This window comes from Mustela nivalis (assembly GCF_964662115.1).
Source record: "Mustela nivalis genome assembly, contig: HAP1_SCAFFOLD_496, whole genome shotgun sequence".
In the NCBI taxonomy this organism is placed as follows: Eukaryota; Metazoa; Chordata; class Mammalia; order Carnivora; family Mustelidae; genus Mustela; species Mustela nivalis.
In genome coordinates, this window is record NW_028136160.1 from 307752 (window position 1) to 379840 (window position 72089).

The window sequence follows — 72089 nt, forward strand, 5'->3', positions numbered from 1 at the left end:
AGGGTGAACCCAGGACGTGAACATGGAGCGCGGGAAAGGAAGACAGAAGAGGCACCAGCTCTCCAGCAGCTCTTCTTCCCTGATGCGACTGAAGCCTTGCTGAGGAAGCAGCGGCGAAGTGCTGTTCGCTCCAAGGCAAAGCCTCTGTGAAAGCACAGAATTCCATGAGAAATGTTTGGCAGGCTGCTGCTGCTTGCCTGAGCTCAGTCTCCCAGTGGGAGAAATGGCGGTGGGAGAAACCCGCATACAGTGAAAACCTCTTTGCCTGGACATCTCCCCTGGGAAAGCACAGCATTCGTAGGGAAATCAGAGTTGGGTTTGGGGATGCTGCTGCTGCTTGCCTGAGCTAGTCTCTGCAGCACTGTGGAAGATACCCGCATGGAGCGAAATACCCTTTGCCCTAGCATCCCCTCTGCCTAAGAGAGAAGCATGGTCGCATAAGTCTGTCACCGCGCTCCCCAGGAGGAAGTGTGGGGAAGGCCCAGCACGCCGCCCCCTGGGATGAGAAAGAGCCCTTGGCCTTCGGGTCGGGAAACGCTCGGGAAGCAGGATAGCCTGCCATGGCACGAACAGCAGGCCAGTGGCAAGACAAGTGTCACCCGCTCCCTGTGCGGAGAGATCGAAGCCTGGCTGCTAAGGAGACATGAGGGGACGACTAGGGCAGGGGCGCATGCTCCACTATGAGGAAGGTGTCTGGGCAGATGGCAGGCCTGTCCTGTGCCTCTGGTCCCAAGGGGAGAGCATCTCCTAGGCCACCTGTCCCAAGGGCAGTCGGGCTTGCCCCCAGTTGCCATACCCGGAACTCGCAGAAACAACACCATGGAGAAACGGGCAGTCAGATGCTGTCTTCCACCAAGATGTGGCAGTGTTGTGGGTGGCAGGTGTGTGCCTGGTAAGGAGTGGATACAGACCCCACAGTTCCCCATCCCAGTGCACGGGTCGTGTGCAGGGATCCTGTTGCCTCCTTTCTCCTGTGGTGAAGGCACTGGCCTAGACCCCGAGTCTGCCTGAGCGTCGGAGCAAAAGGCAAAGCCTTACCTTAGCCAGGAGATGGTAATGGGCATAGAGTGCCATGCTAGGCCACGCACGCTGCTGCAGGGTTGTGACTGTATCTGCTTAGTTCGGCTTAGCAAGGTGAACCCCGGGCGCGAACTGGGAGCACGGGAATGCAAGGCCCAAGAGGCACCACCTCTCCCGCGACTCTTCATCCCTGCCGCGACAGAGCAAATGACCAAAGCCTTGCTGAGGAAGCAGCAGCGAAGTGCGGTTCGCGCCAAGCTGACAACCTCTGCGAAAGCATAGCACTCGCTGGGAAATCAGAGTTGGTTCTGTGGGCTGCTTTTGCTGCTTGCCTTAGCCTAGTATTCACAGCACGATGGGAGAAACCCGCATAGAGCGAAAGCCTCTTTGCCGGGGCATCCGCTTGGGAAGGCAGAGCATTCCTTGGGAAATCAGAGTGGGGTCTGAGGGCTGCTTTTGCTGCTTGCCTTAGCCTAGTATTCACAGCACGATGGGAGAAACCCGTATAGAGCGAAATCCTCTTTGCCTGGGCATCCCCTCTCCCTGAGAAAGAAGCGCAGTGACGCCTGTGGAAAGAGCCTTAAGGAAAGGGACACGTTTGTCACGGCAGAGCGACGGAAGCCTGGCTGCTAAAGAGACACGAGGGGAAGATTAGGGCAGGGGAAAGGGCTCCACTCTGTGGAAGGAGTCTGGGCAGAAGGCAGGCCTGTCCTGTACCTCTGGTCCCAAGGGGACCTCATCACCTTGGCCACCTGTCCCAATGGCAGTCGGGCTTGCTCTCAGGTGCCATAGCCGGAACTCGCAGAAACAACCCCATGGATAAACGGGCAGTCAGATGCCTTCTTCCACCAAGATGTGGCAGTGTTGTGGGTGGCAGGGTTTGTGCCTGGTAAGGAGTGGAGACAGTCTCCCACAGTTCCCAATCCTAGTGCACGGGTCGTGTGCAGGGATCCTGTCGCATCCTCTCTCCTGTGGTGAAGGCACTGGTCTAGACCCCGAGTCTGCCTGAGCGCCGGAGCAAAAGGCCAAGCCTTACCTACGTCAGGAGATGGTAATAGGCCTAGAGTGCCATGCTAGGCCACGCACGCTGCTGCAGGGTTGTGACTATGTCTGCTTTGTTCGGCATAGCAAGGTGAACCCCGGGCGCGAAATAGCAGCACAGGAATGCAAGGCCCAAGAGGCACCAGCTCTCCCGCGGCCCTTTATTCCTGCCGCGACAGAGCGAACGACCAAAGACTTGCTGAGGAAGCAGCAGCGAAGTGCGGTTCGCATCAAGCTGAAAACTTCTGCAAAAGCATAGCAATCGCTGGGAAATCAGAGTTTGTTCTGTGGGCTGCTTTTGTTGCTTGCCTTAGGCTAGTGTTCGCAGCACAATGGGAGGAACATGCATAGAGCGAAAGCCTCATTGCCTGGGCATCCCCTCTGGGAAAGCACAGCATTCTATTGGAAATCAGAGTCGGGTCTGTGGGATGCCGCCTGCTGTTTGCCGGAGCTCGTCTCCACAGCATGGTGTAATAAACCCGAATGGAGCGAAATCCTCTTTGCCTGGGCATCCCCTCTGCCTGAGAGAGAACCGCGATGGCGCCTGTGGAAAGAGCCTTAAGGAAAGGGACTCGTCCGTCAAGGTAGAGCGACGGAAGCCTGGCTGCTAAGGAGACACGAGGGGAATATTAGGGCAGGGGAAAAGGCTCCACTCTGAGGGAGGTGTCTGGGCGGAAAGCATGCCTCTTCTGAGCCTTTGGGCTCAAGGAGACAGCAGCTCCTTGGCCACCTGTCCGTGGTGGAGACATGGGCTTGCCACCAGGCGCCTACCCTGAACTCGAGAAACAACTCCCAGAAAGAACTGGCCATCAGATGCCTTCTTCCTCAAGGATGTGGAAGCTTGGAGGAGGCACGGGGTTTAAGGGGAAGGAGTGTGGACAGTCCCCTAAAGCTCCCTATTCAGTGCATGGGCGGTGTGCAGGGATCCTGTCACCTCTCCTTTCCTGTAGGGAAAGCACTGGCTTAGTCCTCGGGTCCTCCTGAGCGCCAGAGTAAAAGGCCAAGCGATGCCTACCTGGGATATGTAAGTGTGCATAGAATGCCATCCTAGGCTACAGACGCTCCTGCACTTTTGTAGCTCTGTCTGCTTAGTTCGGCCTGGCAGGGTGAACCCAGGATGCAAACATGGAGCCCGGGAAAGCAAGGCCCAAGAGGCACCAGCTCTCCCACAGCTCTTCTTCCCTGACGTGACTGAAGCCTTGCTGAGGAAGCAGCGGCGAAGTGCTGTTCGCTCCAAGGCAAAGCCTCTGCGAAAGCACAGCATTCGCTGAGAAATGTTTGGCGGGCTGCTGCTTCTTGCCTGAGTCCAGTCTAACAGTGGGAGAAATCGCGGTGGGTGAAACCAGCATACAGTGAAAGCCTCTTTGCCTGGGCATCTCCCCTGGGAAAGCACAGCATTCGTAGGGAAATCAGAGTTGGGTTTGGGGATGCTGCTGCTGCTTGCCTGAGCTAGTCTCCGCAGCATGGTGGAAGATACCCGCATGGAGCGAAATACTCTTTGCCCTAGCATCCCCTCTGCCTATGAGAGAGGCATGGTCGCACAGGTCTGTCACCGCGCTCCCCAGGAGCAAGTGTTTGGAAGGCGCAGCACGCCGCCCCCGGGGAAGAGAAGGAGCCCTTGGCCTTCGAGTGGGGAAACGCTCGGGAAACAGGATAGCCTGCCTTGGCACGTAGAGCAGGCCAGTGGCAAGACAAGTGTCACCCGCTCCCTGTGCGGAGAATCGAAGCCTGGCTGCTAAGGAGACATGAGGGGACGACTAGGCAGGGGCGCGTGCTCCACTCTGAGGAAGGAGTCTGGGCAGATGGCAGGCCTGTCCTGTGCCTCTGGTCCCAAGGGGAGAGCATCTCCTAGGCCACCTGTCCCAAGGGCAGACGGGCTTGCCCTCAGGTCCCATACTGGGAACTCGCAGAAACAACCCCATGGAGAAACGGGCAGTCAGATGCCATCTTCCACCAAGATGTGGCAGCGTTGTGGGTGCAGGGGGTGCGCCTGGTAAGGAGTGGAGACCGTCCCCCACAGTTCCCCATCCCAGTGCACGGGCCATGTGCAGGGATCCTGTCGCCTCCTCTCTCCTGTGGTGAAGGCAGTGGCCTAGACCCTGAGTCTGACTGAGCGCAGGAGCAAAAAACAAATACTTACCTACACCAGGAAATGGTAATAGGCATAGAGTGCCATGCTAGGCCACGCACGCTGCTGCAGGGTTGTGACTGTGTCTGCTTAGTTCAGCTTAGCAAGGTGAACCCCGTGCGAGAACTTGGAGCCCGGGAAAGCAAGGCCCAAGAGGCACCAGCTGTCCGCAGCTCTTCTTCCCTGCCCCGACAGAGCAAACGACCAAAGCCTTGCTGAGGAAGCAGCAGCGAAGTTTCCTTCACGCCAAGCTGAAAACCTCTGCGAAAGCATAGCAGTCGCTGGGAAATCAGAGTCGGTTCTGTGGGCTGCTTTTGTTGCTTGCCTTAGTCTAGTGTTCGCAGCACGATGGGAGAAATATGCATAGAGCAAAAGACCCTTTTCCGTGGCATCCCCTCTTGGAAAGCACAGCATTTTTGGGAAATCAGAGTCGGGTCTGTGGGATGCTGCCTGCTGCTTGCAGGTGCTAGTATCCACAGCACGGTGTAATACACCCGCATGGAGCGAAATCCTCTTTGCCTGGGTATCCCCTCTGCCTGAGAGAGAAGCGCGGTGGCGCCTGTGGAAAGAGCCTTAAGGAAAGGGACACGTCCGTCACGGCAGAGCGACGGAAGCCTGGCTGCTAAAGAGACACGAGGGGAAGATTAGGGCAGGGGAAAAGGCTCCACTCTGAGGAAGGTGTCTGGGCGGAAAGCATGCCTCTTCTGAGCCTTTGGGCTCAAGGAGACAGCAGCTCCTTGGCCACCTGTCCGTGGTGGAGACATGGGCTTGCCACCAGGCGCCTACCCTGAACTCGAGAAACAACTCCCAGAAAGAACTGGCCATCAGATGCCGTCTTCCTCAAGGATGTGGAAGCTTGGAAGAGGCACGGGTTTAAGGGGAAGGAGTGTGGACAGTCCCCTAAAGCTCCCTATTCAGTGCACGGGCGGTGTGCAGGGATCCTGTCACCTCTCCTTTCCTGTAGGGAAAGCACTGGCTTAGTCGTCGAGTCCTCCTGAGCGCCAGAGTAAAAGGCCAAGCGATGCCTACCTGGGATATGTTAGTGTGCATAGAATGCCATCCTAGGCTACGCACGCTCCTGCACTTTTGTAGCTCTGTCTGCTTAGTTCGGCCTGGCAGGGTGAACCCAGGATGCGAACCTGGAGCCCGGGAAAGCAAGGCTCAAGAGACACCATCTCTCCCTCAGCTCTTCTTCCCTGACGTGACTGGAGCCTTGCTGAGGAAGCAGCGACGAAGTGCTGTTCGCTCCTCTGCTAAAGCACAGCATTTGCTGAAAAATGTTCTGCGGGCTGCTGTGGCTTGCCTGAGCCCAGTCTCCGGGTGGGAGAAACCCGCATACAGCGAAAGCCTCTTTGCCTGTGCACCTCCCCTGGGAAAGCACTGCATTGGAAGGGAAATCAGAGTTGGGTTTGGGGATGCTGCTGTTGCTTGTCTGAGCTAGTCTCCACTGCACGGTGGAAGATACCCGCATAGAGTGAAATACTCTTTGCCCTAGCATTCCCTCTGCCTGAGGGAGAAGCGTGGTCGCACAAGTCTGTCACCACGCTATCCAGGAGCAAGTGTGCAGAAGGCCCAGCACGCCGCCCCTGGAGAAGAGAAGGAGCCGCTGGGCACAGGGTCGGGAAAATTGAACAACCACATGCAGAAAAATAAAATTGGACCATTTCCTTTCACCATACATGAAAATAGACTGGAAATGGATGAAGAAGCATAATGTGAGAAAGGAATCCATCAAAATCATTGAGGAGAGAACAGGTAGCAACCTCTTTGACCTCAGCAGCATCAACTTCTTCCTAGGAACATCGCCAAAGGCAATGGAAGCAAGGGCAAGAATGAACTATTGGGATTTCATCAGATCAAAAAGCTTTTGCCCAGCAAAGGAAACAGTTAACAAAGCCAAAAGATGACTGTAAGAAGTTATCTGGGTGAAGATATTTGCAAATGACATACCAGATATAGGGCCAGTATCCAAAATCTATAAAGAGCTTATCAAACTCAACACCCTAAGAACAAATAATCCAATGAATAAATGGGCAGAGGACATGAACAGACATTTCTGCAAAGAATACATCCAAATGGCCAACAGACACATGAAAAAATGCTCCACATTACTCGGCATCAGGGAAATACAAATCAAAACCAGAATGAGATACCACCTCACACCTTTCAGAATGGCTAAAATGAACAAGTCAGTCAATGACAGATGCTGGCGAGGGTGTGGAGAAAGGGCAACCCTCCTACACTCTACGTGGGAATGCAAGCTGGTGCAACCACTCTGGAAAACAGCGTGGAGGTGCCTCTCAAACCTGAAAATAGAACTACCCTATGACCCAGTGATTGTAGTACTGGGTATATACCCTACAGATACAATCGTGGCATTCTGAAGAGGCACATGCACCCAAATGTTTATAGCAGCAATGTCCACGATCGTTAAACTATGGAAAGAACCTAAATGTCCTTCAACAGATGAATCAATAAATAAGATGTGGTATATATGTACAATGGAATACTATACAGCCATCAAAAGAAATGAAATCCTGCTATTTGTGATGACGTGGATGGAACTAGAGGGTATTATGCTTGGCGAAATAAATCAATCTGAGAAAGACAACTATCCTATGATCTCCCTGATATGATGAAGTAGAGATGCAACATAGGCGGTTTCGGGTGTACGAAAAGGAAAATAAAAGAAGATGGGATTGGGAGGGAGACAAACCATAAAAGACTGAATCTCACAAAACAGACTGAGGGTTGCTGGGGGGAGGTGTGTTGGGAGAGGATGGTGGGGGTATGGACATTGGGGAGGGCATGTGCTATGGTGAGTGATGGTGAGTGCTGTGAAATGTGTAAACCTGGTGATTCACAGACCTGTACCCCTAGGGATAAAAACACATTATATGTTTATAAAAAATTTAAAAAAATAATTTAAAAAATCCATTAAAGAAAAAACACATATTGCAAGCCCAGAGTTAATCTCATATTCAATCAAAAAAGTTTGAAAGTTTTCCCCTTAAAGATCAGAAAAAAGACAAATGTGTCCACTTTCACTACTCTCATTTGACATAGTACTGGATGTCCTAGCCAGAGAAATATAGAACACAAAAAAATAAGAGACTCAAAAAAAAAAAAAAAAAGAGGTAAAATTTTCTTTTTTTGGATAACATGAACTTACATGTTAAAAAATCCTAAACACTTCACAAAAATATTTGAATAAACAAATTTAGTAAAGCTGCCAATAACAAGATCAATATAAAAAAGACAAGAATTTTGTTTTGTTTCATTTTTTTTTAATATGGACTGCTTCCCAGTTTTTCATGTCATCCATGTTCAGTGACCACGCTAATTTTCTCTGCATCATTCCAATTTTAGTATATGTGCTGCCAAAGTAAGCACAAGACAGGAGCATTTTAACACTCTAATGATGAACTATCTGAAAAACTAAAGAAAACAATCTAATTCACAATAGCATCAAAAATTATAAAATACTTAGGAATAGATTTAACTAAGAAGATGAAAGATCTGTACTCCATAAATTATGACATTGATAAAGAAATGGAAGGAGACACAAATGGAAAGATAGCTCATATTTATGAATGGTAAGAATTAACATTGTTAAAATGTCCATACTCCCGAAAACCATCTGTAAATCCAATTCCTATCAAAAATCCAATGTTAGGGGCGCCTGGGTGGCTCAGTGGGTTAAGCCACTGCCTTCAGCTCAGGTCATGATCCCAAGGTCCTGGGATCGAGCCCCGCATCAGGCTCTCTGCTCAGCAGGAAGCCTGCTTCCTCTTCTCTCTCCGCCTGCCTCTCTGCCTGATTGTCATCTCTCTCTGTCAAATAAATAAATTAAAAATCTTAAAAAAAATCCAATATTATTTTTTTACAGAAGTAAGTAAAGAATCCTAAAATTTATATGAGACCATAAAAGACAACAAATAATCAAAGCAGTTCTGAGAAAGAATGAAGAAGAGAAATTACACTTCTTGATTTGAAACTATACTACAAAGCCCTCATGCTCAAAACAATAAAGTATACTGGCATAAAAACAGACCAATAAACAAGTAGAACAGAATTGAGAGTCAAGAAATAAATCCTTTCATACAGTCACCTAATATTTGACAGGGGCCAACATATGTAAAGGGTAAAGATAGTCTGTTCAATAAATGATATTTAAACTGAATAGTCACATAAACAGTATGAAACTGGAAACTTATATCACTCATAAGTCTTAACTTGAAATAGATTAAAGACTTAAAGGTGATACATGAAACTACATTTCCTAAAGGAAAACATAGGAAAAATTCTCCTTGACATTGGTCTTGCCAATAGTTTTCTGGATACCAGACCAAAAACACAAGCAAAAAGAGCAAAAATAAATAAATGGTATTACATCAAACTAAAGTTTCTGCATTGCCAAAAAAAGAGAGAGAGAAAGAATGAAAACACAATCCACAGAATGTAAGAAAATACATACAAATCTTATATCTGAAAAGAGGTTAATAACCAACAGATAGAAATAGAAAAATATATATATAATTAAAAAAATAGCAAAAGGATCTCAATAGAATTTTTTTTTCAAAAAAGTTATATAAATGACCAACAGGAGCATTAAAAAGTGCTCAACGTAAAAAACTCAGGGCAAAGTCATTATGTTGTTGTTGTTGTTGTTTACCTCTGAAAAACACAGCAAGATATTACTACCTATTAGAATATATACTACCAAAAAATTGAAACTAACAAATTTTGGTAAATATTGGGGAAAATGGGGAACTTATGCACTGTGATAGGGATATAAATTTGTATGGAAAACAGTATGGAGATTATTCATATTATTAAAAGTAAAATTACCATATGATTCAGTAATCCCACTTCTAGGTATATATCTAAAGGAAACAAAGTCACTGTTCAAAGACATATCTGCACTCTTATGTTTATTATAAAATTATTAACTCTAAGCAAGAGATGGAAATAACTTCAGTATCCATTAATGAATGAATGAATAAAATAAGTATGGTAAATATATACTATGGAATACTACTTAACCATGAAAAATTAAGAAATACTGCCATTTACAACAGCATGGATGGCTCTTGAAGGTGTTATACTAAGTGAAATATTTCAGAGATTTTATATATTTTTTTAATTTATGTATTATGATATCCCTTACATACAGAATCTGAGGAAAAGGCAAACTAATGGAAACTTAGAGTTGAGTTGACAAGGGGTGAACCTGGCGTGGAGTAAGGTGGTCAAAGGGTGCAAACTTGCAACTATAATATGAAAAAGTTCTGGGGATCTAATGTACAGCATGATGATCATAGTTAATAAAATATACATACTTTTTTTATTGTGCTTCCCTTTATTAAACTTTGCATATATCACATTCTTACAAGTTGAAAGTTTATAGCAATCTTGTATAAAAGAGGTCTGCTGCCACCATTTTTCTAACAACATTTGTTCATTTTGTGTCTCTCTGTCACATGTTGGTAATTCTTGCAATATTTCAAGTTTTTTCATTATTATTGTATTTGTTATGGTGATCTGTATTCAGTAATTATGACCCACTGAAAACTCAGAACTAGTTTACTTAAGGTATATACATTGTTTTTGTTTAAAAACATAATGCTTTTGAACAGTACAGTATAGTGTTTAATTTTTATATGCACTGGGAAACATAATTTTTTATATGCACTGGGAAACCAAAAAAAAATAATTTGACTTAGTTTATTGAGAAAATCACTTTATTGAGGCAGTCTGGAACAAAACCCACAAGACCTCTGAAGTTTATCTCTACTATACTATATACATAAAAGTTGCTAAGAGAGTAGATCTTAAAATTCCTTACGATACATGCATAAAAAACAGTGGTAACTATACGAGGTAGTAGATGTATTAACATTTTTATGTAGATTATATTGCAATAAAGATGTATACCAATTTATCAAATTGAACAAAATTGACACAATGTTAAAAGTGCAATGTTATAAGAAATCATTTCTTAAATTTACAAATTATAATATGTTGATTTTTTTTCAATAAAGCTTGAAAAAACTTTTTGTAGAATTAATCTATTTTTCAAAAAAAGAAGTAAGGAAGTAGAAACTGCAACTAACTCTGAAATAATAGAATATAAAATCCATTTTCGTTATATACACTGTGACAAAAACTATTACTTAGTTTACAATGAAGGAGTACTTATGAAGCATGAAGGATGGTCTATAAATAAGGCTGAAAGAGCTCAGCTTTAAGGTTTAAATTTAAAATCTTCTTTTGAAATACTAAACTGACCACCCAGTTTTCCAAACATAAATGTCTTAACTGCATGAATTTATTTCATACAACTCTATCATCTAGGTTCATAAGAAAGCAGCATGCAAATTTTGAATAAGACAGACTTGCTTAAGTTTCTTTATGTTCAACAGTAAAGGATACTTCCCTCAAAATAAATAGAAGAAAAATCAGCATATTTATTCTGATAATTATTATTCATAATGAGATTCATATTGAATTAGGGAATATATATCCTCAGAAGGGGTAAAGTAAAATGAAATTTATTTTGGTAAATGTGTTTATGAATAGTCAATACAATGCCTCAATATAAATGAATATTACCATTTTGAACAATTTAATTACTATTATTAGAATTATTATAAGTATAAAAATAGCTATCATTTTAGCATGGAATATGAGACTCTCATGCTCCATGCTTCATCACACCCACAAAACAACTCTGCATAATAAGTATTATCATCACCATTTCATGGGTGAAAAAACTGAGGCTAACACATTTAGATACCTGGTTTATGATTACATGGCTAGTAAAGATGCATCACACTAATTTAGGCTTTATGATTTCAGAATTGTCCTCTTTCCACTGCACATTCTATTACTCTGTAAATACTTGGCCTGTTTTCATTTAGTTCTTTAATTTTGTTCATGTGGTGATGGCTTAAAGCTTCATTTAAAGAAAGCTTAAAAAATTCATTTAACCAAAAGCTCCCAAGAATTAAAAATGTCATGGATCTAATGTAGACATGGATATCATTAGTTAATGGATAACTATCTATTTTCCACTCTAGTGAGATAACAATCAGAGTATTTTTCTAAGTTTTAGTCTCTCAGTGTTAAAAAGGACTTTGTTAAAATAGAAATATTTAGACAAAGGTGATCAAAAGTCTGGAACAGGTCACTTTAAGATAAATATTAGGAAACTGAGGAAACAAATGGAGATTTGAACACTGAGCTATGATATAATGAATGGTTTCAAGTATTTAGTAGAGTCTAGAAAAGCCCTTTAAAGCCTGGTCTTAGCCTAGCATTGCAGCTTCTGGGATATCTGTCTATCTATCATCTATCTATCTAGATATAAATTTGAAAACTTTTTTAACTTAAAGATTTTGAGAAATAGAACATAATCAGCACCATAGAAGATCTGTTTATGATAACAACCTAGCCCCTCGTCCCAGTTTGTTAATATTCTCTCTTATTTAATGTAACATTGTGCAAATAGACCACTACTGATCTGCCGTTATGAATGAAATAGCTATAATCATCTGTTTGCATATCCTGGTGAAAATATTCATTTAGTTCCATGTTGTATTTCTAGGAATGGACCAAATCTTTATTTTTATTTTTAAGTATTCTAAATATTGTCCAACTTACCTCAAATGTTTTCATTATGGGCACTTTCATTCTTTCACATTCTTGCAAGACAATTTTACTGTTGCCCAATATGGTAAGTGTGTAATAGTATGTCATTTTAGGTTTTAATTTATTTTTAATTTAATTTAATTTAATTCCAGATTTTAATAAAGATAAACAGTTTTTATATATGAGTGGCCATTTGGATTACCCTTTCTGTAAAGTACATGCTCAAATCTTTTGATATCTTACATTGTGTCATACTGACTTCTTTAATAGTAGATTTTCTGAATGAACTTTTAGCTGTGTAGGTCTTCTCTATTTTATTTTGAACTTGTTTTCATTTCAAAATCTTTATATTTTTTTTCATAATCTGCTTTTACTTTGCTTTGTCTATTATCTATCTATCTATCTATCTATTTATTTGCAAGCAAGAGAGAGCGAGCAAGTGAGAGCGCAGGGAGGGATAGAAAATAAGGGAAAAGAATCTTAAGCAGGCTCCAGGCTCAGCACAGAGCCCAACTCTGGTCTCTATTTCACAACCCTGACATCATGACCCGAGCCAAAATGAAAGAAATAAAATAAAATTAAGGTGTTAAAAAAAAAAAGGAAAAAGAATTGGAAGTTTAATTAAGTGAGCCACCCAGGCACCCCTGTGGTATCTTAAATTAGCTGTCATATCTATAAAGTTCTAGAGTATCCATTTGGTTCATTTATAAAACCTTTCTCAATATCATTTTTAGTTTCAGTTTTTTGTTCAATTTGCTTCGCCTCTCATTTCTTTGAGCAGAGTAATTAAGCCATTTTACAATCTTTATTGATCATTTTAACATCATACTTAATCCCATTTTGTCTATCAAATCTTGTTAATGGTTTTTCTTTGTGTGCTTTGTTCCAATTTGCTATATTCAAGTCATTATATTTGAAACTCTTATTGAGTAGGGATAATTAAGAGCTATAATAATGGTATGGTCCTCCTTGGCAGGATTTTCTCTTATATCTGAGACTCTACAAGACAATCATACTCCAAATTCAGCGATTGACTTTCTCAGTTTACACAGAAGGCAAGGTAGGCTTTAGTCTTATTTCTGCTTCTCCTTGTGCTTTGGGGATCTCAACTTACATTTGGGTTGTACCAAAGTCCTCAAATTTGATTGCTGCTGGATTTTGAATTTTGTTTCTCTAGTATCAAGAGTCTATTAACAACACAGCTCAGTGTGTTTTAGCAGTTTCAAATGCTCTCATAGCTAAAATGGCTTCAGGGCATATATCTCTAGGCTCTCATTGTATTTCGTATTTTGGCCCAGTAATCCCACACTTAATTTTTATAATCTTTCTGATATTTTTAATTTTAAAAGCTATTTTGTCTGGATTTTTAGTTGTCCTAAGTAGGAGTTTTTAGATCACCATTACTAGAATCAACACCAAATATACATGAAAATGTCCGCAGTAGTTTATCACATCTTTATGGCTTTGAACTTCCATAAGCTGAGGCATCCTTCTCTAATCACTTAGGCAAACTCCAATTTACCCTTTAAAACAACACAAGAATTGCTTCATTTAAGAACATGTTCAGGGATGACTCTTCCCCACTGTTCTTACCAACATTCCCACACACTCTTTGCTTCCCACACCTTGTTTATGAACTTTCATTAGGTATATCACCGTGACCAGAATTTTGCTCTATTGTATTTTGGTCCTTTAAAGCTTTAATTAAATATGAATTCCATAGAAAGTCTGTCCCATTTCTTTCAAACCTGGGTTAGTTATTTCTTCTCATTCTTTGTCCGAAGTTACTTTATTAGAGAAACTTATAGCTCTATTGTGACTTTGGATCCTTTACAGTTTTTTGACTGGAAAAATCACCCATCCCTGAGATTTTTACGCAGCTTCCTAGCTGATATTATTCAGAAATCTGTTCAAAACAGACTTTTTCAGGGAGGCCCTTTCGGACCACTCAGTTAAAAAGCCTCTTCTCAATCACTGCTCTTTTTAAAATGTGCTTATTTAGTTCAAATATGCATCACTATTAAAGAAAAACCAGTACTTTTTTTTTTAAGTTGGCTTACTTATCATCTATCTCTCCCATTAAAATGATTCCTCTGGGCTGGGGTTTTGTTGTGCTCATCTTAGGCCAAGCACTCAATAAATTGTCTCTGAATGAGTGAATTGTTTGACTCCCTTGCTAGATTCTCAACTTCATGAGGCCAAGGATTGTTCTATTCAGTCCTTCTTTATCCTCAATGTCTGTTATATTGCAGTCACTTACGTGACTAATGGGAAAAATCACAGAAAGAAAGAGTTAAAACTACAGAAAAACCCTGTAGGTTCAATAACACAAAGCTTTCTAAAATTATTTAGCCCAGGAATTGAATACTGGCTGCACTTTTGATTTTTTTTTAAATGGTATTGAATTTAATTTAAATGGAAATACTTGAATGGTAGAATAATAAAACAATTATAAAAGCAACTTGCTCCTTAAAGTAAGAATTATATAGGGCATGTCTTCTAGAAGCAATATTTTCAAATGTCAAATATCTGAAAGCATAGAAGGAGAAGTAAGAGTGTGAATTGTATTTCAATGCTACTTTCTTTATATTCAGCAAACAGCTTCATTCACACCTTTCCAATTTTTTCAACTCTTTTGACAAAGCCTTCAGAGGAGTTACTGCTGATGACAACCATCACAGCCTAACAGGAGAAATTTTATAAAGAAAAATAATAGCATGTTTTTCCCACGTTGTTAAGGATATGGTGAAGCTCTGTCGGATTCAACGGAGGAATGTGCAGTTCCATGCTATATATAATAATAACTTATTTTAATAGTGGCTTTGCAATTTTTCAGATATATCCATTTACTGAAACCACTATCAAATAAACAAAAACAAACAAATTAACAGGGGTTCGAGACAGAAGTTATCTAATCTAAAAATAGCACATGTTCACAGAATACACAACACATATCCCAAGTACTACTCTAGGTTTCAAGTAATAGTCAAAACAATAGTAAAAATGATTCAGACCCTACCAGTCAAATCATAAATGGGACCTTAACTGTAAATCCTTATCTTTAGATCAAAGCGGGTATTTAATTGGGTGCTGAAGATTCATTATAGAACTAATATGTTATAGAACTCCTCTGAAATGAGTCATTTCTTCCATCACTTTTCCTGCACAGCTGCTGACCCATGTTTTGGTTCCTGGAAATAGCTGCTACCCTGTCATACTTCTTAAAAGCACAATATATTGATAACTCTACTCATTCCTCCATTCCTCTGTGACTGTCACTGTGTTAAAATGTGGAGTCAGCTGACTCACTTGTGGTGGTAATAAAGTAGATGAGTTTTCAAAGTATTTTGTTATTTCTAAAAATGCAAAAACCAAAATCCATTGAAATCATAAGGGGTGTTTCAGGGAGAGCTGTAGGATGTGGTTTCTTGTGTAATCCACAGAGATTAGCTCCAACACATATTTAAACTCTCCTCTAGGAGCAACCTTAGTGGTAAAGCAAGAAGATAAACAGATGTATACACACCCTGGCACAAAATTATCACTTATGTTTGGCTTCCTAGTCTCCTCGTGTTACTTATATATCCTAACTTCTCTCTGAAATCAGGGAACACAGAATCTCAATCAGTTGACATTTTTCTACTGAATTACCCAATAGTCTGATCATACCCCTAAGACTTTTTTAAATTATTTCACTCATAATCCCAAATCTGCTTTGCTTCCTCATCTTAGTACACTGTAATTTGATTTCAAAATGAGGACAGTTGTCAGTAATGCCACATTCATTAATCTATTTTACAATTCCATGTACTTATAACTATGAAGATATGTTAATAACATCCATTCCAATAAGCCACCCTAAACTTATTATCATGAAACAAGACCTCAAGAAAGAGAATTCAAAATCATCCATGTATTTGCAACTTATTGCAATAAAGCCTTTATCAATAGACTTCCCTGTGCACATGGTGGTCAAATTGCTGGTGAAAAACAGCCAGATCTAGTATAAGCTTTCTTATGCCTTCTAGGTAACCCAAGTGAGCCTTTATTGATACTGGGAAGGGATAAAGCAGGAAAGGGATAAACAGTGATGTAAGAATTGGCTAGACAAAGTAATGACTCTCATTACAAAGTGAGTATTTTAAAGCAAAGAGTCTGTTGGGAATATTGTTTTATAAAATAGTGGTTTTATAAATTAACTTTTTAAAATTCAATTAGTTAACATATAGTGTACCATTAGTTTCAAATGTAGATTTCAGTTATTCATCCATAGCATATAATAGCTAATGCTCAGTACTTACTGTTATAGCTTCTTGAAAGCAGAATTTTAACCCACTGAGCCACCCAGGCGCCCTTGAAAGCAGACTTTTAGATCCCATTTTCTGATTACTTCCACATAGTACAACACTTTCCTGCTAGCAACCTTCAAAACATACTGTTTGTTAGAGGAATTTCTTGAATAATAAATAAATAGGAATTTATTTAAATTTATAAATATATAAAATAAATAGGAATTTGTTTAAATTTATTTAAATATTGCACACTGTTTCATTGTTCATAAATAAGGTGATGATATTATAGCCATTAGTTGGTAGCACTGATATATCACTTTCTTTTTACTTCTCAGTGCATTCTCTTTACACAAAATAGATATATATTTTAAAAGAATCTGAATCTGTGGCAAACTTTTAGAAAGCCCTATACAGTAAAGTTTATCATTTTAAGTAATCTCAATTATCTTCCCCAATTGTGATAGTATATCCTTCTATCTAGGCCAGATATTGTATGAGGGATTTGAAGAGACATACTTTTCTAAATTTCACATTTCTCATCTGCAAAATGCTTATCATGATCCTACAATAAAATACACTTACAATTTTTTGATGAAAATTTATTTATTTATTTTAAGATTTTATTTCTTTATCAGAGAGAGTGGGCGAGAGAGCAAGCACAGGCAGACAGAATGGCAGGCAGAGGCAGAGGGAGAAGCAGGCTCCCGGCCGAGCAAGGAGCCCGATGCGGGACTCGATCCCAGGACGCTGGGATCATGACCTGAGCCAAAGACAGCTGCTTAATCAACTGAGCCACCCAGGCGTCCCTTTTGATGAAAATTTAATCTGTATAAACAATATATTTGCTGTAATGCGTGGTTCATGGAAAATATTTAATTATAAGCAACAACAGTATTAGAAATTAATTAAATGTGTCTCTAATATTTAAAGTTTTAACACATAATTCCAGTGCTTTGCCTTATTTTCTCAAATCCCTTTACCACTTTCACTGACAGAGTCAAATGTACTTTTTCTACTAGTAGCCAGCTCTTTGTCTTTTGCCAGAAAGATGCCCTTGTGAATTATTTATAATAGAGATATTAGCAATAATAATAATAATAATAATAAGTAGCAATAAAAATGTTTTTAAAAAGTTTTCTTAACTAATTAGGGTTCTTAGACATCAATTAGAGGAACCACCTCCGGCAAGCAAATTAATCTGCAAAACATTCCCAGAATTAACAAGTCAGTCAGATACAGGGTTGTCCGTAGACTGAAAGGTGAAGCAAAAGGACTAGGTTTGGAAAATAGGTAAGGACAGTGAAGAAAATGATCAAATTTTTGGGCAAAATAAATTCTTAGGTGTCCTTTCAATGGAGTCCTGGGCATTATGTGGCAGAAACTCTGGAGATTATGTCAATCCATTGGAGTCACCCCGTTTATTAGCTTGCTATTGACAAAGGTATTTACAAACTGTAGAGCAAGAGGTTGTAATGTAGAAAACTGATGATAATGCACAAGATTCTTGTTAACAATAATGCTAGTTAGTGATTTTTCATTAGAGAACATAAATTAAATAACCCAAATTATGGGCCCAGAGCACTTCTGCTGCACAACTCTGCTTATATCCCAAATACCCATGTGAACTAATTTTAATATCTGCTTCTCTTATTAATTTTTGAATAAAAATTCTTGACACAAATATTTTATAATTGTGTGATAATCATGCATTTAATTTCTTGGAGAACAAAACACACTTTAGCATAACTGGGTTCGTTCACAGAACCAGCCTTGATAAAACACTTCTGTATGTTAGAAATGATGTAATAAATGTAGAATATTGGGCACTTGTTTGGTATTCTTTGCCATGTTTTGCACTATCTAAAAAGAGATCAGTGAACTTGGACTGGAGTTAGTAGACATGGAAGAAAATAAAATATTACAGAGAAGAATACTCTGTGGTCCACAACCTAAACGGACTGGGATTCCCATCATTTGGATCCCTGTAGCTTTACAAAAGTCCATTAAATTTTTGTATCTCTGATTAAGTTGGGACGCCTGGGTGGCTCAGTTGGTTAAGCAGCTCCCTTCGGCTCAGGTCATGATCCCAGCGTCCTGGGATCGAGTCCCACATCGGGCTCCTTGCTCAGCAGGGAGCCTGCTTCTCCCTCTGCCTCTGCTGCCATTCCGTCTGCCTGTGCTAGCTCTCTCCCTCTCTCTCTCTGACAAATAAATAAAATCTTAAAATAAATAAATAAATAAATAAATAAAAATTTTTGTATCTCCGATTAAAGTTGATTCCCCAGTACTTTTTCAAACATCTCTTGTCAAGTATTGTTTCCCAGAAAAAAGGGATGTTACACATGTATCTGCCTTTGTCTCTGGTCATGATCTCAGTCAGGATCCTTGGATCGAGCCCCATATCGGGCTTCCTGCTCATTAGGGAATATACTTCTCAGTCTCTCTCTGCCGCTACATCCCCCTGCCCCACTCATGCTCTCTCTCTCTCTCTCTCAAATAAATAAATACAATCTTTAATTTTTTAATTAAAAATAAGATAAATAAAATAAAATAAAAAGTCTGGTCTTACTGCCCCATTTAGCTCCTTTTTTTTTTTTGAGTTGTATTTAAAGCAGCATGAGAGAACATGAGACTCTCAAACTTAAAAAAAAAAAAGGAAAAAATTGAGTTTTGTTAGGATTTAAGATCTTGTCTGCTAGACAAAAACATTGGCTTTGTTAACATGTGAAAATTAACAAAAGAGAATAAGATAGAATTCTAATAATTTTTGTAGAAATTAGAAATTTCTTCCAACCCAATTACATACAGACCCATTAAGTAAATTCATTCCAATGTCCCAAACCAACCTTTTCTAATAGTAATGCATCTGTGTAAACAGGGTCAACCCAAGGAATAAATAAATATTATTATTTTTTTCCTGTCTCTTCCACAGTCACATATGGGTATATTAGTAGCAAGCCAATTATCTATCTTCTAAGACATGATATCATAAGGAAGGGTATTCTGTCCATTTGGAACAACTGAAAATCATTGTAATTTTATATTGGTGCAGTAACTTGAGATGGCACAGTGTGGGTTATGAATATATTTTATTTTTTTTACTGGGAAGAAGAGATTATAGAGATATTGGTTATCCAAGAGAGACTGACAGGTGTTGATAGTTGCCAGGTCAATATCCATCTGCTTTTTCCTTTAATATCAGAAAGCACTGAGGGATTGACAACAAAGAAACTTAAAACAACATCAAATATTTTATTGTCTCTTTTCTAGTTACATTGCAACCATATGACAAGGTATCAGTCATACAAGATATCATTCTCTTTTACCTCTATCTTTCTGCCAGAAATGTGGGCTTAATAGTGAGAACCACAACAGCAATTTTTGCAACTGTGAATAAAAAGCCAGGAAAACCTCTAAGATACTTCACTTGACTTTCTTAAGACTCTGAACCAACACCAGAAAACACTCTCTGTAGTCTTCTTGTTAAATGAAAAAATATGGTTAAACCACTTTTGACAGTCTACTACCTACAGCAAAATGTAAATCTTAATTGAAATAGGTCCTCTCAGCTGTGCTTAAGCAACTGAGTCCTGAGCTTTTCAGGTTTTCAGTCTGAAAGAGTACACCTCTGGTGCTCTGAAAGGGAAGAGAAAGGACACCATGTTCTCCATATATATTAAAGAAGAGAAATCTGTGCATTTAAGTGGGCCATATAAAATTTATCAAGCAATTATCTCCTAACTCTTTCCTATCCAAATTACCTGATATGCTCTCCCTACTCCTTTATTCCACGTTACTGCCTTTTCCAGGATTCTGTATCACATCACAACATGTCTTCTGTTATTTCCTTCTTGCAAGCTAGTTTTGTTTTCTCCATCTAAAAAAATCAACAATCATTGTGTATTTCAATTCCCATTTTCCTCAAATGCACTGACTCTTCTTATCTATTACTCTTTTCTCATACTCAGTGTCTTTGTCTTTATGGGGTTTGTACTTTGCTTTTCCCCATCCTTTACTGCCATTATATAATCAAATCTAATAACTTCTTAGAGAAAGTTAAAAATTCCTGCATAGCCACACGTGAACACAAAGTCACTGATTTTTAGCAAACCTATAAGATAGTCAGACATCCATTCAATTTCTTTTTATTAAGATTTTATTTATTTATTTATTTATTTATTTGACAGAGAGAGATGACAAGCAGGCAGAGAGGCAGGCAGAGAGAGAGGAGGAAGCAGGCTCCCTGCTGAGCAGAGAGCCTGATTTGGGGCTCCGTCCCAGGACGCTGGGATCATGACCTGAGCCGAAGACAGTGGCTTAACCCACTGAGCCACCCATGTGTCCCTCCATTCAATTTCTTTTTTTTTTTTAAGATTTTATTTATTTATTTGAGAGAGAGAGACAGTGAGAGAGAACATGAGCGAGGAGAAGGTCAGAGGGAGAAGCAGACTCCCCATGGAGCTGGGAGCCCGATGTGGGACTTGATCCTGCGACTCCAGGATCATGACCTGAGCTGAAGGCAGTCGTCCAACCAACTGAGCCACCCAGGCGCCCCTCTCCATTCAATTTCTTAACTGAGTCTCAAATGCATCCTGAGTTCAAACCTAAACCTAAGTTCTACTTCTTACACGTTGTTCTATGACCAAATTCTTTCAGTTCAGTATTTTGTAACATTTAAATATTAATCAATTGATGCTTTGTTTGTGTATTTCTATGAAAATAATTTGAATACTGTAGATTTATTGTTATATTTATAGATGTATAATCAAAGTTTCATCAGTTGAAGTTTTTGGAAATTTAAGATATAATGATTAACCTAAAATGATACTGTCTCAAATCCCTGTGATATCAAGGCCCAACACCTGATTATAGCCAAACCTGTGGTGGATAGTTCCATGGGAAATTGCAGTTACTTAACACTGATAGCATCTCCTGTTCTCTCTCTCATTTTAGAATGTCTCCAACACAACCCAAAAGTGTAGGAGAATTAATGTCCTCTGAGGACAGCTCTCAGTGAAGTGGAAATAAGAACCATAGGTAAAATTGTCAGTTTTCAGGTCTTCATGAGGACAACTTAAAGAAGTTTCTCAGGACCTTTCAGTAAAAGCAAGCCTTCATTTTCTATCCACAACAATTATATCAACAATGTACCTCTTTGACAAAGTTGCTTCTTCACTGTATCACTTTCCCATTCTTTTCTACCTTGGATAATCTCCCAGATAAACCAACAGTACTCAAATCCTTTGTCCTACTCTTTGCTCTCAGGATAAATGGAGCCAAAAGACTTAGATTAATATCAAGTTCTGAATGGGATCTTAGAGCTATTTCTGTCCAGATTTTCATAAACATAGGGACCTTTGAATTATCAGGCTATAAATAAGTTCTAAATGGAGGGGGCAAAAGCAAAAAGTAGAAATGTTTATGTTTGATTTTTCATCATGATTGACTTTATTGATTATTAAAAATACTAACCTTATAAAAGTGTGGATCTTTGTAAAACAATGTCATAATGTAAGAAATAAGTTGCATAGTCCTTTTGAGAATATTAAACCAAGTGTTCAGGTGCCATCTAATTTCTTGTTTAATCCAGAACTTTGGTGTGCATTATCTTGAGGAATAGGATTTTGAAGTCCAGACAGACTAACAGAAAACTGATCCAAATGTGTGTGTTTATATTTGTGCCTTTGTTGTAAAAATCAAAGTGTGGTTGCTGGTTTAAAATGGTAAAACTAATAATGTTCACGGACTCTATTATAAATTTTCTAATTGTATGGTAAGAATCCAATAAACATAGAATTAATTGATTTGCAAATCCTCAAAGAGCTACAGGATCAGGTAGTGGTGTGTTCTGATTCAACAGCATCATAATGCAGCGTTTTATATGTGTGGCTAATGGATATTTTCATGAATGTTTGCAAGCTAGTCAGCCAATACAGAGAAATATTAGGTAGGGTAATTACTCACAGTTGTGTTTAATAAAATGAGAGAAAATTATCAAATGACACTACTAATATTAATCCTATAGCAGGCTAAATAATTCAATGATAATTACAAGTATTAATCCAGCTTTCTTCCCTGATTATGACTCTTCTCTCCTTTATCCTAATGGGAGTAGCAGATTGTCTGCAATGAATTGTGAAAACCCAGCAGTGACTTTGGCAGTGAAGGCCTCCCATCAATTTTGATATGTTAAAATGATTCTGGTTGGTCTTGAGCAAATGTGTCAATTTTTTTTTTCTGTGTGTGTCATAAAAGAAAGAAGCAATAGTAAATTCTTGCTGTTATTCCATGGAGCCAATAAAATCATACTGCCAACAAGAGGCTGTTGACACCGTAAGTGTAGTTAACTGTCTTGAAATACTAGGCCTGGAAATAAAATTCCAATATTTCACATAACCTCTTTTTTTTAAAGAAAAAACAAAACAAAACAAAACAACTATACTGCTTACATTTAGGGCCCTGCTGTTGTGTAACTATTTTTGAACATGTCTACTGTAAGTGTATATATATATATTTTTTTCTGTGCAATACATTCATTTAGAGATAAATTTGGATTGCAAATTATTTTGGGGGAGGCATGGTATTTGTGGCTAGTCTTACAAGTAAAAAGGACTAAAAGAAAGAAGAAAAACATTTTTTATTACAGCATATTTACATCTGTCCAAAGTACTTATTTACTATAATACTGACTAATGTATAATACTGTACACAAAGAAAGAAGTTAAATGAGTTATAATTCAGTCGAAGTATAGCTGGCCATTTTACAACTTACCACTGAATCTGTCTGGTATGAAATGTGATATCTGGCAATCTGGTCCAGTTCATTACATCAGGTCATTTGTATGTTCTTATTACCATTTTGATAGCATAGCACATTTTATAACCCAGACATTTAACAATGGAACTATGATGCATGTATTTTCAAAAGTATAGACATACATGAAGCTATGAGGTCAAAAAAGATGAATGTCTGTAGTACCATATAGACTCAACAAATAAAAGTGTCCAAGGCTCTGAGTGAGATTTATGAATATTGTATAAGATTAGGCCAACATGTGGTTTTGATATAAATAATCTGTTCTTTTTTTTTTTTTTTTTTTGGTGCCGAAACCCGGGAACGAACAAATAATCTGTTCTTAAATTAGAATTACAATCGTTGAGTACAGTGTTGAAAATGGCAGATAGATTTTAGCTATCTTTGCTCACTAGGGAAAATGGAAAAATGTTTAGTTTGGTCAGATTTTCACTTAACTTCTGAAAAATCTTACGTTTGAGAGAACCCTTCTGAAATAAGAATCCTTTTTTTTTTAAATTTTTTATTTTTTATAAACATATATTTTTATCCCCAGGGTACAGGTCTGTGAATCACCAGGTTTACACACTTCACAGCACTCACCAAAGCACATACCCTCCCCAATGTCCATAATCCCACCTCCTTCTCCCAAACCCCCTCACCCAGCAACCCTCAGTTTGTTTTGTGAGATTAAGAGTCACCTATGGTTTGTCTCCCTCCCAATCCCATCTTGTTTCATTTATTCTTCTCCTACCCACTTAAGCCTCCATGTTGCATCACCACTTCCTCATATCAGGGAGATCATATGATAGTTGTCTTTCTCTGCTTGACTTATTTCGCTAAGCATGATACGCTCTAGTTCCATCCATGTTGTCGCAAATGGCAAGATTTCATTTCTTTTGATGGCTGCATTTATTCCATTGTGTATATATACCACATCTTCTTGATCCATTCCTTAAAGACATAACCTCTTTGGCACAAGTTTCAAGAAACTTGTTTGATGTTGTAGACAATTATATGGCACACGTACTGTTCTAGATGTTTCTGGCCAATAATATGTAAGCCATACCAAGGCTACTATTCATATAGAGATATTCCACAGCTTACAAGGGGACTATGTACAGAGAAACACATAAAAAATTGAAAATGCATTTAATACCCCTAAACTATCAAATATCATAGCTTACTTTAAGCTTATTTAAACATACTCAGAATACTTACATTTACCTGCATTTGGGCAAAATCATCTTAAGCAAAGCCTATTTTATAACAAAGTATCAAATATCACATGCAATTTATTAAATATTACACTAAAAAAAAGAAGAATGGTTATATATAGAATGCTTGTAAGAATATCAGGTGTTCACCCCTGTAATCTTCTAGCTGACTGGGAGATGTGGCTCACTGCCACTGCCCAGCATCACAAGATGGCACCATACCACATGTCACTGGCTTTTTTTATAAAGAACCAAATTCAAACTTCAAAGTACAGTTTCTACTGAATCACTTTCACTTTCACATCATTGCCAAATATATCATAAGTTGAATCATTGTAAATCAGGAGCCATCTTATTTGAAAGTTAAATCACAGTCACCCATATACACACAAAAAAAGGCCTTCATGTAGGGCCATCTATGGATCTCTAAACAACATAGCATGACTTATCAACAGCAAAAAATGGATGTGAAGGAGACAATTGCTTTGCGTCAGTACTCTGAGCAGTAACATACATGGCCTTACTCACCTAGCAGAACTCCAGAGCTAGCTGATGGCAAGGAATTTTCCAAATGTTTGCTGAACAGGTTAAGCACTATTCTTTTTAAATTAGTGTGCCTATCTGTTTTCTAAAGATATGTTAATTTATTTTATTGACTTATTACAAAACCAAATAATTTCCTCTTATTTAAGTGGCAGGCAAATAGAATTCTTTGTAATTGAAATCAAATGGCTCTTTAGGGAAAATATACTAAAAATTCTGAAACTTGTATTGCTTATGAATCTTTTATTGGAATCCTTATCAAGTTGTATTTTTCAAGTTTTTCCTAAATAATCTTCAATTAATTGAAAATATTTTTTGGATTTTATTCAAGGCTATTAACACACAATTTCACTTTGTTAAATATAGTGCTAAACTTTCAACCAAAACGTTGTGTCTTTGTTTTCCCACTACCACATCAACCATCTACTGACTGGATTCTCTCCCCAACTAGCACATATATACCATGGTCTATCTTTAGGATAAGTAAGGGTCATCTTTTGTCTTTATTCTATTCCTCGTATGCTTCTGAACTTGTTGAATTTTAATATAGTCACACCATAAGCATCACATATTTGATTCCCCTTTAAATAGTAAACAGTGCACAACCAGAGCATACCTTCAAAGCTATCAATATACTTACTCTGATATATTATTTTTGTATTTTTGTAAATTAAAATAATTAAATTATAGAACAAGAGTTTCAGGTGGTAGGTGTTGTAAGTTTTACCCAAACTGACTTTTGTCAAACTGGTTTTTGTCATCATATATGTCAAGTAGTTTTCTCGGGTTTATTTTTAGAATATCCTTGTATAATGAATATGTACACTGATATCTAGTGTAAAAATCTTGCAAATTATTTTAGAAACATTAAGATATTGAAAATCAATCTATTTCTTTAATTCACTGAAGACATTTTTGGCTTGTTTCCAGTACTTTCTTACTGGTTAAAAAATGAATTTGAAGTAGTCTGAATTTCATTATTATATGGCACTTTCCCTTTGATGAATACAAAGACGATATTCTATATTAGCTATCTGAGAAGAATTCATTTTTTTAATTTTATTTATTTGTAAGAGAGAGAGTGAGAGAGAGCACAAGCAGGGGGAGCAGCAGGGGGAGGGAGAAGCAAACTCCCGGCTAAGCAGGGAATCTGTTGCAGAACTGAGTCCCAGGACCCTAAGATCATGACCTGAGCTAAAGGCTCAGGCGTTTAACTGACTGAGCCACCCAGGGGTCCCAATCTGAGAAGAGTTCTGTATGTTATTCCTATTAATATGCAGTTTAAAGTCTAGGTAATTAACTTAATATTTTAGTGGCTATTACATAGATAGCACTATGTTCCAGGCAGAGAGTAAGTAAGAAATATTAAATCAACCATATTCTATGCATTCTAAATGAAAATAATTAATCAATCATAATAAATCCTTCTATTTATGGAATATCAACTTATAAGCTTTTCTCCATATGAACAATGCCAAATACCAGAATAAAGGGTCATCTAATACAAATAAAGGATAGAATTAAAGAACTCTGGTAAGCCATTTAATTTTGAAAAAGGGTGTTCTATTGTTGCTGAGTTGTGGTTTTCAGTTACATAATATCTGATAAGTGTAGAAGTAACATGAGTGTTACGTGAGATGAGAAATGGTATATAATTAAGATATTTTTAAAAGTACAGATAAATACAAATTTGTAAACATAGCATTATGGAGGAATAAAAATAAAATACACACTCTAAAGTGAATAAATCTTGGAAAGCTAATAGAGAAGTAAAACAAGGACAGTGCAAAATGTATGGTGCATTTTTATGAAGTTCAAACAAATTCTGTGAAACCATAGATGGACTTAAAGGTACTATTGTAAAAATTAAGCAAGGAAATAGCAAACATAAAATAACCAAAGCATACAAACTTGGGTAGATACAATAGGTGTGATCATGTTCTACTTCATAAAGAGATGAGTTAATAGATAAATAGAAGTAACTAGACTTTTTAGAAGTTAATAAAACTTTGCCTGTTATTTCTTAGTAATATAAAATATATGGTTTTCTAACAAAAACGTTTATCTTAAAAATATTTAAAAATAAATTTCAGGCTACTCATAAGGTTATACTTACTTTTCCACTGAAGGAAAAGCTGGTTGTTGTAGTTGTAGTTGTTTGTTTGTTTTAGTCTCCTCCTAGTTTTTATTATTATAATGTGGAATGAGGAATGTTAGATGGAAAAGTGAATTATTTTATAGACAAAAATCATTACTTGATTCACTTCCTGGTACAGCAGATGGAACTCCTGAAAATATGCCCTTTTGCCTTATGGAAGAGTAACAGTTATGCTTACTTCTGAAACATACTTGGTGGTGGCCCTAAATAGTGACACCATAGTAAACAGTTTGAATATTTGCAATTAATCTTTATAGTCATAGGGCTCCAAAAGGCACTGCTGGTATCTTAGCAGGCATTTCAATAAAGCTAAAAGTTGCCTGACTGTTTAAAAATATTAACAAGGCACAAAACATGGCAGAAGTATTGTCCTCAGATATTATTTTTTTCCATATGCTCCTGATTCCAGACATGACAAGTTATTTTTAAAAATTTTTTTATAAAAGATTTTATTTATTTATTTGACAGAGATCACAAGTAGGCAGAGTCAGGCAGAGAGAGAGAGGAGGAAGCAGGCTCCCTGCTGAGCTGAGAGCCCGATGTGGGACTCGATCCAAGGATCCTGGGATCATGACCTGAGCCAAAGGCAGAGGCTTTAACCCACTGAACCACCCAGGCGCCCCCATGACAAGTGATTTTTGATAGATATATATACAATGTATTTTCCAGTTATAGGAAAAATGGTTCTGCTATTTTTAACCTTTTTTTTAATTACATAATTTTTTAATTAAAATTTTATTTTTTAATGTTTTACATTTCTTTTCTTTTTTAAAGATTTTATTTATTTATTTGACAGACAGAGATCACAAGTAGGCAGAGAGGCAGGCAGAGAGAGAGAGAGAGAGGGAAGCAGGCTCCCTGCGGAGCAGAGAGCCTGATGCATGGCTCAATCCCAGGACCCTGAGATCATGACCTGAGCCGAAGGCAGCAGCCCAAACCACTGAGCCCCCAGGCGCCCCAATGTTTTACTTTTCAATATACTACTTAGAACATAAAACCTATTCCATTTTGTAAGAAGTTTAACCATTTTAAAAATGGTAATTTTCTCATTGTGTCTTTCCCTCACATTGCTTTATTTTGAATAAAAAATTTCACAATAAACATAACTGATGCTTTCCTTCTGACGGTCCCTCTGTTGGTCATATTGTATATGAGCCATGACAATTAGTTTTACAAAATTTATTGATGTTTGTTGATATGTTTTATCATAACTAATTTTCCCTCCCTTATCTAGATTCCCCAGCTTTCAGACAGGTGGACACTTCAATAAACCATACCCAAGGGATGTATCAAGTACTTCTTAGACATTCTCTCAGATCCTTGAGGTCTCCTTTTGCCTAGGGATTTGCAATAGGTTCTGCCAGAGACACCACTGTGACAACTGATGTCCATGGTCTATCTCCTGCTAAGCTCAAGAGGTCACTGGTTTCCAAGTTTATCTATACAATTAATGCATTCCAGCAAGTTCTTTTTTTTAATATTAACACACTTATTTTAAAGTTTATATGGAGAGGCAAAGACTCACAATAGTCAACATAGTGTTGAAGGAGAACAAAGACTGAGAACTGACTTCAACGTTTACCATAACGAAGGGGCGCCTGGGTGGCTCAGTGGGTTAAGCCTCTGCTTTTGGCTCAGGTCATGATCCCAGGGGCCTGGGATCGAGTCCCACATTGGGCTCTCTGCTCAGCAGGGAGCCTGCTTCTCCTCATCTCTCTCTCTGTCTGTCTCTCTGCCTATTTGTGATCTCTCTCTCTGTCAAATAAATAAATAAAATCTTAAAAAAAGTTTACCATAACGATAATTGTAAGCAAGATATTGTAATACCACAGAAAGACTAGATTAAAGCAACAGAATATATATTATCAATTATATTTTATATTTAATATAAAAGCAAAAGCAATACAAGAGAGCAAAATACAATCTTTTAAACAAATGGTTCTGGAGTAAAAATATAATATGAAATAAAATAATAAAATAAAATAAATCCAGGCAGATATCATACACTCTTCACAAAAATTAACTCAGATTGAATTATAAACCTAAACATGAAACATGTAGAAGGTAATATAGAAGAAAATTTAAATGACCTTGGTTTTGGCAATAACTTTAGCTACAAAAACACAAGCACTGAATTTAAAATGTCTACTCTGTGAAACACAATGCCAAGAGAATGAAAAGGCAAAGCACAGACTATGAGAAAAAATTTGCAAAATACACATCTGGCAAAGGACTGTTAATCAAAAATACACAAAGACCCCTTAAAACTCAACAATGGGGGAAAAACCTGATTAAAAATGAGCCAAAGACCTTAGCAGATACCTCACAAAAGAAAATATTACAGATGGCATATAAGCATATAAAAAGATGCTTCACATCATATGTCATCAGGAAAATGCAAATTAAAACAAAAAAGAGACACCAGTACATACCCAGAATCCAGAGCACTGACAACAGAACACGAAATGTTTGTGAGGATGTGGAGCAACAGGAATGTTCTTCCATGTCTATTGAGAATAAAGAATGGAAAACAACTTGGCAGTTTCTTACAAAACTAAACATTTTCTTGCCAGATGATTCAGCAGTAGCAGTTCTTGGTATTCATCCAAAGAAGATGAAATCTAAACCCACAAAGATGTCTATAGTAGTTTGATTCATACCTGACAAAAGCTTGGAAGCAACCAAGATATCCTTCCATAGGTGAAAGGTCAAATAAAGTGTAGTACATGCAAACAATGGAATATTATTTAATGCTAGAGAAATGAATTACCAAGCCATGAAAAGATATGGATATAAATATTTAATAAATATTTGATTTTAGGCTTCTACCAGTCTATCAATAGTATTAGTATATTTTAACAGTGAATGCTCAGCATTCATGAATTTACCTAATAAAATATTTTGGGTTCAATATTTTAAATACTTCAACCTCTATGATTATATTCCTAATAATTTTGAATTGGGGTAAATAAACCTTAATTTTTTGTAGCTTGTTTCTTATTGCAAAAGAGCTCAATGAAATTTGAGAAAATAAAAATTTACAAAAAAAAGTTTAGTTTACTATTGCCAAATAATTTAAAACTTTATCTTATATTCAAATACATATATTTTTCTAAATTGATTTATATGCTACTAAAACCAAAAACTTTTAGTTATACTAGATTTCATATCATGCAATCAATGCCAGAAATCCATCTGGCAATGATTTGTCTTAAATAGAGTTAAGATGGGTGTTATTACAATGCAAGATGGAAACAAAGATAGTATAACAACTGGTGTTACATAACTTTTCCGTTTTGATCAAGTTCTAATCTACAAAAGGCTTTTATCAGTGACAGACTTGAGAATTTAACAAAACTTTTAAACAAGCATGTGCGACCCATTCCTAGAAAACTACACAATCAGTAACACTTTATTTAGATTAAATCATGACTATTTCTCCATTTGAATAAAAAAGGTAGCAACCCCAATAAGTTTACTGAACATGAAAAGTTGAAATGCTATAATGTTCCTAAGGAATTAAATGATCCAGTCATGAATTACAAAAAAAGGATATAAATTACCAAAGTGTTTGTATAATTGTAATGTACAACTGCCCATTATCGTTCAATAGTGTAGGCTTGTACAAGAACTCTATAAAAGAACTCCATTCTAAACCGTGGAAAATATGTTCCCTTTCCCCCGATATACAACTATTAAGCCATTCATTTAGCTTTTAAAATACCCACTTAATACAGGCTTTTTACACATTTGAACAGGCAGCAGGGCTCTATTCTTATAGCTTACATCTGAAGGATAGACTTCTAGCGTAAGAGGTAAAGCCCATAAAGGAGCCCAATAATAACAACAAAATACAGTTTAGTGAGCCCTTACAATCTGCCAGCTACCTTTCTGAGAATACTTCAATTAATAAAACATATTAAATACCAGACCACAAAGAGCTTACATTCTTTTGAAATATAATAGTGAAATAATCCAATAATAGAGGGGCACCTCGGTGGCTCAGTCCATTGAGTGACTGCCTTTGGCTTGGGTCATGATCACAGGGTCCTGGGATGTAACTCCCCAGCAGGCTTTCTAGGCAGTGGGGTGTTTTCTTCTTCCTCTGCGCACCCTCCCAATTCTCTCTCTCTCTGTCTCCAATAAGAAAATAAACCAGTAATAGAATAATGATTGATGGTTGATGGTGATAAGTGTTACAAAGAAATACAAGAAAGGTAAAAGCCATTGGAGAATGCTGGGATGAAAGTTAATTTTATTTTGTGTTGGGTGGTTATATCTCATTTATGAGATGTTATTTTCACAAAGACCCAGGAAGTGAAGGAGAGTGTTATACAGATATTAAAGGAAAAGATTGCTCTAGGCAGAGCAAGTAAGTATATAGACTTTGTGTGAACAGCTTGTCTGTTACTTTTGAGGAAAAGCAAGGAGGCCAATGAGGAGTTCATAGTGGTGGAGAGAGGAAGAACGTATTGATGTATGACCTTCTAGTACATTGAAACACCTTCAGTTTTTATTTAATATGAAAGGGGAAGATACCAAAAGACTTTCAACAGCAGAATAAAATCATCTGACTTGATTTTTAGGTTAAATTGCTGTACCAAAATAAATTTGCAGGGAGAAAGGAGTGCAGTATGTGTGGAAGTGGGGTTATCAATCAAGTCAATAATTCAGGAACATATGATGGTGTTTTTAGCATGCGGGGTGGTAATAGAAGTGGTGAGGGATGGTTTTCATTTTGCATATATTTTGATGGTGAATATTCTGGTGAACAGGATGGGGTATGTGCAGAACAGACGATATCAACATTTATTTTACCTGCACAAACAGAAGGGTGGAGTCTTCAATCCCTGATATGGAGAGAACTCAGAGTTCAAATGTTCTTTCTCATTAAATGGCATAGTGATGATGAGGATTTAGTCAGACAGTGAAAGAGAGCAGTAAGCATAGTGTAAATCGGTATGGCATTATAATACATTTGAACATCAAAAAACGTTGTGTTGGATCATCTTTTTATGTGAGTAAATAAATAAATAAAGCTTCCTGGGGTTCTGATAGAGGTTAAGAAGACTGCTATATGATCCAAACGGGCACGTGCACCAAAAGTTAATAACAGTAATATCCACAATAGCCAAACTATGGAAAGAACCTAGATGTCCATCAACAAACATCAACAAATGAATGATATATATATATATATATATATATATATATATATATATATATATATATAATGGAATGCTATGCAGCCATCAAAAGAAATAAAATATTGCCATTTGCGTTGACATGGATGGAACTAGAGGTTATTATGCTTAGCAAAATAAGTCAACCAGAGAAAGACACTATCATATGATCTCCCTGATATGAGGAAATGGAGGTGCAATGTGGGGGGTGGGGGACAGGAAAAGAGTAAATGAAACAAGATGGGATCGGAGGGAGATAAACCATAAGAGACTCTTAATCTCACAAAACAAACTGAGAGTTGCCGGGGGGGTGGTAGGGAGTGGGTGGTGGGGTTATGAACATTGGTGAGGGTATGTGCTGTGGTGAGTGCTGTGAAGTGCATAAAACTGGCGATTCACAGACCTGTACCCCTGGGGCTAATAATACATTATAGGTTAATTAAAAAAAGAAGAAGACTACAATAAATCAAATGCTATGGTGTTCAGTAAAGAGTGTGTAATCAGGCATATTTTATTAAAGTAACCAAGTAAAATGATGGTCGAAAATTGGAATAACAGAAAACATAAAAATCTGAGATTTTAAAAAGTGGTATGGGACAATGTAGAGAATATAGTCAATGATATTATAATAGTGTTATATTGTGACAGATGGTGGCTATATTTGTAGTGATCATAGAATAATGTATGGAGATATTGAAAACCTGAAACCAATGTAACACTGAATATCAACTATACTCAAATAAAAAAATAGTAAAAATAAAACATTTTAATTTAAAAAGATAAAAAGAGGGACAAGAATTTGAAAAGTGAATTTCAACAAGAGTAAAGATGAGGCTAAGACATACTCTGAACCTTGAGGAAAACACCATTTTGAAAATTCTTCCCATTTTGAGAAAACTCAAATGAATCAATACCTTAAAAGAACCCATTTTAACTGAGAGATGTAATGAATGCTCAAGAAATAATTTTATGAAAGGATAATTCTTACCTATGAAACAGCATGCAGAAACCAGGGGAAACACCTGGAAGCAAAATAAACTATACTGAAAATAAGAATTAGGAAAAAGATAAATGATGAAAGATAATAAATTAGACCTGCGACAGAGACCTAGTGAAGAGAATTTTTAGCTTGTGGTTTAATGTTTTTGAGGATAATCTAGAGTTCATAACTGCCTGGAGGCAGGCTGGTTGTAGGCAGTTTAGGCAGACCCCTTGACAGGCCTACTTTGGGCAGGTGGTGTTGGAGGAGGCCATTGGGCTGGACAAAGACAAATCCAACCATTTGACTAAAGTGTTTTTGAAGATGTTGAAGTCAGATGCAACAGAGAAAGACCGGTCAAACCTAATCTCAGAAATGGAGATGATGAAGATGATTGGACACACAAGGACACCATCCACCTGCTGGGTCCTGCACACAGGACGGCCCTTCGTACACTCTTATGGAATATGCCTCCAAAGACAACATACAGGAGTACCTGCAGGCCCAGAGGCCTCCTGACATGGAGTACTGTTACAATATCAGCCTCAATGCAGCAGAGCAACTCTCCTCCAAGGACCTGGTATCCTGTGCCTACCAGGTAGCCTGAGGCATGGAGTACCTTGCCTCCAAGAAGTGCATACACCAAGACCTGGCCACCAGGGAAGTGCTGGTGACAAAGGACAACATGATGAAGATCTCAGACTTCAGCCTTGCCAGAGATATCACCACATCAGTTACTATAAAAAGACAACCAACAGTGGACTGCCTGTGAAGTGGATGGTCCCTAAGGCCATGTTTGACCAGATCTACATCCACCAGAGTGACTTCTGGTCTTTTGGGGTGATCCTGTGCAAAATTTTCACTCTGGAAGCCTCCCATATCCTGGAGTGCCTGTGGAGGTGGTTTTCAAGCTGCTGAAGGAGTCATTTGATGGATAAGCCAATAAGTGCACCAGAGAGTTATACACAATAATGAGGGGTGGCTGGCATGTGGTACCTTCAAGCTGCTGGTAGAAGACCTGGATCATACTGTGGCCTTGACCTCCAACCAGGAGTACCCGGACCTGTCCTTGGCCCTGGAACAATACTGTCTATGCTTTCCCAACACCCAAAGCTCCACCTGCTCCTCAGAGAAGAAGAATTCCACCTTCTCTCATGTGCCGTTGCCCAGGGAGGCCTATCTGCCCTGACACCCAGCCCAGCTTGCCAATGGTGGACTCAAATGTCTAGTATCCCTATTACTCCTGTCCAGATTCCATCATAAGGTGTAACCCTTACCCCCCACCCTCCCTGAAAGACTCACTGCCTCTCCTTTGTCCCTTTCCTACTGGCAGGAGCCAGCTGCCTACCTGAGGCCTTCACCCCTTGAAGTTCACCTCTCTTCCCCTTCCTCTTCCTCCTCCTTACAACCTGCTCATGAAAGAAAGGAACAGAGAGGCAGGTACTTGCTTGTGGCTACTTCCTTCCCTCCCATATGTTGGACCAAGACCCCTCCCTGTCATCTGGTACTGCCTGGACGTTGAGGGAGTTGGAGATGAGGCATGCCAGTGAAAGCTGTCGGAGCTTTCCTGTTTTGGTTTTGTCTGCTTAGCATAACATGTAAGACTGAGTTCTGGTGGCAGGGACCTACTCCTTGGGGCTATAGCACTAGCGAGGGAAGGTCCACTGGTCTGGGCCTTGGCTAAGAGCAACCCCTGCTCCAGAGATATGGTGCCAAGGGCTTATTAATATTGATACTAATTTGCTTTGCTGACCAAATACCTGGTATCAAAAGATGGGAAGGCAAAGACTGGAAGCAGTGTTGTGACCATGGGGTCCAGCCCCAAACTATGAAGAAAACACAAAGTGTATAAATCTGAGTAAGTATATATTTACACACCTTTTAAAATAGGTTGTTATCAAAGATTTAATCAATGGGTAATATGCTCCTCGTGGCTGGGAAGCATCAGTTGCCATGTATTAAAAACAAAGAAAAGAGGTGTCTGGGTGGCTTCCTCCATTAAGTGTCCCTTCTTTTCAGGTCATGATACCAGGGTCCTGGGATGGAGCCCCACATCAGGCTCTCTGCTCAGTGGGAAACCTGCTTCTCCTTTTCCCTCTGCCCTGCTGTAGTTCCTCTTCCTGTCTCTCTGTCTGTCAAATAAATAAAATATTAAACAAATACAAGAAAGAAACAAAATGTTTTTAAAAGGTCTTTTTTTTTTAATTTTTCTATGGGTGCCTGGATGACTCAGTTGTTTAAGCAGATGCTTGCCTGAGGTCATGATTCCAGTGTACAGGGATCCAGCCCTGCATGGGACTACTTGCACCCCAAGGAGCTTGCTTCTTCCTCTCCCTTTGCACGTGATTCCCCCTGCTTGTGTGCTTCTTCTCTCTCTCTCTCTCTCTCTCTCTCTATCTCTCTCTTGCTGTCAATAAACAAAATAAAATCTTTTACTAAATAAATAAATGAATAAACAAATTTCTAAACCTACTTTCAGTTTAGGTCCCTTAACAAAAATTGCTACTGCTTCATTTAAAAAAAAAGATAATTTAGAATGATGCTTCCAGAGTTAAAAAGCTGTTTTGTTTCTTTGTCAAGATTAAATATAGAAGTGCTTTAAAAAGTAAAAGAAAAAATATGCTGTATTAACACTAATCACACTATAACTTTGGTGGTTATATCAAGATAATGAAAAGTGATTTTAAGCAAATTTCATTATCAGACATAAAGATCACGTCAAAATTACAGAATAATCAAAGGATGAATTCATCAGGGAGTATAATAATTCTTGACTTTTAATACTTAATAACAGATTTGGGGATATATAGGGAAATACTAAGAAGAAAAATCATAACTTCCACCTTAGAAGAGAAATGGAAAAAAATTTCAACACCCTTATTTTAAGATTATATAGACAAATGGTCATCAAATTGGTAAGATATGTAAGACTTGAACAAAATTATCAACTAACTAGATATGCTTGATATTACAGAACGCTACCAACAACCACAGACTACATATATCTTAAGCCATGATTTTCTTTGCAAAGGTCAACATTGATAATGTTCTAGTCATACCTCCGTGTACCAGGAAAGAAGGAGCATATTTCTTGAAAAACACAGCTATCAAAGCTCCATTGAGAAACCGTAAAGATGGAGAAGGTATTTGCAAATTCTATATCTGATAATGGACATCTACTCTGATTATTAAAATATGAATAAAAATAAAAAAACCTTACTAATAACCAAACAGAGTATCCAATTTTACATGTGAAGGAAATTATTGAAGAGACATGTCACCAAAAGGATATGGATGGCTTATAAGCACATGACAAATTTCTCAACATTTAGACATTAAAGAAATACAAATTAAAATCATAATGAGACATGCTTACATATCTATTAGAATGGCTAAAATTATAAAGGCTAATTGTACTTCGTCTGAGCTAGATTGGGAAGCAACAAAAAATCTAAACTGTTGTTGGCATATATCATGATATCACCACTTTGGAAAATAGTTTGAAAATTTTTTTAAATGCAAAATATGTTGCAGTTACACAAATAGCCATTTTACTTCTAGGCATTTAACCAAGAGAAACAAACCCTATGTTCATACAAGGACTTGTATATGAATTTCATAGCAGCTTTATTTTTAAGAATTGAAAACAGTGGAAATGTTCATCAATGTCCATCAATAGAGCAAAGACAAATTATGATCTATGCATTAAAGAGATTACTATTCAACATCAAAATAAACTATTTACAATTGGAGATTCTCAAAGTAATGATGCTGAGAAAAGAAAAGCCAGGCAATAAATAGTATATACTGTGTGATTCCATGACTATAAAAAATCTAGAAAATACAAATGTATATATAGTCACAGTCATAAAATATATTGGTGTGATTTTAGTGCCTTCATCTGTGCTCCCATAGCTTCCTACACTTGGATCTCCGAGCATTTGTTACACCATGTGAAAATATGAACTCTTTTTCTTTATTCTGTCTTTCTAGAATAAGAACCCTTGAAATTTTATGGACATTTGAACTCTCAGTTATTAGCAGAAATTCTATCACACAGTAAGTTTCCAAATATAAAAGCCAGAGTTTTACAATGACTTCTAAGCTTTTACATGATCTAGCCACTCATTTAACCTCGGTGACCTCTTTCCCTGCTACTCTTCAGTCACTCACAGTGGCCTCCTTGCTATTCCTCAGATATGCCAGGCATGGTCCAAACTTATGGCCTTCAAGATAGCCAATTCCTTTGTCTGGAGTGACCTTATTGCTGATAGTTCTGGGCAAATTCATCACCTTTCCATACCTTTGTTCAATTGTCAGCTTCATTGTAACTACCCTGATCTTCCTATTGAAACTTTTAGCTCCCCATCCCCTGCCTAGCAACCTTGATTTTTCTCACCCTGATCGAATTTTTCTTTTTCCCCATTGTACTCATCATTTTTGAATGCACTATGCAATTTTTATTAAGGTTTATAGCTTTTAATTGTCTCACCCATTAAAATAAAAGTTCTACAAAGCCAAGTATTTCATTTACCAGTGTAGTCTGAAGTAATATCTGCCATATAATAGATTCAGTAGACAACTGGTAAATTTCAAAATAAATTAATGTTGAGTGTATACTGAATTTCATAAGTCATTTCAATATTTTTTCTAAGAAATAAACTATGTAAAACATACTTTAGCCCTGCACAAAATGCCTGGTGAAGCCACAGAAACCGTCCCTGCTACAGAGCAGGAGTTGCCACAGCCCCAGGCTGAGACAGTTTCTGGAACAGAACTGACAGTGATGAATCAGTACCAGAGCTTGAGGAACAGGATTCCACACAGGCAACCACACAACAAGCCCAGCTGGCAGCAGCCGCTATAATTGACGAAGAACCAGTCAGTAAAGCAAAACAGAGCCGGAGTGAAAAGAAGGCACGGAAGGCTATGTCCAAACTGGGTCTTCGACAGGTTACAGGAGTTACAAGATTCACTATCAGGAAATCTAAGAATATTCTCTTTGTCATCACAAAACCAGATGTCTACAAGAGCCCAGCTTCAGATACCTACATAGTTTTTGGGGAAGCCAAGATCGAGGATTTATCTCAGCAAGCACAACTGGCAGCTGCTGAGAAATTCAAAGTTCAAGGTGAAGCTGTCTCAAACATTCAAGAAAACACACAGACTCCAACTGTACAAGAGGAGAGTGAAGAGGAAGAGGTTGATGAAACCGGTGTAGAGGTTAAGGACATAAAATTGGTCATGTCACAAGCAAATGTGTCAAGAGCAAAGGCAGTCCGAGCCCTGAAGAACAACAGTAATGATATTGTAAATGCTATTATGGAATTAACAATGTATCCATCTGAAAACGGGGACCTTTTTTTGGTGTTCCAAAAGAATAACTGCAGCTTGGTTTGAAATTTGTACTGTTTCTATCATTAATAAAGTTATGGGTTCTTGTTGGATGAAAAAAAAAACATACTTTAAATTTACTTTCAAAATATTTTATAGCATATAATGGACAATATACATAAGCCTTAAAGAAACAATCATATAAATAACCATTTCATACCTACTTAAAAATTGCATAATACCACACTCCTAGATCCTCTCTGAATGCTCTAAAATAACCCTTCAAAGGAAATACATTTTTAAGAATAATAGATTTTTTGACAAATAATTTAATACAATAAAAGTTTCATTCATCTATGTAGATCATAATAAATGTTTTTAATAAGCATGAAATTATAACTCTGAAGTGTGCTAAAATGAAACCACCTGCGAAGGGTGAGAGAACAAAAAAGAGCATCATTATTCCAAATAATAGGTATTTATTACCTTTGAATCAAAGCATGTGGATTTGTTCAAACTGGCAATAAAGGAATATGGAGACACAAACCATAGAAAGTCATATGTTAGATTTCTAAAAGACTTCGAAGTGAAGAGTATACATTTTTTAAATGCTGCATAATGCTACATAATGACAAGATGACAGGTTGTGACAAAGAGCATTTAAAAGCTCTACTCATAATGGAACGGAAGGTCATTTCCTGTAATTTTATATATATCATTAATTTACTATATCTGGATACAACATATTACCAAACAGAAGTTCATCAAAGACTAAATCATTTTTAATGGAACATAATAATTTGAACCTACATGTATTAATCATTTTTTTCGATCTAACATTTATAGTCTCGCTAAACATTTTATCAGTTGTCGACAAAATTCAAAAAAAATAGGATAAAAAGTCGTGTTTGGAAGAGTAGATTTTTTTCAAATTTGCATTTAAATGAAAATATTTGCTGATATTTTTAAAACTTTAAATGTAATTTTATATATATCTGACCTATCAGATGATATAAAATTTTTGGAGAAAATATGACATATTTTTTGATCTTGGTTGAAGGTATTAATAAAGAGCAACTGTTTGTATTATTTGTATTGTGATATCTTAGTTAATAAACATGAATAACTGGTATAAAATATGTTTTTTAAAAAATTTTATTTATTTACTTGACAGAGATCACAGGAAGGCAGAGAGGCAGCCAGAGAGAGAGGAATGGAAGCAGGCTCCCTGCTGAGAAGAGAGCCCACTGTGGGACTCAATACCAGGAACCTGGAATCATGACCTGAGCCGAAGGCAGAGATTTTAACCCACTGAGCCACCTAGGCGCCCTAAGATATGTTTTTTTTATATAGAATTATAGTTCTTGCCAAAATATGGAACTAGCTGGAACTGAATGCCTCCTTCAAAGTCAGCTCTGGAGAAATTATGCAAGTGTAATATGGAACTATTTCAGATATTAACCAAAAACAAAGAAATGATGATAAATTCCTTAAAAGACTCAAAGTTGCTCTTGACTGGTATGTTTCAAGCTCTATTCCTGGTTTGAAGACAGGTTTTAACAGGCCTGTCACTGTAGAAATCAGCTGGATGTTTAGAGGCTATCAGAACTGTACAAAAACCTTGAAGGGGTAAAGACTTGAAAATTCTTTAGAGAGGTTAGCTCCCTAAGGCATTATTCCTCCACACATTTTCCTCCAATCAATTAAGACTGATGGATGAGGGCACCTGAGTGGCTCTCTCATCACGTGGGTGGTAGGTTAAGCCTCTGCCTTCATCTCAAGGCATGGTCTCTGGGTCCTGGGATGCAGCCCCACATCGGGCTCTGCTCAAAAGGAAGACTGCTAACCTCCCTGCTTGCCTGCCTCTCTGCTTACTTGTGATCTCTCTCTCTTTCTGTGTGTGTCCAATAAATAAATAAAATCTTAAAAAAAAGGCTGATGGATGATAAATTATGAAAACTGTTCCCTCCAAATGATGCTTCTTCATAAGGATTTAAAAATTTAAAATTGTAAGAATTTAAAATTGAAACTTGATCATAGGATTTATCTTATAGAATAACATCAAGTGAAGGCAGTTATTATTAGTTCTGAATTATTTGTGATTCTGAATTCTTGGCCTCATTAGTAAATTTATTTTTAAATTCTCCCTTGGAGTGGTGATTGGCCTTCAGTCTTTCATTGATGTACATCATTGGGTCAAATGAGATGTGTGTGCCCAGAACTATATATAATCTTCTTTGTATTTCACTGGAGATGGCATTTCTGAGTTTTGTTCAATTGAATTAGGACAGATGTTTTAATAGTCACTTCTAGAGTTGGCCCTGGAGAATATCTTCCTTTTTTTCTCTTCCCGATTCTCTGAAAAACCCTGACTAATTCACATTATCACAGTGATATCACAATTCAAGTTTTTCCAAACACTATAGCTGCCAAATAGAAGGAAGCTACTCAGAATGTAATACTATTGTGAATGATTGTGAAAGAAAACATTATCATAATTAAGCTACCAGGTTTCAATGTATTTTATTGTTGCTTAGAAAATCCTAGCATACCCAGACTTTACAGAGATTTGATGATCCTAAGAGGAGCTGAACTCATGGACCAAAATAACTATGCACATAAAAAGTACAATCACTAACCTAAAAAAGATGATGTGGTTAACTTTATATGGCAATCCAAGTGTTATTGGAACAGAAATTTAAAAAATAGCTTAGGGGCGCCTAGGTGGCGCAGTGGATTAAGCCACTGCCTTCAGCTCAGGTCATGATCTCAGGGTCCTGGGATCAAGTCCAGCATCAGGCTCTCTGCTCAGCAGGGAGTCAGCTCCCCCCCCCTCTCTCTCTGCCTGCCCTCCGTCTACTTGTGATCTCTCTCTGTCAAATAAATAAAGAAAGAAAATATTAAAAAAAAATAAGAATGACTGTACTTTTAAAAAATAGCTTAAAAGGGCGCCTGGGTGGCTCAGTGGGTAAAGCCGCTGCCTTCGGTTCAGGTCATGATCTCAGGGTCCTGGGATCAAGCCCCACATCGGGCTTTCTGCTCAGCAGGTAGCCTGCTTCCCTTCCTCTCTCTCTGCATGCCTCTCTGCCTACTTGTGATCTCTCACTGTCAAATAAATAAATAAATTATTTTTAAAAATATCTTAAAAGTATATGAAAAATAATGATATACATATACAAAGAAAAGATACTATACTGTGAATATAAATTAAGTGAAAATTGTTGAAATAAAGAATACGATAAATGGAGACTAAGATGAATATAGCTGTAAAAGGAATAAATGAGTTGGGAAAAACAAACAAACAAACAAATTAATGACTTCTGCCCAATTCAGCAGAAGAGAAAAAAAAATAAAGTAAATATTTAAATAAGTACTGAGATAAATTTTGGAGAATTAAAGAAAAAGATACCAGACTTAAAATGATGTCAAACATGAGAAATCAGAAACAAAACAAAACAAAAACCACACACACACAAAACCACTCATATACTTTATGGTGAGTTTTAAGAATATCAAAAACAGAGAAGAGCACAAATGATGCCCAAGAGAAGAACAGATCACCTAAAATTTACAAGAATAATACTGACAGCAGAATTCTCAATAGTAATAGCATATAAAGGAGACAGCTGGGTATTTGTAGAGATGGCAAAGATATTTGAAACTAGATATTATACATCAAGCCAAATTATTGATTAAATTTGAGAGCTCAGTAAAAATACAATGAAGCATGTTAGGTCTTAGAACATTTATCACACAGAGACACACATTTTAGAACACTTCCTTGGAGGACAGCTCAATTTAGAGAGAGAAAACAGAATTATGTACTCAAAGGCACATTTTGAAGGAAGGATTGAATATAGTCTGCACTGCAAATATTCTTTAATCGTATGTTCTGAATTTCCTAAATTTTAGAAGTATTTGTTCAAATATTTATCTTTAAATAAACCCTAGGAGACTTTTTCTTGGATTCTGGAAAATCAGTCCATTTGGATACAAATCTTTTTGTCACTGATGGAAATTTTGATAGCCCTTAACTGTGGAATGCCTAATGTATTGTTACAGCAATTGTGATTTGCCAATACATGGGTGATGTGTGTGTGTTGTGTGTGTGTATTTTTATTTTTGATGGTTTTACTCTTCTATGAGATTTTTAAGTAGACATAATTTTAATAAATTATGATTTGTTGAAATTTATCTGAGGTTATATATAATAAAATGAAATTTGTGTGAACTAAAGAAGTGCGTCTCCATTTTTTTGTTTTAAGAGTAGACTGGTCTTTAAAAATTGTCCAAAGAAGTACATTATATTCATTATTAAATTTGATAATATACAATAAAGTATTTATGGTCATATGGAACCATATCACATTCTACTATTAATTCATATTAATAATTACCATAAGAGGAAAAAGGGATATTTTTCAAAATGAAAATAAGCGTATTTTTCAGAATATGATATAGTGTTATTCACTGAACAGAGGGAACAAATGTCAAGGTTTAACAGTTTACAGAATGTTTTAACATAAATTGAAATTTAAATCTGACCAAATTTCACAGTTTTAAGTAAAATGGTAGCACTTTATATCCTTGAAAAGTGGTAAGTGACCCAAAACATTGCTTAGAAAAACAGATTTAACAGTACACTAGTCTGAGATGGTTAAGTGATGGTACAACTTGCCATTGTGTATCATCAAATGGTATTTTTTTTTTGGTCTTGTCATTATATTTTATTTTAGCCATTCTGTTAAGTGTGTAGTGATATCTCAGTGTCATTTTAATTGCATTTCCTTGATGTCTAATTATGTCAAAATATATTATTTTGATGTTTAATGTTCTGAGCTTTCGCAGTTCAAGACCATGAAGCCACTTAGGAAAAATACAGTTGCAGATGCACTCATAGACCAACTCTTATTTAGAAATAAGAAGAAACATTACTACCCATTCCAAAAAAAATTGACTTGTTATGCACTAGGGATTTTATAAATTACCTGACACAACTTATATAGTAAGATGAAATGGGACAGGCGGCTTCTTGCAGCTATATACAACATCATTTTAATTTCAATTTTCAGTATAATTTTTCCAAGGTATACACAGAATATATATTTAATGTAAATTGTGAACATTTTAACTCTGTATATGGAAATTAATCAATTTTAAGTTTATAACAATCAAAATTAACAGAAGTTTATTTTAAGTTAGTTAGCTTTCTCTGCATTGCAAGACAGAATAATCAAGAATTGGTAAGAAAAAAATAATCTCTGTAAAATTACCGGGGGTGCATCATAATGTGTTCGGTAACCGATCAAACTCACAATTTGGATTGAATGTCAAGTGATTTTTCAAATCTGCAACTCATTGTCAATTTTTTTTCTTCATTGTGTCTTAATAAATTACTGTGTTCATTTGCATGGAAGTGAAGAAAAATGCATGACATTTCATCTCAACACTAACACTTTTAACTGGCAACTCTGAATGTACTTTACAGCAGTGTAACAAAGTAAAGATCAATGATTTTTCATGAAATATTTGTTATAATTCTCAAGGAGATAGGGAGTTTGTGCAAAAATGCAAATCACCTTGCGACTAAACACATTGTTTATTTCAGCTAATTTTAAGAAAATATGCTAAGACTCTCTCAAAAAAGGAAGCAATGATTTAGGTTTTCCTTCAAACTCCTTATCTAATCCTGAGCCAACAGCACATAGTTCAAAGAGCAACTAATTTGAGCAGCTCCAATTTACCCATTTCCTAACAATGCTTAATTTAGTGGAATTTCTGTCCAATTATGTTAATTTGAAGTAGTGAAAGACAAACATTCAAAAAGATCATCCTTAATTTATATAGATTGCCAAACTCTGCATTTTCTGAATGACGCCCTGGAACGTATTTTCAAAAACAAACAAACAATGCCAGAACCACTATTAGGTCATCTCTAGGCAGAAAGTGACTCGAGGCTACATTACTCTCTCCCTGAAAGTATACTGTAGGCACTGAAACTACTACCCTGAGTCTGTGCTATCAAATTCCTTAAGTTAGAAAGTTTTAAAACCCATCTGTGTGGGAGTATTTCATTTACAGATAGAGATTTGGTTGTTTATACATTTTCATACTTGATTTTTAGGGTGTAATAACTATGTTTTAAAATTCATGGTGGTTTTGAATACTGTTGGATAATTGTGCTAAAATGGTATATCCATTCCTTCTAGGAAACAGAAATTATAGAAAGGTAGTGCTTTTCAGATCTGACATCTTTGAGTCATTGCAGTTTCAGTATAAATGCAATAGGAAAAGTGACATTCATGTTTATGATATTTTCTATAAATAAATTAGAATGTACTGGAGGCCTGATATAAAGTGGGATGCCTAAACTTCAGTAAGATCTTGTTTTCAATTCAAAATAAATTTTATTTTTTATTTTTTTTATAATGTCCCTCAATTTCAGATAAGCACCCCCCTAAGGTCCACTCCATTTTTTTTAAGATTTTATTTATTTTATTTGACAGATAGAGATCACAAGTAAGCAGAGATGCAGGCAGAGAGAGAGGGAAGAGGAAGCAGGCTCCCTGCTAGGCAGAGAGCCCAATGCCGGGCTCAATCCCAGGACCCTGGGATCATGACCTGAGCCAAAGGCAGAGGCTTTAACCCACTGAGCCACCCAGGCGCCCCCAAAATAATTTTAAATTGAATTATGCACGTTTAAATTCAGAGACAATAAACATCAACCAACACAATTAATAAGTTCTATTTCTTGAAATTTCGGGAACATTGATAGTCTCATCTCCTAGAAGAACAACAGCTAAAATTTTTGGTCATGGATTCTTGCTAAAATATCACTTTCCCAAAGAAAATTAATGTTATGAATTTTCATTGATTGTTATTGATCATGAAGAATATAACAACCACGATAAAAAGAGTAGGAAAAACATGATATCTCATCTGTAAGGGCATGTGGAAAGTAGGAAATGCTAATAAAAATAACTACCATTATTTCCTAAGTTAACATAATATAACAGAACACAAATATTTCATAACAATATTTTCTAGGCTCATTCTGATAACTCTTTTCTACATTCAAATTTAAAGGTTGAGGCATGTGATATATATTACACAAAAGACATCCCAAGGAATTCGTTAAAAAAAAAAACTCTTAAAATTGGACAAATCCAAAGGAATTTTTTTCTAATTTAATTAACAAATTATGAATCGACTTACCTATTTCATCACAGTGTATCAGGCACCAATAATATTTTTTAATCGTCATACCTGATGCAATAGTTACCATCTTTCAGACATACTGATCAGGAACAAGCAAATAAACAGGAGCACCATAGCTTAAGATCTACCTGCATAACTATAGGACTAATTCAGACAATCTCTTCACCACAACATAGCAATGAATAGAAATCATACATGCTCTGTAATGGACATACAGATGAGATAGAAGGGATGGGTGTTAATATATGCAGAATCTTTATTAATTACATTGTAAAACATAATATGGAAAAACAGAATACAATTTTAGAAATACCCAGGTCACCATCATTGTTTTATTTTTATATGTGTAGGTAAGGAGTTTAATCAACAATCCATGACTATTCAACTTCTTATATTTTGAAAATTTTAGCAAAAGTAACAAACCTAGCAACTAGAAAATTGTATCTATCTGCAAAATACAGCTTTGCCAGTATGGTAGAGGAAAAGCAAAACAAAATAAGTAAGAAAAGTTTAACATTTCACAAGAGTTTTACTTTTATATTTTTATTTATTATTTTTTATTTTTCATTTATTATTTACTTCTATTTTCTACTTTATTTTAATGAAAATGTCATGACCATAACATAAGAGAAGAATTAAACCAACATGAGAAATTATTTTTTCATAGGTTAAAATAAACTAGCTTGGTGATTAATTCAAAAATTATATTACAAACTTCAGTGTGCTTGCAGTAAGTATCACTGCATAAACAAATGAGTCAGGAGTCATAAACTAATGATGATTCTAAATGTTATTTAGAGAGACATTCTGTTCTTAATATATTTCAAATATTCTACACAAGGCAAAGTGGATCCAAGTAATCTGTAGGCAAAATTAGATTTTAGAGAAGTATATATTTCCAACAGTATTTATAAAATATTACCTTTATGTAAGGCATCATCCTGGACTTTGTGGAAAACACACAAAGGAGTAAGAAGTGGCCGTTCAAGAAACATATACAATATCAAGGTTTAACATGAAGCAGCATGTCTTTTCTAAGTAAAAAAACATTGTACCAACTGACTTTACTGAAACTTTATATTTATTGCTCTCGTTTTAGGTCATAGTGTCCTTCTGCATGCAGGCTGCTAGAACGGACATGATATAGACTGAATAGCTTATAAAGAACAGGAATTTATTTCTCACAGTTCTAGAACTGAGAAGTTCAAGATTAAGGAATGGGCAGATCCAGGGAGAGCCCACTTCCTCATAGATGGCTATCTTCTCACTGTAAACGTACATGATGAATGAATCAAGAGAACTCTCTGGGGTCTCCTTTAAAAGGACTGTAATCCCACTTATGACCTAATCACCCCCCAAAGGCCCCTATGTTTTAATACTACCACTTCCAGAGTTAGATTTCATAATATGATTTTGGGAGACATAAGCATTCACACCATAGTATATATAAACAAAAAAGACACAAAAACAACAAACAACAAAAATTATTTTAACTACCTATTATTTTCAACTACATAAAATTTTGTTTCTATATAATATTAAATAACTCATTTGAGTGATTCACTTATATCCAATGCATCTGAGTGCAATTAAATTTGCTTACCCAACATATCCAGCAGCATATTTCTTCAGAATATCCCATTCCCCACCTTACGGGATTTACCACAATTAGAAGACAGGGGATAGAGGATAGATAGATAGATGTATACGTAAACACACTTGTACATACACATATGCATATTTTTTCCTGTTAATCATACTCATGCAAATAAATTTTAAGCTCAAGGAAACCTGTCTTGTGTGTTACTTAATATCCAGTTTTTAGTCAACATCCAAAAACAAATAATCCAATAAAAACATGGATAGAAGACATGAACAATTGTTTCCCCAAAGAACACATTCAAATGTTCAGTAGATAACATGAAAAGATGTCCATCATCATGTATCATCAGGAAATTGCAAAGCAAAACTAGAAAGACATACCACCTCACACCTGTCAGAATGGCTAAAATCAACACTACAAGAAACAAAAGGTGTTGGAGAGGATGTGAAAAAGTAACACTTGTGGGGGCTGCCTGGGAGGCTCAGTGGGTTAAGCCTCTGCCTTCAGCTCAGGTCATGATCTCAGGGTCCTGGGATCAAGTCCCACATTGGGCTCTCTGCCAGGCATGGAGCCTGCTCCCTCCTCTCTCTCTCTACTTGTGATCTCTCTCTGTCAAATGAATAAAATCTTAAAAAAAAAGAAAAAATAACAATTGAGAACTGTTGGTGGTGATGCAAACTGATACAGCCATATTTGAAAACAGTATGGAATTTCCATAAAATTTAAAAATAGAAGTCCTTTGTGATCCAACAATCCTGCTGGTGTGTATTTACCCAATGAATATAAGAAAACTTATTCAAAGGGATGCTAGCACCCCTATGTTTATAGCAGCATTATTTGTAAAGCTAAGATATGGAAAGAGCCCAAGTATCCCTCAATTGATGAATAAATAAAGAATAAGTGGTATGTATATACAATGGAATATTATTCTGCCATAAAAAAAGACTGAAATCATGCCATTTGCAATAACATGGATGGAACTAGACAGTATAATGCTAAAACTGAAATAAGTCAGTCAGAGAAAGACAAATACCTTTACTCATATATGGAATAAAAGAAACAAAACAAACAAGCAAAGGGGAAAATAACAAGACATAGAAAGAGAAACAAAGCAAGAAACAGACATTTCATTACAGAGAACAAACTGATGGTTACTTGAGGGGATCTTAAAGGAGTGATGGATTAAATAAGTGATGGGGGTTAATTAGAGCACTTGTCATGATGAGCACTGAGTGCTATATGTTATATTGTACACATGAAAATAATACAACCATATATGTTAACTAACTGGATTTCAAATGAAAACTTTTTTAAAATCCCAGTTTTTAGCTCACATTCTGGCTTACAAAAGGGATTTAGTCAGGAATTTGGAGATTAGTTAATGAACAAATAAGGGGTGAACAGGCAGTTGTTAGATAAAATTACTATCCTTTCAGGCATGATCTTATACCTTTTATCTAGAATTATTTTTAGCACTTTAGAATCTTCCTATTTTATTTTGAGTCATTAAACAAAAATTTCCTCAAAGGACCTTAGACTCCATCGAATTTGAGCAACAGTGTGAGAGAGGAAATGGTGTCCAGGAGGAAAAAAAAAAGATGAAACTACTTTTGTTTACTAGTGAATGCATAGTTCTTCCACAGAAGCTCTAAATGGTCATGGCTCCAGCTTTATATGTGTTCAGTCATATGTTCAGAAATAGGTAACACTATCAAAAAATATAAAGCATCTGAGATTATTTTATCTTATTTGAAAGCTGGTGTATGAGTCTGCCGTGGTTTCTTGGGTGTTGATAGAAGACGCAGACTCATGGTTCAGAAATAATATAGCTTATTATTCACAGCAATAGAGGTAGCCAGAATATTAACAGTATTTGTGTGTGTGTGTGTGTGTGTGTGTGTAGGGGTGGGAGTTATATATCAGTTCTGAGCCTCAGTTCCCACAAGAAGAATCAAAAAAGAGGCAGATAATATTTGCAAACACAACAGGTTAAGTTAAAAAAAAAGATACCTTTCTGTCTTCCAAGTCTATTCAATACAACCATCTTCAAAGGATGGTCTAGAACAAATAATAAATGCAGAAATGTAAGCAACCAATTGAAAAGTGTCTCCCAAGAAACACACTTTGAGAGTCTTCATTTGACAAAAATACTATAGGATATTACATGGATCAGGTGCATTGAATACGGGAAGGTTAAAATTACAAGGAACCAAATATTTTTAAGCAGTTCTGGCATCCAGTAGAGTTCAAATAGGTTTTATAAGATTGAGGAAAGAAGCCATCAAAACCTGGGCCCAGGGGCGCCTGGGTAGCTCAGTGGGTTAAGCCTCTGCCTTTGGCTAGGCCATGACCTCAGGGTCCTGGGATCGAGCTCTGCATCAGGCTCTCTGTTCAGTAGGGAGCCTGCTTCCCCCTCTCTCTCTGCCTCTCTGCCTACTTGTGGTCTCTATCTGTCAAATAAATAAATAAAATCTTAAAACAAAACAAAACAAAACAAAAAGCCTGGGCCCAATTTTCCCAAAAGTATGATTCTGATTCTAGTCTCTATAATGTTATCCCTTGAAGACAATGTCTCTAATTGAGTTGAATTAGTTTACTAAAGAGCATACCCCCATTTGTTGTAGGAGACAAACAATATGCAAGAGGCAAAATGCCACATGGAAGCCACCTGGTCTTCAGTGGAATATATAATCAGTTCCTTTGGGATGAATTTGTTCCACATTTGACTTCCCACTTAAGGGAAAATAAGAGTGCCTTCTAATAGATTTTAAAGAGGAAATGACAACGGAAGCTTATACAAGATTATAAAATGGGAAATTTCATTTAGATAAGCAATAATTTCAAAGTCATCTTCTTAATATGACAGACTCTTCACATAATCATAATTTTATTTTGGTATTATATGGTAATTTCAAATATAGTAAATATAAAGAATTTACCTCTGTAATTATAGCGAGTCTGGTTGTAGTTTAATGTCAACAAAACATCAATTTAGCAGTATGGTCTACCAATTATTAATACATTTGGAAATGGTGTGTCATCTTCACTCCACTTGTCTCACTAAAACAGTGAGCCAAAAAAGTAGGTCCAAGCTGTTTACTATGGTCAAAATGGGTTGCTTTTGCACTTGGTAAAGAAGCAGTCATATTTTGGAAGAAGAAAATGAGGCTATTAGTATTTTCAACTTATTTTCAGAAAAAGAAAGAAAGGATAATCTAAGCTAAAGCCAAAATCTTACACAAGGTGGCAGGAGAATGATCTTTTCCCAGATAAAGGGTTTTTCAACTTAGCCATGTTAGGAGGAAGAAGAGATGAGACATTGTGGACTTGACTAACGTTTGTACACTGTTCAAAAAGTTTTCAAAATAATGTGTATTATTTTTCTTCTTTTAGTTGAGACAAAACAAACAAACAGACAAAAAACCACTAATGAGCTTACTCTTAAAAGGAGGTAAACAAGAAACTAGCAAAGATTGAGTGTTAGAAATTGTCCCCCTCCTTTTTTTTTTAAATTATGTTATGTTGGTTACCATACAATACATCATTAGTTTTTGAAGTAGTGTTCCATGATTCATTGTTTGTGTAAAAGACCCAGTGCCCCATGCAATATGTGCCCTCCTTAATACCCATCACCAGGCTCACCCATCCCCACATCCTTCTCATCTTTAAAACCCTCAGTTTGTTTCTTGGATTCCATAGTTTTTCATGTTTCATTTCCCCCTCCAATCCCCCCACTTCATTTTTCCTTTTCTTCTCCTAATGTCCTCCATGCTATTCCTTAGGTTCCACAAATAAGTGAAACCATATGATGATTGACTTTCTCTGCTTGACTTATTTCACTTAACATAATCTCCTCCAGTCCCATCCATGTTGATGCAAAAGTTGGGTATTCATCCTTTCTGATGGCTGAGTGATATTCCATTGTATCCATAGATCACATCTTCTTTATCCGTTTCTTTGTGGAAGAGGATCTTGGCTCTTTCAACAGAATGGCTATTGTGGACATTGCTGCTATGAACACTGGGGTGCATATGGCCCTTCTTTCCAGTAAAATAGAGCTAGCCTATGACCCAGCGATTGCACTACTGAGTATTGACCTCAAAGATACAGATGTAGTGAAAAGAATTAGGTATTGTTAAAGCACAAATGCAGGGGATAGAAGTTATGGTACAGAAGAGGGAAGGGCAACCATATGGCAGAGTAGAATAAAGTAGCTCAGGAAGAAATTAGTCATATCCAGATATTGTAAGGCATGTGGGGTTGGCAGGGAGAGCATGAGAAATCATGAGAGAAGAGAGAGAAAATGGACCAGGCAGGAGAGGTTTATAACATTTTAACATCTAAGGTAAACATATGCAAAGGAGAATAGGGAAAGAAATAAAAGTTTTTATAAGGCTCAATACATAAGGAATAACGTGGAGGACACTGGGAGATAGAGAGAAGTGTGCTGGGGGAAATCGGAGGGAGAGACAAACCATGAGAGACTGTGGACTCTGAGAAACAAACTGAGGGTTTTGAAGAGGAGGGTGGCAGGTGGTTGGGTGAGCCCAGTGGTGGGTATTAAGGAGGGAATTTATTACATGAAGCACTGGGTGTGGTACATAAACAATGAATTTTGGATCACTGAAAATAAATTAAAAGTAAAAAAAAAGACTGACTACAGACATGGACCTCAGTGTAACACACATATGGAACTCACTGTAATACCAGCCACTTCCCACCGACACACACAGACTATGATAATAATAAATAATAATGCAATTAAGAAAATTGCCTGCCAAATAATTTTTCCTCTTTTTTATTTTTATGATTTTTATTTTTATTTTATTTTTAAAGTTTTTATTTAAATTCCAGTTAGTTAAAATAAGGTTAATATTAGTTTCAGGTGTACAATATAGTGATCAACACTGCCATACAATGGCTTAAATAAAAAAAGGAAAAAAAAATTTTAAAGATTTTATTTTTAAAAACCTCTACACCCAAGGTGGATTTCAAACGTACAACCCCAAGATCAAGAGTTACATATTTTACTGACTGATACAGCCAGGCACCCCAACAAATAAAAATTTTATAAAATTGTTGAGTTTGTGGGAGTCTCATTTGCTCAGTCAGTTAAGTGTCTGCCTTTGGCTCAGTTCATGATCTCAAGACCCTGGGATCGAGCCCCATATTGCTCATTCTCTCTCTCTCTCTCTCTCTCTGGCTTTTGCTCTTAAATAAATAAATAAAAAATTTTCAAAAAAATTGTTGAGCTTGTTTAACTAGTTTTAAACTAGTAGACAGAGATGAAGATAAAGTATGATGTCATGCAGGTAACGTGCAATGCAGGTTACATCACTTCTTTTTTCACCACACTGGGACTTTCCCTACTGAGTTGTTGTAATGTAAGGACCTATTTTATATTTTTATATTTTAGCAAGAGGCTTTCATTGAGGTTAACCCTTAAACTGTCCTTGCTCCCCTTCCCCCAGGGGATTCACTTAAAAACAAGTCCTGGAAATCAGCTCCAGGTAACAAAGCCCATATACAAGAGTGGGTCAGGCCAGGTGGAGACATCAATCAGCGGGAGGGGGGGCGGTGTTTGCATATTGTCTCCCTAGATACTAAGGAGTATGCCCCACTCCTCCGCCCTTTGGGAACCGTTTTGGCACCAATCCTAATCAAGGTGTAATAGGCTGGGTCAAATGTCTATACTAGGGTCAATTGAACCTCAATTGGTCACCTAGCCTCACTGTGGAGTTTCCTGTGTGTGTTAAAATCTCATTGGTCACCTGTGCGTGGCCAGGCCTGACTGCATGGCCTTTGCCCTTAAAAGCTAGACTGTGAAACAGGGAAGGGTTGCCTTCTCTCATAAGAGGTGTGGCCCCGAACGTTCAGTTAGATTCTTGATGCTTGGCATGAAATAAAGCTTTGCTTGAACTTTGCTTTACATCAGTCTTGCTCCTTTAATCATAGACCCATTATTGGGGCATAACAGTATTAATCTTATAGTTATATGTCCACAATGCATCCATCATCCATTCTACCCCTTAACATTCCCCTTTGGACAGACCCATGATCTAGAACAAGCCTTATTTTATAGTGCCTTGCAGGAGATTTTTGCTGCTGCCTAAATTGCCTACTTTCCTCTCACCATTACCAGGGAAATTGGGTCCACTGAAACAAAGGGGCAGTGTAAGAAATTAACAACTTCCATAAATCGATTTAAATAACAAAGTATAAGATAGTGATACCTTTTTTTCTACCACATAACCAATTCTTGCAAGAATAAGGTCATATAAGAGAATTTACAACACATGCTAGCATTATCCTACTGGACCCAGATCATTTGTATGTTTCTCTGTCTCTGAGAAATGTAGGTATTTACATGACTAAAACCTACAAATTGTTTGATATGACTACTAATATCACCTACATTATTTTAAAGCCTGTTTAAGGCTTCTGAAATACATAGGTTTTGTAAACACTTATTAAGCATCTTGTATATATCAACACTTTAAAAATCTCTGCTTTAAAAACAAAACAAAAAACCTCTACCTCAATGGAACTTTGAGTCTGAAAAAGATACAGGCAATATACAAGGCAACAGATAGAATAATTACATATTTGATTATATACTCCGAGGTTGTCACATTAAATTGATATGAAAATGATGAGAAGGATCTGGATTTCTTGTCAAAATTTTTTGCCTTAAAAAGAAATTGATATTTAGGGAAAGTTGTTACTGAAAGAGGTCCTGTGTCAACCAAAAATGTTAAATCATGATCTGAATAAATTTTCCAGTTGTTATCATTGCTTTGTTTAGCTGTCTTATATTAAGACTGAATTACTAAACTCAGGTTTCAGTAAGTCTTTTTTTTTAAATGATTTTATTTATTTATTAGTGAGAGAGAGGGAGGGGCAGAGGGAGAGGAAGAACCAGGCTCCTTGCTGAGCAGGCAGCTGATGCAGGACTGGATCCTAGTACCCTGGCATCATGACCTAATCTGAAGGAAGACACTTAACCAACTGAGCCATGTAAACTTCTTAAAGGTAAAAAAGTTTATACTTCTAGTAGTTCCACAGACATTTCTCACATCCATAAGAAAGCATGTACTGATGTAAAATGCCAGCAAATCAAATTATTTAAAAAAGAAAGAAAGAAAGAAAAGATATATCTGGATAAAGAGAAAAACAGAAAATCTAATAATACATTGAATTATTAGAGCAAAGAGTGGAGGAAGAGAAAATAAATATGAAATAGAGATTTCCACTAAAAGAAAAAAATTGAATAAGGCAGGAGATTTAGAAAATTATTATGACAGACGAGAAAAAATAAAATAGGAATTTTTAGAAAATAACAATGAATGAGAAGGTAAATTGTTCCTACCTCTATAATATTAGCTGTTTGTTGTTGTTGTTGTTGCTAATTTACCTATTTAAGCTAATAAACAACGAAAGGTTTCATTTAGGGATAAGGTTTCTATATATATATTTTTTTTTCCATTTAGGGTAAGATATATATATATATATATATATATATATATATATATGCACACACACATATATATATATACATATAAATATATATATATTAATTTTAATTGTTAGAAAATGTGTCACAGAAAGTGTTTATACTTTAAGATACAGATGCAACATGTAACGAACTACATTGTTTGAACGTCTAATTTGTAAATGCTGTTAGAGGAAACTTGGTGGAAATGTCCTTATGTGGTTGTGTTTCTGGAACTAAGTATATTTATTAATAAGGAATAGTTTAAAATTATGAAATGACCAGGAGTGGACAATTTTCCTAATCCTATCAGCTCTTTGCAGCCCTTGTATTAGACCCCTTCAGGAAAATCAGCTTTATTTATCTAATTAAATTTTATATTAATGTGCTTTTGACTTTTGGCCTTTCTCTTCCTTCTTTTCTTTTTTTCCCCTAAATTACATGTTTCTGTTTAAGAGCTACTATCAATTCTTTGATATGAATTCTCAACATCAATTTACTAACTCCAGAGATGAAGCAGCATCAATATTTAGAAGCGAAGAATACAAAGCCTTGGGCATCTGGATGGCTCAGTCAGTGAAGCATCTGCCTTCGACTCAGGTGGTGATCCCAGGGTCGTGGGATGGAACCCCAGGTTGAACTTTCTGCTCAGCTGGGAGCCTACTTCTCCCTCTCCCTCTGCCTGCATCTCCCTTTGCTTGCGTTCTCCCTCTCTTTGTCAACTAAATAAAATAAAGTAAAATAAAATAATGTAAATAATACATTTATTTATTTATTAAAATGCAATTATTACACAATACATAATGTATTGCATAATTATAATAACGATTAAATAATTTATTGAATATTTATATTAAATATATCAATTTAATTAAATAAATATTTTTTAGAATTTTAAATATTTCAAATTTAGATTGTTAAATATTAAATCATTAATTTAATAAATAAATATCTAAACATAATTAAATAAAATAATTTATTTATTAAAATGAATACAATAATGTTGTCATTATCTGAGCATGTATTTTTAAATAGTCTAAAAAAACCATCTAATAAAGTCTAAATACATTGAGTTCAGATATTTATACAAGTTAACCCAGACACTCAACCCACAGACAGTTTCAAAACATTTGTTTTTATCTACTACTCAAAATACGGTTGTAATCTATTTATTTATAAGTTTGACATAGCAAGGAAACTTGGAGGAAAAGGAGACATTTGCTTTTAATATTTGAAAATTATTTTGTTGATTTAAAAAAAATAAAAACCTTAACACATGAGCATTTCTTCTTAAATAACACTGTGAAGTATCTGAGTCGCATTCTATTAAAAGTGCTGATAAAATGGCCTCCGTTACTCACTTAAATTATCAGCTGAATGGGTAACAAATGAAGTAGAGAGCTTTTTAATTATTTATGAATGTATTGCTTGTGGATGGAGTGCCACATAGAGTTACCTCTCTTTTTGGCTTTGCTTTGTGAGCAGCAGTGGAATCTATGAATGAGATTAAACATAAGGACATTCACAGAAATTCTTAATGAACTTCTGTGGAAGGGCAATAAGTGCAAGGAAAAAACTGCAGCAAGACTAATTACAAATTTCAAGTGGTCATCGCTTAATTATAGAAGCTTTTAAGTTCAAGTAATATATCTATTTTATGAGCCTATCATATTGTATTAATTACCACAAACTGCACTTTTGAACACTTATCTTTTTACATATTTCTTATTCTTAGTACTTAAAATTACCCTTATGATTGATAAGTAAATCGATTTTACTGACAATGCATTTATTTACATAAATAAATAATGCTGTTTATATATATATAAACAATTGAATATGTGTATGTGTTCAATGAAATTTTTTTTCAAATTAACATCTTAATTCTACCACATTGGTTCCAAATAGATATAGACTTTATAGATTCATCAAATATTTTATTCTCAAATTTATATCTCCTTTGTGAAGTAAATGAAACTCTAGATATTAAATATAATCCTATCACATGTAACAGTTACTAGTGCATCCCAGGGCATACATAGGTCAGGTCCTACTCAAGGCATCACGGGTAACTGGATTTAACTTTCTATCCTAGGAGTCTTCTGTATATTTCTGTGGCTTTTATACTACAATCAGGAGGAAGAATTCCTTTGCTAAAAGCTTCCAAATCACTATGTGAGTAGATTATTTGTAGACTAGTGATATAATATTATAGTTTAATATGTAAAGCATGATAAAATAAAATGCTATTGCCATATTTAATTTGTTCAGTAAAGCATTCATTTAGTTATCAAGCATTCATTTGCTTTTTTTTTTTAAAGATTTTGTTTATTTATTTGACAGACAGAGATCACAAGTAGACAGAGAGGCAGGCAGAGAGAAAGGAAGGGAAGCAGGGTCCCTGCTGAGCAGAGAGCCTGATGTGGGGCTCTATCCCAGGACTCTGGGATCATGACCTGAGCAGAAGGCAGAGGCTTTAACGCACTGAGCCACCCAAGAGCCGCAAGCATTCATTTTCTTTATACAGAAGAGATAGAACAATATTATATAGTAGAAAATACAGTAAATAATCTAGAAACCTTGATCATTTTGTTTTGGCAATTTTAGAACATAAAATTAGCTAAAGCTCAAGTGCAAGTTATATTTGTATCATAGGAAGAAAAGTTACTTAAAAGTTTGTTTATTACCATATTTTAACACTTCAACAAAATGATAACGAGTCAAAAATTAATGAATATATGAAGTATACAATAAAAACAATAATCTTGAGTGTATGTGACTCACTGTAGGTATTGATAGGCTAGAAACCAAAGGGAAAGTATCTATAGGGTTTGTTCAGTTCCATGCTCATCAGATTAATAGGCTTTCTCATATTGCTTCCTTCACCACATTAATTTGTCTAATGAAGTTTTCAAGAGTTAGAGACAGTGATAGGTTCATGGCTGGAGAGAAGGTACAGAATCTAAGATAGTTCAGCAGTGCTTATTATTTAAGAGAAAGACAGCATGGGAGGTGAGGGGGGGAAGGAAAGGGATAAGAAGAGAGAATCTTAAGCAACCTCCTTGCCTAGCACAGAGCCTATAGGGGCTTCATCTCATCGCCCTGAGATAACAACCTGAGCTGAAATCAAGAGTCAGATGCTTATCTAATTGAGTCACCCAAGTGAACCATTTTTTTTCCTGTATCTTTATTCTCATCTCTTTCTGTAACTGAGTTTCCCTTCAAAATCAGGACTTGCATACACAACCTAAATAATTATTTTGGGATTTGATCACGTGGAAGAGGAGAGAATGAGAAGAGCTAAGTGGTCCAGGAGAAACATATATGAGTTCAGACTGAGTCATTTATGATTGCGGACAACTGAGCATCAATCCTAATGCACAGAATACATCTCAGAATTATTTTCCTGAAACAAGAAAGAATCTGTTTAACCCACTGGCTTCTGCATCCTATCTACAGTGGTTAAAATTCATCCCAGAAGTAATTAATGTCCCTGACTTTTCTATTACTGGGCATGAGAGAGGAGCTGAGTGGGCTTGGTCAGTGTCCCACCTAATGAAAGGCAGAGCAGATTCAGGCCAAAAAAAAAATTATTAGTTCTTTCCAAGTTAGATTTAATGGGATTCTATTTTTCATTCCTGAATTCATTTTACATTTTATATTTTATCGATTTTTCTAAGCTTTGGCCAATATTCACTGCATTTTTGAATAGCTTTTATCTATTATTGTAAATCATTTTTCTGCTACATTTGTTTAGTCATGGTTATCCATTTCTTCTTCCAAGTTTTTCAGATATGTGATATCAATTTCCAAATAAATTATTTAAAATGTTTATTTTTTATACTAAACTTCTATGAAAAACATTGATATATGTATTACGGCATATTGTTCCCCTTTCAACTTAGTTTTTAAAATGTGAATGTTCCTTGGCAAATATATATTGTTTCTTTTTGTGTTTATGTAGATTCTTCATAATTTTCCCAAGCTCATTGGCTTATGGTTTATATTTTTTAATAATTTTCCAACTGCCAATTAATAGATTTTTTTCCATTACCTTGTCTAAGTTGCTATTGCCATTATAAGTAAAAAGCATCTGGAAATCTATATCCCTGTCCAGTTTCCTCAGATCACTCATTATTTTCAGGATCTAGTTGGATTTTCTTACAGGTTCCAGGTGGACAAGCTTTTGAACTGGTGCTAATTATTATTTCCATTTCTGGCTTACTGCATTTACCAGCTTAGGGATCATTTTTAACAATTATGATGAAATGAGGCATCATATTCTTATTCTCAACTTCATTAATAATGATATTAGTGTAACATGTCCTACAAGATAATAATAGATACATGTAAAATAATTTCATTGACCAAAAAAGTGGTGGAAAATGTAAATAAAACACAGTGGCAACCAACTAGTCATTTCAAGTTGAGCTATTTTTTTCCCCCTTTATCTCCCTCCCTCTTTAATTTCCTGTAGCACATTCCTACAAAGTATTTTAAGGTGTTTTAAATGCACATACATAGAGATCATCATGGAGTCTAAATCTAATAATTCCTTGTCAGTTTTAAATATTTTAAGTATTGTTCATTCCTATGTCAGTTGTCTATTAACTTTTTCTCCACACTGCACTTAATTGCAAGGAAATATTTAATTTTAATATAAATAATTAATCACTTTAATAAATATTTTTACGTTATGGATTAATCTTTGATGCTTATTTCTTAATTTTTTTAACTTTTAATATTTTATTTATTGAGAGAGAGAGAACAAGTGCAAGCAGGGGAAGCTGCAGAGGGAGAGGGAAAAGAAGAAGCATGTTCCCCACCAAGCAGGGAGTCAAGCTCAGTCTCAGGGCCTTGGGATCATGATCTGAGGTGAAGGCAGAGGCTTAGCTGACTGAGCCACTGAGTCTAATTGTTATCTTTGATATTTAAGGAAATACTTTATCATCTCTAATTGATCCCCTATGTCACAAATACAGTTTTCTCTATGGTGCTATTAATTTTATTGTCTTCAAATTAGACTCTTTTTCTAGAAGCATTTTTAATCAGTCTCTTAGGTCTATAATTTAATTTTTATACATTTCATTTAGTATTTCATTTTATCTTCATCATCTCTGAGTATTCTTGACCAGTACTCATTGGTCAAATCTTTCTTATTAATCTATTCCAAAAATTTGTTTGTTTCTATAAGATTTTGTTATTACTGCTGTCGTTCTTAGGTTTTGCCTTTATATTCTTTTTGTTTTGATTTGTTGTTTTATGCTTTGGTGTTTTTGTTGTATTGTTTTGTTTTTCTTTTGAATTAATACAATTAAACCTTTAGATTTCCTTCATACCTTTAATTATTGTCACTTGTTTTCACAAATGATATTACCATAGTACAGTAATTCTAAATATTTCTGAATTAGCTGTATTATTTCTTTTTAGGTATAAAGTTAACTTCCAGTTACATGGACTTAATATTTTGGTCATTCTATTCTAGTTTTATTGCCTTATCATTGGAAAATATAGCCTGATACTTAACTCTAGGGAATGATGTGGGAGAGCTAGGTTCTTGTCTCTTGGAGTCAAAGAAGGAATCTCGTGGGCAATGGAGAGTGAGTAAGTGACAGAAGTTTATCAAGTGAATATATAGAAAAAGCTCTCACAACTAAGAGGGGTCCCCACACAGTTAACAATGAGTGCCTTCAGGGTTTATTTTTTATAAAAAGGTAACCAGGCAACTTTAATCCTTTTAACATCTCTATCAATAACTGCTGCAATGGCTTACCTCCTTTTTAGGGTCTGATTATTCTTTTTTGGTTACAGGTGTTTTTCATAGAGACACCCACCCCACATGACCCACCCCATACACCTAGGGCAGGGTGGTCCTCCATCCCACAGGCCTAGATCAGGGTGCTCTTCCCTGGGGTAGGGTGGCCCAATTTATCACTTTACTCTGGTTTTCCCACACCACATTTTGGGGATTTCTGAGAGCCTGTTCACAAAGTTCCCTATGGATCTCTTCCTCCCTAGCCCCACCTGTCCGTTACTCATTTTGAGAGTTGATATTACCAAAGTACTGTAATTCTTAAAATTTCTGAATTAGCTGTATTATTTCATTTTAGGTATGAAGTTAACTTCCAATTATATGAATTTAATATTTTGGTCATTGTTTTCTAATTTTATTGCCTCATTCTTGAAAAATATAACCTGATATTTAACTCTAGGAATTTATTGGCATATACTTCTGACCTAAATAATGGCCTGTTTGTGTAAATGTTCAACTTATGCTTATATACTTACTGAAGACTATGGTTTTGGGGTCAGGATGGCTACATTTATTAATAGATCAGGACTATTAGATTCTCTAAATTTTGATGTCTCTTAATTTAATCTAATTGAATTATCAGTTAATGAAAGAAGTTAAATTTTTTATGTACTACTGCATCTAAACTTATCAAAGTCTTTTGCTATAATTAGACAAGTATGTCATCCTGTTTTTATACCAAGTCTTACATTAAAAAAATCATACTATCTGAAATATTATTTATTATTATTATTATTATTATTATTTTTAAAGATTGTATTCATTGGGGTATCTGAGTGGCTCAGTCAGTTAAGTGTCTACCTATAGCTCAGGTCATAATACCCGGGTCCTGGGATAGAGCCCCACAGGGGGTTCCCTGCTCAGTGGGGTGCTTCTCCCTCTCCCTCTGTTATTCTCCCTGCTGTGTGCATGTTTTTCTTTTCTCATTCTCTCTCAAATAAATAAGTAAAATTTAGAGATTATCTCTCTCAAATAAATAAGTCAAATTTTATTTCTCAATGGGAGGGAGAAGCAGACTCTCCACTGAGCAGGGAGCCTGATGCAGGGCTCAATACCAGGACCCTGGGATCATCACCTGAGCTGAAGGCAGACACTTGAACCGACTAAGTCACCCAGGCACTCCAGTTGTTTATTTATTTATTTATTTTTATTATGCATATGTTTTATCTCTCTTTTCTTCAAGTCTTTATTTCGATCTTTTTACTTTTTTCATAAAACTGAATTATTTCAAGATGACTTGGTCATCCTCTTTTCCCCCACCCCATAGGTCATAGAGTACATTTTAACTGTTAAAATAATATTAGTATTTAAGTGCTGCCTACACAAATTAAGGCAAATTATCTGTGGTCTGTATTCCTGAAAATATTTTTTTTATTATGCCTTCCTATTTCAATGACATTTTATAAGGATCTAAATGTTTACATTTGTGATTATTTTTTTCAAGATAATAAAGCTATTACCTCATTCTTTTTTATATCTGATGTTATTTTAAAAATTTCTGTCAGACTGATTCTTGTTTCTTTATTTATGAATTTTTTTTTTCTCTAACACTTATGATTTTGTGTTCTTTTTGTCTTTGGTATGTATGCCCTAGTTTGGGATTCATAGTGTTAACTATAGTTATGAATATTTTCTTTCTTTTCTTGTATGTAAGTTTTAATCCAGTGTCTTGACTATTTTATGCTTGAGAAATAGATGTACATTAATATTCAAATATTTCCTTCCTTTTTCTTCTTTCATTTAAAAAAAGTCATTTATTTTATTTTATTTAAAAAAATATTTATTTATTTATTTGGAGTAGAGAGAGAGGGTCATGAAGAGTGGCTGATTATATACTTTCAATTTGGGAGGAGCTGAGGGATAGCACAAGCCTCCAAGGTATTTTATAAACAAGGTTTCCAGGACCTCTAGGGGGCTAGCTATTGTTAGGGAAAGGTCATTTATTACTATTTGGTAAAAACTCAGGGAAGAGACTCTTCTGATGTGTATCAGTGGGTATATGCTTGGGAGATGATTGCCAATGTATATCTTGAGGGCAGGGGTGGGGAGTAGAGATAAAGAAGTTTCCAAAGTAATTTTTACATGTGAAAGTAGATTTTCAGTATCCTGGGGGGTGGACTAAGAATGCTTTTTGCCCTGAGTGGATGTGTCCACATGGAAGCAGCTGAGTCCCCAGAGGAACTTCAAGGACTTGTCAACAGGCTATGAGTAGTAAGGAAATCTAATTTTTTCTCTAGCTTTTGTTCCACACACATCACCTACATCTTACACCTCTTTTATATTGATAATTTTAAGGCTTTGCTGGTATCCAGATGACTATATCCTTAAGTGACTTCTTATCTCTATTGGATCCATTACGTATTCTATCCATTTTATTCTTAATTCAACTAGATTACATATATTTAATCTATTAGTACCACTAGGTTCTTATTCTTGTTTTTATTTCAAAATCTTTCCTTATTTCCTTACATTATTTATTGGGTATATTTTAAATCCCTGATATACTCACTTATTATATATAAGCTGTCAACCTTATTCTTATTTTGAGGTAGCTATATCTTTTTGGGTTTTAGGACATCATACCAACAATGCCAAATAATTTTCAGAAAACAGCAGGTTCTCCAAGAATTCAACTAAATTCTGACACTATCTACCTGAACATAGTGTAAGATTTCATCAGTTAAGGGATCAGTCCTCCAAGACTATCTCCAACCCCACCTCAGATGCCAGTCTCACTGTAGGCCCTAGGTTATTACCTGTGCTTGTGACTGAGCAACTACAGGTTGGAGGTCCCAGTGGCCTACTTCTTACGTTCTTTTAATTTGTTACAGGGACTCACAAAACTCAGAAAAATGCTTACTTTATGTTTGCCAGCTTATTAAAAGATATAATAGAAGATTTAAATTAATAGATAGATAAAGAAGTGCACACGGCAAGGTATGGAGAATGGGCACAGAGCTTTTATTACCTTCTGGAAGACTGCCACTCTTCCTGCCTTTTCATACATTTAACAAACTGAAAGCTTTCTGAACCCAGTCCTTTCAGGTTTTCTGTGGAGGCTTCGTGACATAGTCATGACTGACTAAATCATTGTCATTTGCTGATCTAATCTCCAGCTCCTCTTCCCTCCCCAGATAATCCTGAATTGGGAGGAAGGGGAGGCATGTTGGGCAAAAAGTTATGAAGGCTTTCACCAAGTGGTTGGTCCTTAAGGCAAACAGCCCTTGCCTTGAGTGAGGTCTGAAGGTCACTTTATTAACATAACAAAACACACATCTCTCACCCTTATCACAAAAAATTCCAAGAGTTTTAGGAGCTGTGAGTCAGTAGCCATGGTTGAAAACTAAATATTCAGATGACCAAAATATATTTCTTGAAAACCACTACATTACACTACATGCTTAAGTATTTAATTATGTGATCTTTTAAACTAATATTTTCTAAGAGTCTAAACTGTTCTGTCAGTTATCTGGATTGGGGAGTGATGTATTGCCAAATTTCTATCATTTCAGTCCAGGAAGTAAAAGAGAAACAACAGGAGAGCCCCTTAGGGCAGGAAGTTCAAAGTTACAATGTTGACTACTTCTCCCTTTTCTTGATTATTTTTTTAAACAAGCAAATCATCTCTTCAGAGTTGCAGTTTAAAGCCAAGAATATGCGGAATTGGGAGGAAAAAATAGTTAAATTTGGAGACTTGCAGAGGTAGAATCAGAGTAGTGAAAGCCATTACAGTAACTGAACTAACTGAGGTCAGTCTTTGGTGAATCACAGAAACAGGTGGAGTTGTCAAACAAAGGAATCTTCGTTTACAACATACAAGGAGATCACAGGGAATAAGTTCCAAGGCCTTGACTGTTTGAACAGGAGAGAGAGATTTTTATTTCGTATTTAAGATGAATACTCAGAAGGGAGAGTTTTATTATCCCGTGTATGGTTGGTCATAAGGTTGTGGATGCATGCACATCCACATATGTATTTGTGCAATATGTATTGCATGTTCACCTGAATGAAGCTTGTATTCCACCGAGGGCAGAAACTTCAACGTTAGAATAAAGCAGAGGTAACTGTTGGACAAGGGAAAGGGACTCTGCAGGCTTCAAGAGCAGATATAAAGTAGATGGGGTCTTGGACTGATTTTCTGCGACAAGGAATGCAAGGCCTTGATTACTTTTGAAATAGCACTAGGAGTTTTACCACTGATTTATTGTCTCAATAGCTTAGGCTATTTCCTGGTCTGGTGGTGACTGTTAGTTTTCCCATTGCCTTGTTCCCTCAAAATCCTTAACTAGGGAGGTTTTTGCATTTCTTTGTAAGAACCTCCTAGGAAGTTTTGGAAGAAGTGTGCTTGGGCAAGTACACAGGTGGGGTATAGATCATTGAAAATAGCTGGGGACAAAAAATGACTTTTCTTATGTCAGGAAAACTATATCTCATCTTTAATTTTCTGGGAACCTCTAACTCTTTCTGCTGATGTTAGCAGCAGGCATCTGAGATACTACTGATTGTTCTCTTGAACCTAAGGAAAAGGGAATGTAGAAAGCAAAAGACAAAACTTTAAAATCTATCCTGCAACTCATCAATTCACTGCAGCCACCTCTCTGTCTTTCCCGTTCTCGTTTTCTCTCTTTCTCTTTTTCTCTCACTTTCTCTCTCACATATGCACAACACACGCAAATCAACTTAAAACAATTTTTAATTTTCCCTATTCCATTTTAATATACTTGAGGCATGATCATTTTCTTAGTAAATACAAGAAAAAAAATCGAGGATTCCATCATTCTGTGTGAATAAAGTATTGAGGAATTTACTTCCAATAGCACTTATAAAAACATATTTTATTTAAGTAATATTATATAATCAGGTGCCTGCATTTTTCTTATTCTCCAACTAGTGGTATTTGGCAATTAATATTTTGTCAATCAATATTCCCCTATATCTGAATGTGTGGGCAGTGAGAGGTGAGTTAGAGGCAAGGATGGTGAACACTCCCAACAACTGCAGACTACATATATCTTAAGCCATGATTTTGTTTGCAAAGGTCAACATTGATAATGTCCTAGTCATACCTCCGTGTACCAGGAAAGAAGTAGCATATTTCTTGAAAGACAAAGCTATCAAAGCTCCATTGAGAAACCGTAAAGATGGAGAAGGGATTTGCAAATACTATATCTGATAATGGACATCTACTCTGATTATTAAAAAATGAAAAAAAATAAAAAACCTTACTAATAACCAAACAGAGTATCCAATTTTACATGTGAAGGAAATAATGGAAGAGACATGTCACCAAAAGGATATGGATGGCTTATAAGCACATGAAAAATTTCTCAACATTTAGACATTAAAGAAATACAAATGAAAATCCTAATGAGGCATGCTTACATATCTATTAGAATGGCTAAAATTATAAAGGCTAATTGTACTTGGTCTGAGCTAGAATGAGAAGCAACAAAAAATCTAAATTGTTGTTGGCATATATCATGATACCACCACTTTGGAAAATAGTTTGAAAATTTTTTTAAATGCAAAATATGTTGCAGTTACACAAATAGCCATTTTACTTCTAGGCATTTAACCAAGAGAAACATACCCTATGTTCATACAAGGACTTGTATGTGAATTTCATAGCAGCTTTTAGAATTGAAAACAGTGGAAATGTTGTTCATCAATGTCCATCAATAGAGAAAAGACAAATTATGATCTATTCATTAAAGAGATTACTATTCAACATCAAAATGAACTATTTACAATTGGAGATTCTCAAAGTAATGATGCTGAGAAAAGAAAAGCCAGGCAATGAATAGTATATACTGTGTGATTCCATGACTATAAAAAATATAGAAAATACAAATGTATATATAGTCACAGTCATCAAATATTTTGGTGTGATTTTAGTGCCTTCTTCTGTGCTCCCATAGCTTCCTACACTTGGATCTCCGAGCATTTGTTACACCATGTGAAAATATGAACTCTTTTTCTTTATTCTGTCTTACTAGATTAAGAATCATTGAAATTTTATGGACATTTGAACTCTCAGTTATTAGCAGAAATTCTATCACACAGTAAGTTTCCAAATATAAAAGCCAGAGTTTTACAATGACTTCTAAGGTTGCACATGATCTAGCCACTCATTTAACCTCGGTGACCTCTTTCCCTGCTACTCTTCAGTCACTCACAGTGGCCTCCTTGCTATTCCTCAGATATGCCAGGCATGATCCAACCTTATGGCCTTCAAGATAGCCAATTCCTTTGTCTGGAGTGACCTTATTGCTGATAGTTCTGGGCAAATTCATCACCTTTCCATACCTTTGTTCAATTGTCAGCTTCATTGTAACTACCCTGATCTTCCTATTAAAACTTTTAGCTCCCCATCCCCTGCCTAGCAACCTTGATTTTTCTCACCCTGATCGAATTTTTATTTTTCCCAATTGTACTCATCATTTTTGAATGCACTATGCAATTTTTAATAAGGTTTATAGCTTTTAATTGTCTCACCCATTAAAATAAAAGTTCTAGGGTGCCTGGGTGGCTCAGTGGGTTAGGCCGCTGCCTTCGGCTCAGGTCATGATCTCAGGGTCCTGGGATCAAGTCCTGCATCAGGCTCTCTGCTCAGCAGGGAGCCTGCTTCCTCCTCTCTCTCTCTCTCTCTGCCTGCCTCTCTGCCTACTTTTGATCTCTCTCTCTGTCAAATAAATAAATAAAATATTTTAAAAAATAAAATAAAATAAAATAAATAAAAGTTCTACAAAGCCAAGTATTTCATTTACCAGTGTAGTCTGAAGTAATATCTGCCATATAATAGGTTCAATAGACAATTGGTAAATTTCAGAATAAATTAATGTTGAGAGTATACTGACTTTCATAAGTCATTTCAATAATTTTTTCCAAAAAATAAACTATGGAAAACATTCCTTAAATTTACTTTCAAAATATTTTATAGCATATAATGGACAATATACATAAGCCTTAAAGAAACAATCATATAAATAACCATTTCATACCTACTTAAAAACTGCATAATACCACACTCCTAGATCCTCTCTGAACGCTCTAAAATAACCCTTCAAAGGAAATACATTTTTTAAAATAACAGATTTTATGTCAAATAATTTAATAAAAGTTTCATTCATCTATGTAGATTATAATAAATGTTTTTAATAAGCATGAAATTATAACTCTGAGTGTGCTAAAATGAAACCACCTGTGAAGGGTGAGAGAACAAAAATAAACATCATTTTTCCAAATAAGAGGAATTTATTACCCTTGAATCAAAGCATGTGGATTTGTTCAAACTGGCCATAAAGGAATATGGAGACACAAACCATAGAAACGTTTGCTGTTTTTCTGCATTTTTCAAAGCTGAGTTTTTAGCTGGAGGCCGCTCCTTTATGAAAAATTGCTGATACCATATAGTAAAAGCTATTATATGATCTTTTACAAACCATTTCCTATCTTTGCATTCTCATGTGCCAAGACAGACACGGATTATTTAAAACCCTGAAGAGAGTGCTCTTGCATTTAAATTGCCTGTAACCTTCGTGTAATAGATTTATGTTTGATGATAGATTTAGTTAAAATATAACTATTTTACATATTTACTCCAGTAAACAATTTCAACCTATGCTCACTTAAGTAACTTGGTGCATAATCCCTTTTCTATTAAACCATGGTGCAAGGACCAATGCCGCGTTTCCGAGGGAACCCCAAGCTATTTTTCTAGAATGGCCATATGCTTATGTATCAGGTGACCTGTTTGCACTCCCTTTGTGGAGCACCTACCCTGGAGGTCATGTAATAACCAATGACCAAAAAAACAAACAAAAAACCCAAACATCCAGGTCGAAGTGCCATCCCTGCCTGGAGACAAGGAGACTGCTCAGACACATCCAGGGCAGGCATCTCAGACCAGGCCTGTGCTGGGGAAGCTGGTTCCTGGCTTTGGGAGCAATCTGGAAGCCAGCAAACTGACCCAAGAGTGCAGCTGGTGTTAGGACTGATGATCTTTTGCAGCCAGGCCGCGGGCGGACACCTGCTCAGGGAGCCAGGCTAGGAGGCTGCCCAGCGCCAGCGCTGGCAACGCTAGCACCCCGCCAGGGCTTAGCCCTGCAACCCTGCCCAGGCCGGGCCTCAGGAGGGAGGGGGGCGGGGGCGGCGCAGAGAAGGGGCTTTTTCTAATTCCCAAAGCAGGAAGTGAGCTCACGGAGGACTCAGGAGGGAGGTGGGCGGGGGCGGGTCGGGGGCGGCCCAGAGAAGGGGCTTTGCTAATTGCCAAGACGGGAAGTGAGCTCACGGAGGACTTGGCAGAGACTCTGGGAGGACCAGGAGGGGCTGGCGGAGGAGGGGCGCGCAGCGCCAGGGTGTTGTGCTCTGGCCCAGTCGGGACTGCAGGACCCACCGTACTCGCCGCTGCCCGTGCTCTACTGCGCTCCAGCACAGCCCCCCAGGCAGCTCTGTCCTGTTCCCGCTGCCTGCTGCCCCTCCCCGCCCCATGGCTTCTCAGGAGTACCCTCTGCTCACAGGTAAAGTGACAACGTGCCGCGCTCTCACCTGGAGCAGAAAACTAGGGCCACTAGCGGGGGTCGGGGGTGTCCGGGCCTAGGCTCCCGCGAACCCCAGGGCACTGGGACAACCCCGGACACTGCGCCGCACCCTGTCCGCAAGGGGTCCGGCCTGGGACAGCGCTGCAGGAGGTACCCCACACTCACCAGCAGGCAGGCTAGCCCCCATCTTTGGCACACCCACGCGCATGTCAGAGCCTCCTGCCATTCCCAGGGCACCCAGAACCCAGAGAGTGAGGCCTTGGGTGCTTTCTTGTGACAGATTCAAGGCAATTCTTCGACTTTGGGACTTCAGAGTTAACATAGTTTTCATTTGAGATTATTATTTTTGTGTGGGGGCCATAGCTTTTCTTTTGACCTATGGTTGTTTTCACTCCCGGTTCTGAAGAAGCCCCTAAATCCTAACCCTGTTGAGGACTCCAAAAGCTCTCAGAGCAGCAGTGCTGGGGGACAGTGGCACATGGTTTGGTTTCTCCTCTGGCCTGATTCTGTGGCAGACCCGCTCTGTCCTCCTCAGACTTCAGAGCAATATGTGAACAAGTGGAGAAGGGACCAGGGGGTCAGGAAGGTGGCCACCGAAGAGTGACTTCTCTGGAGGGTGGCTGAGCTAGCAAGTGAGCATGTAAGTCCAGTTCTGCCTGCAGTCAGGATGGAGCTGAACAGGGGCCAGGGAAGGGGAGGAGGAGCAGAGAGTGGGGACAAGGCACCAAAGAGGAGATTCAGATGAAGGGAACTAATGGGGAGGAAAGAGAAGCAACTCTAGAAGACAGGCATGTAGAAAGGAAAAGGGATGAAATGGGCATTGGGAAAGGGCACCACCAGGGAAGGAGAGAGGGGAAGGGAAGAGAGAGGAAGAGAGGAAAGGGGAAAGGGAGAAGGGAGGAGTCAGCATGCCAGGGCTCCCCCTGCATCTGAAGAAGAGGTGGCTCTTCCAGCTTGTCAAACAGGGTGCTCACTCTTTGGTCCCAGTTTCTGCTCCCAGTGCTACTGGGCTTTGCAAGGAAGGCAGGCTGTCCCCTGGGACCTACAGGAGCCCACTGGAGCCCACAGGAGGTTGCGAGAGGTATGATGCCACCGGGTCCTGTCCTGAGCTGCTCCCAGCCACCAGCCTCACCACATGGTGCAAGAGGGACCCCAGAATAAAGGAAGGACACAGGCCCGCATGTCTGCCGGTGGCCCTGGGCACTTAGCTCATCGCAGTGAACCACACAGCCTCCTCAACCCAGGCTTTCAAAGCCTCCTTCTTCGTTCCTGGCTTTTATGTCTGTAGGAACATGAGCCAGATCTAACTCATCTCTGACAGACAATTCTGACTCACCCTGTGTCATATTTTTATTAGTGGCTGTGATAGAGTAAGATAGCAATGCTCCAACAAACGGACTTTTTCCACCCACTTGACCTCAACAGTCTTATACATTTTCTTAGTGAAAACATCTTGTCTCCTTCCATTAAGCTCATAACGTGGTCTAATAGTATACATGTGCCTTCGTTAGATGCAAGGCGATACAGAGGTCCTTTTTTTTAAAAATTTTATAAGGTAAGGTCAGTGAACACATCCAACTTGACGAATACGTCTCTAAAATGTCAGTCCAGGCAAAGCTTTTTCTGCCTACAGTTTGGAGCCTACGTGGTGACGTTTTTAAAATGCTTTCAGTCCCTCAGTGAGGCTCTTAGAATCTAGCCAGGGCTTACTACGTGCCAGGCACTGTGTCAGGTGTTGGAGCTAAAGGGAAGGAGAGCTTGGAGGCTGGCTGGGGAGGGACATCCATGACAAAACCACAGCTAGAAACGGAGGCCAGTGCTAGAAAAGAGAGAGCAGGCTGCATGGAGAGTGTGTACCATGGGGCTTGTGGGCTCACGAATAAGTGGGAGTAACTGGAGTGGGGAGATGGGGGAGAGGTAGAGGGTCTTCCCATCAATGGGAATCACCTGTGCTTGGAGGCAGGCGCCATGAGGGGTCTCCACAGGAAGAGGGAGGCAGTGTGGTTGAAGGGCAGAGAGATGGGGCAGAACAGGCATCAGTCAGTTGGAGGGGTATGAAGAGACTGATGGGAGGATTATGGGTGCCTTTGGAGGACTGAGAATTTGTTAGAAGATCAGTGCAGATTTCTATGGAGACAAATGCCAGGAACTGATAGGTCTTTGAAAGGTCACTCTGGCTGCCTTTTGGCAAAGGGGTTGGTAAAAGGCACTTGCAGGTGTGAACACACCAGGTGGGAGGTGAGTGCAGGAAATCAGGTGAGGGAGCATGGGAACTTGGTCCGGGGCTATAGAAGGGAGAAGAGCCTTTAAGGAGTTCCACAAATTGGCATCAGCTGTGGCTTCATTACAGAGCTGGAAGGGGGAGGTGGGTGTGTCCTGGAGGTTACAGAAATTACATGAGAAAGGGACGTCTTTTTAGATCTCTTTTTCAACTAGAGGAACTCTCACCTTATTGATAGAATTCCAGAGTGGGAACCGATGGACATGAGGACATCTTTGAAATGTCTGAATATGTTCTTCGACAACTTTGCAAGTGACGAGGAGACCTTGACCTTAGGAGGCCTCGGCCCTCTTTGTAGCCAAAAAGATTTCACCTACAGATTTGGGTTCTCCCTTTTAAAGTCAAGGAGACAGTCCTTCCAAAGGACACCTCCTATCATTTTACCCTCTCATCATGCCTCACGTGCTGGGATCTCCAAGACCCTCTGTTCCAGGTTTTGAGTATCCACTTTGGCCGGGCTGGTCTTACCAAGAACACCACCAAAGGAAATCTAGAGCCTGTAGTGCTATTAATAACATCATCTAAGACTGTATTTGCTGCCCTCATGGCCTCTTCCCACCATGACTCACTGAAGCTTTTTACACATTGTAACCATTAAGCTATAGTTCCCAAAGCTCATCTTCTCTAGTGCCATTAATTTTTAGGGGACCAGGCAAACCTTAAACTTGTCCCCCTTAATTGGATCCCTGTGCCCCCACAATGTCTTTGAATGCCTTTCACCATGATCCGTGAATGAGATCTGAGACCACTGCTGGTACCTAACACTTCTTGGCACCTTGTCTGTTAGGTTGTTGGAAGAGGG

The 72089-nt window shown here is 37.2% G+C and overlaps 1 long non-coding RNA gene and 1 pseudogene across 3 annotated transcripts; one reads left to right on the forward strand and one right to left on the reverse strand.

Moving 5' to 3' along the window:
• Window positions 1–35266: 35266 nt before the first annotated feature.
• LOC309857212 lies at window positions 35267–46540 on the reverse strand. Of its 2 annotated transcripts, none has more exons than XR_014307550.1 (3): window positions 46482–46540; window positions 45608–45687; window positions 35267–35398 (listed from the first exon to the last, which is right to left on the reverse strand). It is a non-coding gene; the product is annotated as an uncharacterized lncRNA (long non-coding RNA). The 2 variants fall into 2 exon arrangements; XR_014307551.1 differs by lacking the exon at window positions 35267–35398 and adding an exon at window positions 41175–41214.
• LOC309857208 (nascent polypeptide-associated complex subunit alpha pseudogene) lies at window positions 37696–38422 on the forward strand (annotated as a pseudogene). The gene has a single exon. The product of its transcript is annotated as a nascent polypeptide-associated complex subunit alpha pseudogene (transcript).
• Window positions 46541–72089: the final 25549 nt, after the last annotated feature.